At 34.6% G+C, this 72,089-nt stretch overlaps 1 protein-coding gene across 3 annotated transcripts; it reads left to right on the forward strand.

Moving 5' to 3' along the window:
* Positions 1 to 18,678: 18,678 nt before the first annotated feature.
* On the forward strand, positions 18,679 to 41,837 carry LOC145312697 (gamma-butyrobetaine dioxygenase-like). 3 transcript variants are annotated; one of them, XM_080151954.1, is made up of 18 exons: positions 18,679 to 18,762; positions 19,001 to 19,121; positions 19,924 to 19,960; positions 20,353 to 20,415; positions 21,039 to 21,081; positions 27,350 to 27,392; positions 28,329 to 28,371; positions 31,125 to 31,200; positions 31,824 to 31,854; positions 31,916 to 31,976; positions 33,060 to 33,113; positions 34,211 to 34,251; positions 34,906 to 34,984; positions 35,335 to 35,414; positions 36,928 to 37,014; positions 38,499 to 38,580; positions 40,511 to 40,638; positions 41,606 to 41,837. In XM_080151954.1, the coding sequence occupies exons 1-18, from the start codon at positions 18,708 to 18,710 to the stop codon at positions 41,712 to 41,714; spliced, it is 1,233 nt and encodes a 410-aa protein (XP_080008080.1). In that variant the 5' UTR covers positions 18,679 to 18,707; the 3' UTR covers positions 41,715 to 41,837. The 3 variants fall into 3 exon arrangements, with proteins under 3 accessions (XP_080008080.1, XP_080008082.1, XP_080008081.1); XM_080151956.1 differs by lacking the exon at positions 31,916 to 31,976 and adding an exon at positions 32,099 to 32,159; XM_080151955.1 differs by lacking the exon at positions 31,916 to 31,976 and having other exon boundaries at positions 31,824 to 31,915.
* The last annotated feature ends 30,252 nt before the right edge of the window (positions 41,838 to 72,089 follow it).

Raw genomic sequence — 72,089 nt, forward strand, 5'->3', positions numbered from 1 at the left:
TCTCCGTCATAATATCCACGTAAATTCTATATAAATTTGAATAATATAGGTTATACATTACAGATAAACCTTTGTGTACAAGATTAATTTTAGAGGAATAAATTTTTTTTCTTATTTTTTTTGCTACTTTCAAAAAGAAAAGAACACAATTATCTCCATGTGCAAGTAAAAAAAAAATACCAAAAAAACGATTGAAATATAGACAATAAAAAATCAAAGATACTGCAAAATATAATGAATGAAAAACAGGAAGATAATCGTTGTATTAAATTAGTTTTTTTAACATAGAAAGAGAAAAAAAAGAAAGAAAGAGAGAGAGAGAGAGAGAGAGAGAGAGAGAGAGAGAGAGAGAGAGAGAGAGAGAGAGAGAGAGTGAGAGAGAAAAAGAGAGAAAGAGAAATGTGTGTGCATGGAAGTGGTTGATAAAAGGGTAATGGTCTGTATAGAATACTAAATGAATAGATCAATTGGCTACAAACATTGTAACATAGAATACAAAACGGTGTGTTTCTCAGGGTTTAGGGATACTTGAAAGAAATATTAGTATATCTAAATATCTAGACATATAATACAATGTCAATATTCGATGGACTGTCTGTTGAGCTAAAATTTTATGGATGTTGTCATCCTTGTTTTAAGAAAAAATGTAATTCTATGTCACAAATGCAACCATCTTATATTATTTTACGGAGTTCAATACCTAACCTGTCATTGCTAAGTACGTCCAAGCTTTTTTACGGGGGTAAATATGGGTTTTCAAAGTTTGAGGGGAGGGGGGGGGGGTTAAACACCCCTTTACCCTCACCATTGGACATCTTTGGTTGATATGTCCCAAATCCTTGGAATAAATAGGCACACTCAAATCCTTTGTGTGAGGCAATTGCATTTATAATTAATCTTAAGGTACTAGTAGCGTTTATTCTCTGCAATTTTGTCATCTGTCCGTCTGCAATGGCTTCATGACCTCTTTGGGGCTTTGGGTAAAAGTCCACTCCGCGCCACCCAAAACATGCTCTGCATATGAATTGCAGTGTATTTGTAACGTAGTCAATCGCCCAGGGTATTAATTAAATCAACACCCAATAGTCAACCAACCTTTTAATTGTACGACCTTTGGCTAAAAGTCCTTATTGTGCATGGTAATGAGTTGCGCCTGACCTGGGCTAAGACATTCCCCCGACTCTAACTCTTAATATCACGCATCTGACATAGCAGCAAATTCGGTCCCATCACCTCCGCGACGACGAGCGCTACGCTTTAATCCACGATCGCGGGTATGTCTGCAACAGCTTAAAGCTGTTTAAGAAAAAAGGCTGGTAAAATACTCTTTTAAAAAAACATATAGGAGTGAAATTTAATATGTTCTTATTTACCCAAGTTGATTACCACTTTTTAATAGTTCTTATCCTTGTTATATGTAAAGTTTGTCTAATTGTATATTATATTTGACATGAAATTAGTGTTACCTGCCAAAATCATATACTAGGAGTACCTACCCATCTAACATTTATGTTAATTAATTGCTTTTTTTACTAATGGATAATAGGGAATTGTAGTTCTTTTACATAAAATAACAGGATGTCTGTGTGTACCTATGGATTTCGCTAGCCACTGAACAATAACATATATGGTTTTCATAGCTTCTCTTAGGCCCTAGGAAGGTTTATAACTATATTGGAAAGGTACCACCAACCTCCCAGCAGAAATCGCCTTAGAAAGAATGAACTTCCCCCACCTCCAAAAAAAATATATTTTTACTTTTAAAAAATTTAAATTGTAAAATGAACAGAGGTCAACTTCACGATTCCCCAAAACACTTAGATGACAGTCGAATATTAGGAGTTATAGAGTAGCTTTAAAAATATAAAGATGCAACTAATTGTTAAGTAAACAAACCCAATTGATGTAAAATTGTTACCTACATTGTATTTCATAATGAATTAATTAATTCTTATTATTCCAATTCCAGGTTTTTAAACACACACACACACAGGTATACACACATACACACACAGAGAGGACTGCACAAATTTTAACACATCATACAGAATTTATAAACATACCGGCCATATTCTTTAAATATATGGAACAAATTTAGTATGTGTACAACTGTGTACAGCCAAGGGATATAGGATAGTCCGAGGATATATTGGCAGGGGAAAATTAGTCGTCAATCAATATTATTAATATTATTATTGGTCAGTTCGTTCACCTAGTATGAGGGGAAGGGATGGGGTAATTGGGGTGGTTTATGGGAATAGTCATTTTTGCCAGCTGCGATCATCACTTTATTAGAGTACATGAAAATCTAGTGCAACATCCAAGTAATAGTATATATGCCAGTATATTTTAAAACTAGAATCTATGTTACGCCCTATTTCTATGACTTATCTAATTTTTATTTTTTGTTAATTCATATGAAAAAATATTGTTTTCATCTGTAAACATTTAATGAATAAGCCTTCAAAAGAATCTAAATCTTTGTTCCATCAAAAGATTTCTTTTATTATTCTTTTGAATACCAAATTCACAAGGAACTTTCTATAATTGAAATGGAAGCTTGTATTTATAAGCAAGGCTATTATAAAATTAGGATTTATACCTTAGTTATTACATATGTCAAAGTCAATTGGTATTAATAATTTAATATGTAGCCTGAAAGAAAGATAATATGTAATAATAGTGGTATTATGGTATGAAACAAATTCTACCTTTTACCCCTAACGGTCAGAATAAGGGGACAGCTAAGGAGGGGCGGGCCGGGAGGGGGGGGGGGGGGTCTTGAATTGTTCACACGCACTATCTTTCTCCTCTATTTTAGGTAGTAACTATAATTGACCTTTTAAATGAAGTGATTAAACTCAAGGGGAAATTGGATTTCCAGTATGGCTTCGAAAACGATTAATATCCGCTGGATTAAAAATGGTTCTCAGCCATACTGAAAAATCAGTTATAACATCGTATTGCAGACAATTTTCCATGAATAACCATATTCATTTTAACCACTTTAGATATTTTTACCGACATAATGTCCTATCAAACCAGTCCAGTTAAAATTATAAATAGACTTATTTAGATATTTTTTTATGGCTGTTTTCATCCTTGTTTTTCAACATTTCATAAGACTATACTATTACTTCACCAGAAATTATTAAGTTGTTTTGTATTGTGGTAATTGAAAAGAATAAGTAATCTAAAAAACAAATAATTTACAGGATAGACATCAATCCTTATATAAAAGTAACAGAATCTCTTTGTGTCTATCTGTACCGAAGGATCTCGCTAACCGCTGAGTAGAAATTAATTGATATCTGCTGAAAAATCATGTATTGTATCGTATTATAGACAATATTCCATGAGTAATAAAATGAAAATGATTAAATCAATATCTTGTGGTCAACTAATCTTAATTTTATAATTTCTTTTGCTATTGTATTAAAATTCTCACCAAAATCTTAAAATTTGTAAACACAATAACATTAAACAATACATATCAGTATGTTTCTTTTAAAGAAGAAACATCAAAGTAAATTCCTAGATTTTTCCTTGAAAAAAAAACCCGGGAGATTTTGTTAGATGTTTTGTCAGGGCATACACAGATAATATATATCTTTTGGTTGTTAGGTTTTAAATGGGTATATCATTACTTGGATGTTGCACCAGATTTTCATGTACACTAATCAGACTCTAATAAACCCTAAAATAACGATACCACCCATCCACCACCTTTACCCCATCCCCTCGCCTCCGAAGTGGCGAATGAACTGACCAATAATTGAGGTCCATGTTAAGAACATAATTTGACCTTGACGACAAATTTCCTCTGTCAATAAAGTGTGTTACTTTTTTATATGTTTCATCAATATTTGGCCACAACTCAGTCAAAAATGCTTACAAAATAGACCTTTTTCGACCTAATATGCTCAAATACTTCCTTTACAAGCCCCATCAATCAGTTTTGAGATATCTCCATATTTCAAGGAAAATTGACAAAAAAGGCAAATTTGGGTGTTACCTTTTTATATGCTCAGATACCATAAAATCAATAAAAAAATACTTATTTTTCCTTTTCTCTCATTTTTAAAGTTTGATTCTGTTAAAGTAAATATTCTTGAAGGGATTTATGCATTGATTTTACAGAAACATAATATTTGGTGGAAATAAATGATCTTCAAACGAATTTTTTTTTGGAAAATAAGAAATTCAACCCCCATCGCCCTAGAGGACAGCTGCTGACCTCTAGTGTTCATGGTTTTGTCAAGTACATGTTAAAGAAAAAAAATAGCCAAAAAAGTACATAAAAAAGTATCTTAATGTGTTAGAAAATTAAATTGTTTAACTTCAAATTTGGGGATGCTGACCTTAAAGATGCTCTTACTGGTGGTGATGGTGACCTGGAAGGCATTGAAGTACATGAGCATTATGGCAACACAACTATTGATCTATGTTTTGATTTTTATATTCCTAGCAGCCTCCAATCAAGAGAAATCCCTAAATGATTTTTTTATTCTCAAATTCATAAGGTAAATACTGTGATTTTAAAAGTTCTTGTTGTATTTTTTCATTGGAGGCTGTTAGGAATTTAAAAATCAGAACATAGATCAATAGTTGTGTTGCCATAATGCTCATGTACTTCAATGCCTTCCAGGTCACCATCACCACCAGTAAGAGCATCTTTAAGGTCAGCATCCCCAAATTTGAAGTTAAACAATTTAATTTTCTAACACATTAAGATACTTTTTTATGTACTTTTTTGGCTTTTTTTTTCTTTAACATGTACTTGACAAAACCATGAACACTAGAGGTCAGCAGCTGTCCTCTAGGGCGATGGGGGTTGAATTTCTTATTTTCCAAAAAAAAATTCGTTTGAAGATCATTTATTTCCACCAAATATTATGTTTCTGTAAAATCAATGCATAAATCCCTTCAAGATTTTTAAATTCCTAACAGCCTCCAATGAAAAAATACAACAAGAACTTTTAAAATCACAGTATTTACCTTATGAATTTGAGAATAAAAAAATCATTTAGGGATTTCTCTTGATTGGAGGCTGCTAGGAATATAAAAATCAAAACATAGATCAGAAGTTGTGTTGCCATAATGCTCATGTACTTCAATGCCTTCCAGGTCACCATCACCACCAGTAAGAGCATCTTTAAGGTCAGCTTCCCCAAATTTGAAGTTAAACAATTTAATTTTCTAACACATTAAAATACTTTTTTATGTACTTTTTTGGCAAATTTTTTTCTTTAACATGTATTTAACAAAACCATGAACACTAGAGGTCAGCAGCTGTCCTCTAGGGCGATGGAGGATAAATTTCTTATTTTTCAAAAAGAATACTTTTGGATACAATTTATTTCCACCCAATATTATGTTTCTGTATAAATCAATGCATAAACCCCTTCAAGAATATTTACTTTAACAGAATCAAACTTTAAAAATGAGAGAAAAGTATAAATAAGTATTTTTTTATTGATTTTATTGTATCTGAGCATATAAAAAGGTAACACCCAAATTTGCCTTTTTTGTCAATTTTCCTTGAAATATGGAGATATCTCAAAACTGATTGATGGGGCTTGTAAAGGAACTATTTGAGTACTTTAGGTCGAAAAAGGTATGTTTTGTAAGCATTTTTGACTGAGTTGTGGCAAAATAATGATGAAACATATAAAAAAGTAACACACTTTATATTTACATATTCTATATAATATCCATTTTTGTTTCAGAATGTATTAAAATTGATGTTCAGCGTAACAACTTGGATTGCATAAGAAGGTCTTGTTTTTAAAAGCGAAGCTTTTCTATAATTAGGGTCGTTCAGTCCGTGTCCGTCCGGAAAGTAAAACTTTTTCGTTAATTTAGATACGTTAGAATTTACCTATCGATTTCAAATTTTGCATGGTAATCACTGTAGTAGGTAGGTACAATTTAGAAAGCATAGTGACTCTATAATCGTTACTAGAATGTCCGTGCGTCCATTTTCATCATGTTGATTTTTAACAACAAATTTTTATATTATCTAATCCTCCGATTGATCTGATTTTTAGTATAATGATTCCTGGGACAACAAATGCAGTATTATAAGCAAAGCAACTCTATAATCAAGTCCTAAAAATGTAAGTATGTCCTTAAACATTTTCCTGCATCGAGCAATTTTTCAACAAATTTACTTACAATTTTGCTTTGACTCTTATACATTTATATTCTGATTATTCAGTTCTGACACTATACAAGTGTTATTGCCCTTTTGTCCTACCATTTCAGAGCTTCGCTTTTTTGGATGTTGTCATCCTTGTTTTATGTTAGCTAACTAGCGGCTGCTGCTGAGCTATGGTAAATATAAATAAAATTGATAGGTAAACACTTTACACATGTTTTGATAGTGCCAAGAAAGATGTAAAATATATTAGAGTTTTTGCATTAGAGTAACAAAAAATTATTTGAGAAGTTTTACAACCATGTTATCTAATTCGTTGGCTCAAGAACTTTTAATGGTTTTTTATTGGTTGGTTCCAAACTCGTAGGGTTCAATTTTTCAACCAATAACAATGATAAGGATAGTTTTTTCAATAATCATTATGGATCACTTACGATCATTTTAAATAATCACAAATTGTTTTTTTTTAAATTTCATACTGGAAACAATTTATCATGGCGTGATAATTTAAAATTTTTGAATTCATAAAATTGGCTTAATGTTGGGGTAAACTAATTCACTTTCCTTGACCCAGGACAATGGCTGGTTACATAAACTATTAATACTCTAATGTTTAGATCGTGTATAAATAATCCTCTGGAATAATCCTAGGTAAATTACACGAGGAATATTAATGATAGTCCACTTGTGTCTCTACCTTCCTGTTTCTATTGTGTAGTTGGAGTAGCCCTTCGCACTTTGCTGGATAAATGGAAGAAATTTTTCCAGTATCGCTTTGAAACCGATAATATCCGCTGGATCAGAAGCGGATCTCAACCATGCTGAAAAATCATGTATAGCTTCGCATTACTTACAGTTTTCACGAATGTTAAAATAAAAATCATAAGAATGATACCAGTTTTCTTAGCAAGTACGAAAGCTGTCTATTTAGATTATTTTTAGGGTGCTTTTGAATAGTAATAGAATAAAAGGTTGACTATACAGTCTTTTGGTTAAGCATAGGGTCCGATTCCGCCACCTGGGGCTATAAACTAGTTTTTCTTAAAAGTTGAAAATAAAAAAAGGGGGGGGGGGGGGTGTTAGTTGTTAATAAATATGTTTGTGTAAAAGCCCCATTTTGAAATATATTACCAACATTTATCATTATATGTTTTACTAGGACGAAAAATTGAGCAAATTGTTTTTGTTTAGACTTTAGAAAGACCTAATCGCCATGTCATTGATGTGTAGATGTGTATTTGATGCATAGGATGAATACAGCTTATACCAACAACGAAATGGATTCGAGAAAAAATCTATACGTGATTTATAGCTGTCGTTTGGGGGCAACACTTTGTAAAATAGACAACCTTTTTAACTGTTCCCAAAATATTACTTTACATGTATTTCGCTTATTGGCTATACCTTATTATATGGAATGAATAACTGTGTTACATTTGTAGAGAGAGCGAGGTTCTGATTTAATCTCAATTGTCCAATCCCTGCTAGGAAATTTGAAGAATATAATTTTAGGAAAATTATTTAGTGTACATCATAATATAAAAAATCATTCATTTCTTTGGGAAAGAGTCAGTGAGGTAAACGGAAACTTATAGAGATGCTACATAAAACTGAATTAGATTTTAATTAAAAAATGCTTTTAACAAAATATCAAAATATTCTGGGATCTAATGAAAAGAATTAATTTTTAATAATCATTTAAGATTAAGAATAAGTAAGAAGGTACATCATAAAGGAGAAATATATCAGTTCAGCGGTAAGAGAGATCCTTCGGTATAAACAGACAGACAGACAGACAAACAGACGGAAAGTCATCCTGTTACGTTTATGAGTTTCTTTGTTTAGTTCTTTTAACAATAAAAACAAGATAAAGGTCTGCCTTCTTAGATTGAACATAAGACAAAAGTAATTATGTATAAAAAGTCAGAGAACAAAACCTAACCAATTAGATGAAAAGCACTTAACTTTTTATATGTATTGTATAAAGAGCTCTCTTTTCAGGTCCTATGGTGGTTTTAGTCTATTTTCTCATGGGATGGGACACCCGCACCAACCCAAAACAAGAAAAACTACGCAACCATTTAAAAAATCCCAACTATGGGTTAAAACGTGGTGCAACTTTCCAAGAACTCTCCTCTCGTGGGGCGGGGCGAAGCCACTAATATCTAACAAAGAGTGAAGATCAAAAAGCTAAATGTATTGTTAGAAACCTCATGTATTCTTTGTTGACGTATTATTTAACATATTTAATTTTAAACAAAATAATCAGAATCAAGATTACTTGTTTGTATGTGAAGTATTATAAATACATATGTGAATAAAAGGCTGAACGTCTAGTTTTTAGTAAAAATAATAATCATAGATAAAGTAGTATTTATATTTTTATAATAGTAGTAGACAATTGATAAAGAATTTGTGGCTATATTGACGATGGAAAATTATCAATTTAGGATGCTGATCTGTTGATCAGTTCGTTCATTCAGTAGAAATAAATGTGTGGGTGCACAGGGGGGTGGGTGGATGGGTGGTATCGTTATTTTGCAAGCTGCAAGTATCACTTGATAAGAGTACATGGGAAACTGGTGTAACATCCAAGTAGTTACAAATCGATTATGTTTAATCTTGATATGTTGTATATTTTTGTCACAATGAAAATATCTAACAATTTTAAATACATATTATACATAAAAATTAAATTGGACCATAGTCAAGTATTATTTAAGGTTGAAAGTTTCAGCTAGTGATTATAGTAATTTGACTTTAGAAAAGTATTAGGTATATTCAAAGGCTAGTGTCTATAGCAGATACATATTTTTTTCTGCAATTTATCTTTTTAAAAATGCATAAACAAATTTTCACCAAATTTCATCGTAAATCTATAACTTAATAAAAAAACTTCTTAAATAAAAGCATAAATCCGACTTAAATCTAATAAACATTTAATTTTTCAATGACAAGAGATGGAAAGAGAAAGAGAGAGGGTTTGTTGTATTAATATTTAATACTGCTAGGAAAATGTCAAATGTACTGTATTGTCTATCAAGACAAGAAAAGACAAGCAAGAAAGAAAAAAGTCCAGTAGTAAATTTCATTTACATGTGACTTCTTTACAATTGTTAGCAGTGCAGCTTTTATACAGTTATTCTGTTGTACGTTTTGCCTGCCTTTTTTGACGTGTCGGCTTTCTGTCGTTGAGGTGTCGGGTTCGAGTTTAAATAAAACAGCGTTGTACTAGAGACATTATAAATAGTAAGAGTCGGGGGAATGGTTTAACTATACACAGGCGCAATTAGAACTTTTTAAAAAAGTTCGTGCTATGACAGGGTTGGTTTCTTATGTGTGTTCCTTTACTAAATACTCAGGATTTTTGTACCAAAAATTGAGCTATCATTAATTATGCTTGGTTGTTCGACCTGGCTTTGACTTTTATAAAAATTCCCTCGGAAATATCAAATGAAGGGATTTAAAAAATTAATATAAAAAAATGCTGCACCACTTTTAGTAATTGACGTACTCGTTTGGTTTTTGAAGTGCATCTACTCTGTAATTAAATTTGTTTGCACACAAGTCGCAGTTGCTTTGTAACTGTACTATAATTCATTTTGTAGTATGTCAGTCCTAGTGTAATTTTATTTACTTGTGACTTGTTTTAAGTACTTTTGTTTTGAAGTACACTAGCTCTATGGCTTTAGTTTATATCTGAGTAGAGTCTGTCATATAAAATAGGAATTAAATGTTTCATTATATTTGAATCACCAAATCTTAATAAGGAAAATAATATTTTAAATGTATTAATTGTCTATAAACTTGTTGCAAATATGCGTAAATATTTCATTCTGTTTTAGGACAAACATACATTTTATGGCTTGATTATAGAGATGCTTCGCTTAAAATCATCATTCCAAAAAATTATGTCACACAAAAAAGGTTGTCAAAAAGTTTTTAAAAAATCAACATGGTTTCAATAGACTTTCTGTTAAGGATTATGAAGTTGTTTTGCTTTCTGAATCGTACGTAACTAATACAGGAATAATCATCTAAAGTTTTAAATAGATAGGAATATTCTAACATGCCTAAATTAACGAAAAGAGCTAACCTTGACGAACGGGCGGACTTACATACACTAGTTATAGAAAATATCTACCTTTAAAAATTTAAATTTTCTGTATTGTAAGTATAAATTGTATGAGTGTTATTATCTTGTTTTACCATCGATTCCGAACAATTACACAATTCTAAAAGTTTATAAACAGATAGACAAAACTATTAAGTTACAGCAATGGATACAGAATACTTGGATATATTGACAGGGAAAAATTTGTCCTCAATCTAGGTTGCTAATGTGGATCTCATCATCCAATCCAGTAGAAGGGGAGGATGTGGGGTAAAGGGGGTATCGTGATTTTAACCGGCTTCAAGTATCACTTAATAAGATTACATAAAAAATCTGGTGCAACTGTGGTATCCGCCTCGGTTAAATGGCAGACACCCAAGTTCAAATGATTACGGCAGTGCGAACAGACGTGGACACATATATTATAGAGAAGCTGCGCTTCTCTAGCAATCACTAATAATAGACAGAGTCTATTCAGATGTTACTTTATTCAGGGTCTAAGGTTTACAAAAGTTATATACAACAAATAATAAATACACAGATTGGAATAAATAATCCTAAAGCAAAATCAATATAAAATACATATACAATAATCAGATTGGGCAATAATGATCCCCCATCCCTGGAAAGGGTGGGGGAACCAAACAATACAGCTTAACCATAATAAGGCTGTCAAAATTTATCATTAATTTTAAAGCATAGGGAGGGGTCAGGCTGACCCCTTCCCCGGTACTCGGGGGAGGGCCCTCGGCCCTTCTCCGAACCAAGGTCAGGGTTGCCATAGAACATGGCTCAAGGTTGCCAAATACCACAACTCTCCCCTCAGAAGGCTGGGAGGGGGTTTCCCTACCAGACTTCCGACAGTGGTTGAGGCCTTCGGCCCGCTCATTATGGGACTATTATTTACAAGAGGTAACAATTCAATGGAATCCTAGTGGTGATTTTCAGAGCTGATGGGCCCCCAACGTGGGGTAGAAGGTAGAGGCTGGCTTTTGTTGGGCACGTAGCTCGGCGCCAGCGGGTGTCAGGTTGGCATGGTGCGCAGCCGCTGCTGGACCGGTCAGCAACGGGGCATTCTGGTTGGCGTTGGCAGCGGCTGGAGCACTGGCTACCAGGTTGACTGTCTGGGCGACAGCCTGGCCTCCCGAGGGGCCGCGGGGCTTTCCAGAGTGCGGCCCAGGCTTGCCTAGGCGGTCATTCCCACTATCGGCTGATTTCATGGACACCATTTCCTCGGCTGCTTCCTGGCCAATAGGAATGGCATCCCAGTCCATTGAAAAGTCCCGGGACTTGGCATGGGTGATCCTGGCCCTGGCCAAGGCCTTACGATACAAGGTTGGGTGATACAGAAATACTTGTGACATCGCGTTCAGGGCGGCCCGTACACCTCCTTGTGCAGCTGCCAGGGAGATGATGGTTAAGTCTCCCAGCAGCTTGAGAATCAACAGCAACAGACACAGTATGGCTGCGCCATCTCCCCACTCGTGAATAGCCTGTCTGAATCCAGCCCAGACATCCAGGGTCTCCTCCCCTCCCTCCGCCAGTCGGTCAATATTGTAGGACACGATCCCATGGTCTCCGGTGGCTGAACAGCTGCCTTGCTGGACGCATGAGCCATACGACAGGCCGGTCAGCATGGCGGCCTTATACGCCGGGAACGCTAGTAGCTGCTGCCAGTCATTCAGCTCGGCCTGGGAATACAATCCTCCCGAGCTAAAGTCATCCAAGGGCTCAGTCAGCAGTTGCTTGGGTGTATCCAGCGGGGGCGGCCTCTTCTTAGGTGCGGGAGTTAGCTCTATCCACCCTTCCTCGGCGTGTACAGTTAGGGGGTAGGTGGAGGAGCAGGGAATCTTGGTGGCGTGACCACTATACACCTTTGTCACGGCATCTACAAATCCTGTGGGCTCCACCGGCACCTTGTCCCAACATTCATTGCTCTCCCTTACCACGTACTTATTACGTTGGCAGGTAAGCTGGAGCAATACATCTCCCCTCAAAATAGAGAACGTGCTCCCCTGGACACGCACCGGATGGGCCGGGTCTAGCTACTGGAGCTCCCAGCAATTGGCCGCTATTTCTTCTGCTGCTGCGCTTCGCATTCGAGTTTCCAGGGTAAATCCGATGTAACCCGCTTGTATCTGGGCCTGGAGGGGGACATCCACGTCCCTGGCCGATACTCTGGGCAACGCTGCCGCGGCCGGGTCGGCTGCCACGAACAATGCTGGGTGGTTGGTGGCATGGGCCTCAAAGTCGCAGTTCACTATCGAGGTGGGGGTAGTCATGTTGATAAAGAATTGTGCCTGATGGTCAACCAGGAACGCATCCATCACCAGGCTGGGCTGGAGGCTGCGGATCAGCCTCAAGGGGCAATCTCTCCCCAGGTGGTCCCACACGTACGTGGCCTCTCCAGTGACACAGGACAGCTCGGACTGGGGACACGCTAGGGTCAGGTGGTCGGACTGGGACTCCACCCGTCCGTTCTCAACTACGTAGGTCTCCTCCTTGACCAGCAGCCGTCGCTCCTGGAGCACTAACTCATTTCAGTACAGCTGGCCTTCAAAATGGACGTCCTCCCCTTCACAACCCACCCCCTCGGGGCTGTTGACCAGTGCGCCTACCATGTCGAGGGTAAAGAACAGGGGGTGGTTCAGCTGGAACGTCAATGGCTTGGTCTTGCCTGGCAGGGTGTAGACTCGGCTCCGGGCCAGGTCCCGGCACGTCTCTGGGTCAATCTTGGTTGGCCGCACAAGGGTGGGGACCGAGGTCACCTTCAGGTGGCCCCAGACTCCACACCTAAATGTCCACTGGGACACTGTGAGTTGACAGCTATATCCCGTGGTCTCCCGGATCTTAACTTGCTGTAGGATATGTACCTCATGGCCCAGAGGCACCTCCTGGTGTAGCGGCTCCTTGCTACACATCTGCTCTTTGTTGAAGGCGGTGACATGGGTGAGGTTGGCACAGTCCCACCCTACTAAGACATAACTAGTTATAGGCCACACAGCTGCTAGCAATAGGCCCCACAGAACCATCCACCAATGGGAGAATCTGCCAGACAGCCACCATCCTCACGCGCGCATCTGGGGATTCTCAGCTCTGGCCACAACTGCTTCCTGGGGCTGGATACTGCTGGACTGCTCCTGGCTAGATATAAATTTCCATTGAGTGTTATCTTTAGACGCCCGGGGCGTCCCGATACCCTCCCCAATGACGGACTGACAGGCGACTGGCGCCTGTCTGGGCGTCGGCTCCCCTAGCCTCAAGGTGGCCCTTCCCTCGTCCATGGCATGCCCAGTGGCATGGGGCTGTAGTGCGTGTGGCACAGGCTCGCCCTGTATTACATCCCTCCCCTGCCCTAGGAACTCAGGTGCATGTGGCACAGGCAAGTCCGGATAACCCCAGATCTCAATCTCCCCAGCCTCTGGTGCGGGAGGCACAGGCAAGGCTGGAGGGTTACAATATTTTGGGTACAATGCATTTGTCAATTTTAACTTATCCTGGCTCAGTTGAGGGTGGTAGACAGCTGGACTCTCTCTGCTGGCTGGGGGCTCTAGATGAGGGACAGCTGGACTCTCCCCGCTGGCTGGGGGCTCTGGATGATGGATAGCTGGACTCTCCCTGCTGGCTGGGGGCGCTGGCTGCCTGGGGGTGACGGATGTCACCCCTCCCTCTGGGGCTGCAGGCTCGTTCCGGGGTCCAGGTCTCTCGGTGGCGGCGACGGTTGTCGCCCCAGGCACCAGTGTGGGGGCGCTGGATAGCACCCCCCAGTCTTCACAGGTGGCGGCGGCGGTTGCCGCCCCAGACATCAGCTTGGGGGTGCGGGACCGCACCTCTCGTCCTTCCCAGGTGGCGACGCCGGATGGCGCCCCATACATCGACTCAGACTCGCTGGCTAGCGCCTCTCGCTCGCCTCTCCCGCTCGGCGGCCGCCAGGGCCTCCCCGTACACCGTCCCGGTGGCGCTGGGTAGCGCCCCTCCGCTCTTGCTAGGGGTGACAGGGGTTACCTCCTCCTTCGGGGGACTCGGTCTGGCAGGCACCATCATGTTGAGGCTGAATGGCAGAGGCCGCAGGACTTCTGGCTCCGCAATGTTGGTTGGCTGCACAAACTCCGGTCCCATGTGGTTGAGGCTGAAGCCCAGGCCAACCCGGTTGGGTTCAGCCGCTCCTCCCAGCACGTTGATCCTGGCTGGGATAGTCCCAAACTGCGGCATTCCTTCTGAGTGGCCCACAGCGCTGGGGGCGGCTGCTTGCTGGAGTGTTGCTGGGGGCGCGCTCCCTTCCATGTTGGCTACCTGGCTGGGCTTCCCTGAGTGAGCGCCCTTGCCGGCTACACGTCTCCTGCCGGCTACCTGGTCCCAGTCAGCCTTGCACTCGGCTGCCGTATGGCCTGAGTAATGGCAACGTTCACATCTGGCAGAACGGTCACGGCGGGGCTGGGTGCGTCGCTCTTCTAGGCTGACCTCCATAGGCGTAGGACAGTCTCTGACTCGGTGGCCCTTCCCATGGCAGCGGTAGCAGCGGCCTGGAATCTTGGAGGCGTCGTCTGGTGCAACCTTCCCCATCTGGTGGAGACCCGGAGCCAAGGCGCCAATCTCCATTGGCTCCGAATCATCGTACTGGGGCAACTGGACGCTGGCCGATCCCGTGAGCCCGTCGGTGGCGTCCACTAGGCACACACCCTCCTTCAGCTGCTTGGTGATCATGGTCACGGTGAACATGGCTCGCCTCGTGTACTCAGGTACCGAGGCGATCTCATGTCCCATCATCTCGCGTTTCACATTGGCGTTGCGGATGCCGCGGTTAAGCTCATCGATGAGCAATTCCAGGTCTTCATGGCTGTAGGCCTCCCTGTACAGCGCGCACTTGGTGGATATGTAGGCTTGGATGGGCTCCGTCGAGTGTTGCCTGTAGTCCCTGAAGGCTTGCTTCAGGGTCTGGGACTCATAGGCTGGACGAAATAACATTTCACACTCGGCCTTGACTTGTTCGTAGGTCAAGGCTTGGCCTGCTTCTCCAAACAGGTGGGAGGCCATCTCCGCCGCTTGCCCCGCCAGGGATAGTAAAAGGGCGTTGCGGCGGTTCAGTGTGTCATGGGGGGGTACGCGGTAAGCCGCCCATGACATTTCCAGCCTCCGGATGTGGGAGTTCCAGGACTGCTTGGGCGGCCCTCGGTACTCCGGCAGGTTACTCAACATCAGCTTGCGGTACTCGGCTGGAGCCGGCTGGGGATCGTCCTGGAGCCATCCTTGGAGCTGGTCGCCTCCTTGCGCTTGTTGCTGCTCCATCGGGTCAAAGGTTCAGCGACGGGACACTAAGTCTAAGTCAATACTATAGGCAGCTTACACTTATGGTTACTATCCTAGCAGCCACTACCGTTTATCACTTGGTTGGTAGTTTGAACTACAAAGATCTAAAATAGGTGTACACTAGGGTACTTTTCACTAGCTTCTAAGCTTTAGGGTAGGCTGGTAGGTGTAGAAAGTTGTTGAGGGTCTGAACTGCTGTCAGGAACTGATTTGGTTTTCCTTATCACACTGTAGATAGGGAGGGAGGAGCTTGCAAGTTTTTTTCTAAAAATATCTCTGTTGTATGCTATAGAGTAGCTCCTCTCCTGTGTGTGTGTGTGTGCGTGAAATCCCCTTTTCTTGCAACGCGCCTACGCGCCGTCAGAGTGCGCACACAGGTAAAACGCGCATCTATCCCTCAATCTGCTCTCTCATTGGTCCGCTTTATCTCCTTTGTCTGTCGAATTTTCGTTGCGTCCCGAGCTCCGCTGGGCAACCCGTGAAATGCGCTCCGTTCTCCCGGTCGCTGTCTCCGCACGGTAGACGGACTTATCCGAGTGTGGGGAGAAGGGGGAGCGCGTGAGGGGACGGGGTAAAGCCGCCCTTCCCCAGATGGGGAGGGGGGTGCCGCAGGTTTGAGGTGACTGGGTGGTGAGGTAATTGGGCTTCTCCCTTAATCCTTGGCTTATTCTTATGTCACCTCAATTGTATTTGCTTCAATTTATGGTGGGCCCCTCCCCTTCTGTTGGGATAAGGGGGTGTATTTGTCGTGCTGCAGGTTTGGGGGTCAGATTGTTTACCAATGCATTGTTATCTTACATCTAGGTTCTATTTTTGGCTTTATCACAATACACAACAATTATTTACCAAGCCCTGCCCATAAATCTATTGTTTAGCTTTCACACCAGGGTGGTAATCCATAAAATCTGATATAATATCTGTTTTTCTCAATGGATGGCTGCGCTGTAGCCTCTCAGGATACTTGGAAATCTGGTATAATATCTGTTTTTCTCAATGGGTGGCTGCGCTGTAGCCTCTCAGGATACTTGGAGTTAACGTAGTTTTTCTTCTGCTTGGTACACTACACTCGTATTTTCGCTCACAGCTCGCAGCTATTTTGCTTGTTTCAGCCAGTCGGCGGCAGGGAATGTCCCGTCCTGCAGCGCCGTGGGTCCGAATCCGGGTGGTGGCGGCAGGGAATGTCCCGTCCTGCAGCGCCGTGGGTTCGGATCCTGCTATCTTTTGCAGTAAATGGTGGCCTGTTTTCAGCCGTTTGCAATTATTTGGCCTGTTTCAGCCCGTCCGCAGGCCTGTTTCAGCCTTTGAGCGCCCAATCCTCCGTTAGATTTCGTCGCTCTTCGCGGTCCTCCGTCAAGTTTCGCCGCTCTCCGCAGTCTCTCGTCCGATTTCGCTGCTCTCCGCAGCTCTGGTTCCGCCACTCTCCGTGGTCTTACGCTAGGTTTCGCTTCCACAACTGCCGGATACAGAGTTAGACCTTGCTATCCAGGGTGGGTAATTCAGGTTGCTTGTGTCAGTTTTGCCAGTTTCACTGCTGGGAGTACCTTAACCTCAGCTGCGCGTCTGCTCTACACTTGTGGTTTGCCGTAATCTCACACAGCTGTCACCAATTTGTGGTATCCGCCTCGGTTAAATGGCAGACACCCAAGTTCAAATGATTACGGCAGTGCAAACAGACGTGGACACATATATTATAGAGAAGCTGCGCTTCTCTAGCAATCACTAATAATAAACAGAGTCTATTCAGATGTTACTTTATTCAGGTCTAAGGTTTACTAAAGTTATATACAACAAATAATAAATACACAGATTGGAATAAATAATCCTAAAGCAAAATCAATATAAAATACATATACAATAATCAGATTGGGCAATAATGATCCCCCATCCCTGGAAAGGGTGGGGGAACCAAACAATACAGCTTAACCATAATAAGGCTGTCAAAATCTATCATTAATTTTAAAGCATAGGGAGGGGTCAGGCTGACCCCTTCCCCGGTACTCGGGGGAGGGCCCTCGGCCCTTCTCCGAACCAAGGTCAGGGTTGCCATAGAACATGGCTCAAGGTTGCCGAATACCACACAACATCCAAGTTAAGTAAATACGGCGATAAAAGTAGTGAAAATTATATGAAATCAAATTTTATATTGACAAACTAACGTTACAAAAGAAATTAGTAATATCAACATACACTAATTATTCATGTTTTTGTTTGTTTGTCTGTTAAGACCTCGCTAATTTCTGAACCGATTGAGTCCTCTATTGAAGGGAAGCTTAACACATGTCCCGTTGTGGTTTTGTGCTATTTTACTGTCCTTCCTCCCCTAGATGATAGGGGAGCAGGTGATAATGATGGATAAGGTAAAGAGATGCCCAAAGAAATAGATGGATTATGCATGGCAGGCTAGGTATATAGTCGCATCACTAATTTAAAACACACCTATTTAAAGATTTCGCAAATTACGGCTTTTTGTAAATTTCATCAAGAATAAAAAATATATACAAGTATTTGAGAATATGGTTTAAAATTTTCCATTTTAAGATAATTTGAACACCAAAGCTACTTAAATATGTTTTAGTCAAATAGCAATGACTCTGTACTAAAAAAACTAATAACTTATTGAAAAAAGATATTTAAAAATCATTATGATTTACCAGAGAGAGGGGACATGAGCTGTTTATTACAAGTTTATGATAACGTTTTCTTATTCGTTAATTCAATAACTTTGTGGGCTTGTGTAAGTTGTTATTGGTTGGTGCATTAAGTTAAGCGTTCAAATGTTTCAACCATTAATTGTAATCTAAAGAAGGGTTAATTTTTTGTATCATAATTGGGGATGTACATCAATTTTTTTAAAGCCATTGTCTTATCTCTGATGATTTGCTCATAAAATATCTAATGGGTTTACCAATAATGTATTCAATATTGTAATTTAAAAATTTAGAATAATGGATTTAAACATTAAAAATCAATTTAAACATCACTCAAGTACGGCCAAGCTTTTTTAGGGATTGGGTGTGGGTGTGGGGGGGGGGCACTCCTTTACCAAACACCTCTTTCGACACACTAAACTTATGATTCATAATAGATATTTAGCATTAATAGATTTGCTTTCTCTTTTAGAAAAAAATGAATAAGTTAGGTACAATTGGAAGAACTTTGGCATCCCTTTCTAAATTTTCAGGTAAGATTCTTTAGTTGCCACCTGCACCTTGGGTTAAATATTGATAGCAACCTATGTTCCTGAAACCGCTTAATATCCACGGGATTAGAACCAGTTCTCAGCCACACTGAAAAATCAGTCTTGAATAACAGCAGTGAAAGTCATTTTCCCCATTACGTTACGGACTAACAGACGGACGGACGGACAGACAAAATGAATTATACACTAAAAAAACTACTAAAAACATATTTTTTTACAGGAGTACAATCGGTACCAAAAAGATGCCTAACCTCCTCGTTGGACACAGAGAAGAGACGACTTTTAGTTGATCCTGAGGATGGGTCAAGTCCTAAGGATGAATATCCTTGGGTTTGGTTGAGGTAAAGTTGCCATTTATTCTTGTTTTATTCCTTCTAATAATCATTATTTTATCCTATTATATAAACTAGCGGTTTCGCCCCTAGCCTCTAGGGGCTTTGCCCCAAGAGGTGATAAAAAAAGTTAAGGTGAAATTCGTAAAAAAAACAAAAAAAAATAAAAAGGACCAAGGAAATCTTCTACAAAAAAAGTTGAGGGGGTTTTGTTTTTGGGGGGGTTGGGGATGTCCCACCACCCAAGAAAATAGCCCAAAAACACCACAGGACCAGTAGGTATATTCCCTGAAGAGTAGAATCCGATCGGTTCAGTGGTTACCGAGATCTTAGGCTTCAGACGGACGGACAGACAGACGGACGGACAGACGGACAGACAGACGGACGGACAGACGGACAGACATCAAGCTTTTTTTGTATTATAGATAGTATATTTTTTCTTCAGCTTGAGAATTTGATAGCTACTAAACTGATTGAATTTTCCATTTTATGGAAACTTCAGTTCTGTGGTGGTTTTAGGCCATTCTATATTTAGATTTTAAGTCTCGTGGCTATTTTCGGCCCCTCCGACTCAAACTGTAGAATCCTAGCCATTAGAGTCTAAGGAAGCAGCCGCTAGTTCATATTATAAAGAACATGTTAACTAAAGTGCCCCTTTACTTTAAACCTAAAAAAAAACTTAAGGTTTTATTAAGAATCATTTGTATCTTTCAACATTTTTTTTCTTATTGAATCCCTTCACGCACCCTGTATACATCTAATTTATATGCATTTTTTTGGGGGTTATTAAACATGATTTTTTTATTTGTAGAGACAACTGTCAATGTAGTAGTTGTTATGAATCTCAGGCAAGGGCGCAGTTCGGAGTTTTTTTTAAGGGAGTTTATTAAGAAAGTTTGAATATGCAAAAAAGTACCTCAAACTGTTTTCACCGAGATAAATGATATGACATGTACAAATGATTATAGGATGTTATTATTTAAAGTCTTATATCATCCATAGTAGAAGTATTTTTTGAATAACCTTAAAATTATAACATCGATCATAATTCATAAATCTAACCCTACCCTATCGGGTGTCCTAATTTAATCCACCATTATTGTTCTTTCACAGTATAGCAAGTTTTGGGTAATTATTATAATAATAATCTTTAGTAGACTCCCACCATCTAAACCAAGAATTATATCCTAATTTTTTTACTGAATGAGGAATAACCACCCTACTACGCCCTTGATTGTAGGCTCAGAGTAGAATTATAAATTTATCTGAATATGATCTGAATATGAAGCCTACATCTACCCAGGTATAAACAGAATATAGACAGGTTTTCTGCTAAACAAATAATACAAAGAAACTCAAAGTGTTGCCAATAAAAGTGGACAAATGGTCTAACGTTTAGCCGAACATGCCGATTGACGTCTTATTCCCTTCTTACATGACGTCAATCAGTATAGTTCGGCCAAACGTTGGAACATTTCTTTAGGAGACACTATAAGCTGTTTCAAATACCATGTAAAAACACATTGCAGTAAATTTATGGGAATTTTAGACAGGTTAAAGTTGTAAAATGACATTGCAACATTTTAAAGTCTACACAAATAATTGATGTCTTTTGTGGAAAGAAGACTGAATGTATATGTAATGTATAGATGCATGTCCCAGACAACTACATGTGGGGACCTTTCTCGTCTGCTAGCCTATAACTTTTCTCTCCTTTTTATCGACTTGGCTGTGTTTCCTATGCTATTGGCTGAAATTCAAAGACCCAAATGAAAGTCGGCAAAAGTCTCCACAACTCGATAGAGTTACATATAGCTTGTGAGTCGTGCCCTCTCTATTATTTTACTTAATAAAAGAAGGAAAGGAAAATAACATTCTATAGATGTTGTTGTTTGGTGAATTGAATTTAAAATTTTATTTTTTTAGACTGAGGAAGATAAAATCAGTGTGTCATGGGAAGATGGTCACGTCAGGAATTCAAATTATTCAAATTTATTTAGCCATAAAATTGACATGCTGAAAAGTACAATGACATGTCGAGGAAAAATAAAAATAAATTTGCAACAAGGATGGTTACTTTCATTAGTTGTAAAGCTCTTTGGGAATTAAATCATAATATTAGGAAGTAATATTATTATTAGGGATTTGGTATTTACAAGAGCTTTGCAGCCGCCTGAAAGCTTCAGGGAAATCAAACTTTTACAATTTTAGAAATTAGCTGGAAATCTAAACCTGAGCTGGATCTTTAAATCGGTTTAGAGGTGCGCTGAATCGGGGCGATTCAAAGGTGAACCGGAGGTGCGCTGATAGTGCGCCACAGCTACTGCTATAAAACATGGATTTTTAAAAGGTTTTTGGCGCCATGTTGCTAGATAGCTGGCGACACTCAATAAAATATCGATCCGCGCCAGTACAACTTTATTACTTAAGCCGTGTCAGTACAGTATTTTATATAAAACAATATGATTTGTTTTAAAAATAACTATAAGAATGTTTTCACGATAGTTTTGCAATAAAATATTAAAGTAATTAAAAAAAAATATTTATTTATTAAATAAATCACCCCGGATTGGTGCACTAATGGTACTCCCTGAGTACCATTGGCGCGCTGGTACCGCGCCACTGGCCGCGCCGATTCGCCCCACGCCATTTCGATTTAAAGATTGGTATTAATAATCTGATGGTGTGCTGGAATGAATCGCCCTGGTTCAGCGCACCTATAAACGATTTAAAGATCCAGCACTGAATAAAATATGGCAATCCCTCTTTTAAAATTCAAAAAGGTTAAAATTTAAAGCTTGGGCGCGGCTGACTTGCAGCTGCCGAGCCAAATAGATAACCATTCTTTGTTTTGCTCAATTGAGGGTGCTATAAATGAAATAAAGGGCGGCTGCAGCTTTAGAATTAGCTTCTTTTAGTGATTGCTGCTTCAGATCGTTCAAAATTAAGGTGACTCGACTGCGGCTGCGAATTATCAACATAGCAGCTTTTATTTCATATTAAGCAGGCCAGAGCTATTGTTGCTTATAGGCTATTGAGCTGTTTTGCTATAAACTAAATTTGTAAATATTAAATAAAAATGGATAAAAATAATCCTGTTCAAATTTGAATACTATGAAGAAATATCATACATAAATACATGTATAGCTACTTTATGGTCTAGGTATGGTTATCATCTAACGTTAATAAATCACCATAGTTACTACGCAGTCTATTTTCTACAAAGTTTCATTCATTACTGTGCTCCATAGACTTCAAAAGGTAGGGGTGAGGGGTATTACCTCCCTCAAACTATAAAAAACCCTCGATTCACCCCCCTAAAAATAAAAAGCTTGGGCGTCCCTGCTATACACACAACAGACTTGTATTTTACATATGCATGTTTTTTGGACAGAATTATGTTGTTTAAAAGCTGAAATATTTTAAACTGCATTTTTTGCTGCAATATATGACAACCTTCGTTTGTAAAATGTATTTAAATTCTCGGATTTTACTTTATAAATTTCAGGGCCTGTTGGCTTTTCAGGAAATAATAAAACAAGGATGACAACATCAATAACAAAGAGTAGAAAGAAAATTAAAAGAAATCATAAAACCTTTTAAAAGTAAAGTTTATGTCTTTTAAAGCATGACCGAAACATGTGAAAGGAATCTTTACTACAGATTTCAGCTGTCAAAAGTAACCAAGAAAATAACATTTCCCCCATGGCGTTAAGGACTGACTGACTGACACGGAAAGACTGCTAGACGGACAGACAAAGTGAACTATAGAGTAGCTTTGCTACTAAAAAGAAAAAGTTTTAACCTGCTTTAGAACTACCCGGAAGAGTCTTGTATCTTTAAAATTATTGAATATAATACGATGCTAGAGTTAAATTAGTTATATTATATTTTATCGATGACATGTCATCAATGATCACTTTTATTTATTGTTAAATAGTCGACTATGTTATTTATGACAACAAAAATATGAGCTATAAATAGTTATAGTATTAGTTTATTGTGGTATATGGTCCCTTCATGCAAAGGGCGTTTTGTCGTATTTTAACATTAGTTTTTAAAGGTTATTTTAGGGGCTAGAAATAGGTGAAAAGCTCCTGTGAAAATACGACGAAACGCCCTTAAGAGACGTTGCCACTAAAGTGACTTTACCCGTTTATCGAAAATTACCGCCTAGCGGTTATTAAGGCCCAAGGAGGAATTGATGGCAACAGGAGGGGGCCATTTTCCATTTTCCATTTTCTTTAGGGGGGGAAGGTATTTTTCCCTGGTCGAATTCTCTTGGGATGTAGGTAACCTCTCCCATAATAGTTAGAAACCTTTCCAGGACATATAGGAAGAGTCACTGAAAAGGAGAACCATATCGGTCCATTGGTTATATACTTGATAGAACTAGCCATTATGAATGATATTTTAAAAACCTAGTGAGGTACTTATAAACTTTATAAATTATTTCTTTGAATTTACAAAACTTTTGTTTAGTTAGAATCTCTTATTGTTTTTTTAGTATCATTCATTGTTGAATAAGGATAACTGTATCAATATAATCAAAACTCAATAAATTACCCTAAATAATAATACAATGTTTGCCTTTTATACATTGCTTAAACTCCAAGATGCTTTTTCTTTATTGAAGTACTACATGTAACCACGTAATTATAATGCATTAACTCTTTACTTAATTGTCAAACATGTAAATAATAACATACAGAGTTTATCCACACGTATACATGCATATATGGAGTTGTTACGCTTCCTAGATTGTACTCAATGTTGTTGTGTTGTATTGGCTGTTCTTTGTCCGTTTCCGGTCCGGGTTGTCATCAGAAGGATGGTGGGGGGGGGGGGCTTATGGTGGGGGCTCTGGAGGGGGGCGGAGGAGGGGAGGAAGACTAGTGAAACTTGGATGGGTGGAGAGGAAGGCAGCTACATGGGAGGGATTTAGCCAAAGGTCCATAGGAGTGAGATTTGTGGGATTATTTGGGCAGGAAAAGAGATGTTGAACAGTTTCTGGGGTAAGATTGGCGGGACAGGATGGGCAGTTGGGGGTAAGAGAAGCGTTGATGGAATGGAGGTAGCTTTGGAGTTTAGGACAATAGTTGGATCTTAATTAGGAGAGGATGGTTCTGTAGTGCCTGGGAAGTTGGGTCTCGGAAGGGTTGATGTTAGGGGGGGTGTGGTTGAGGACAGGATTTGGGGGGTAGGAATTTATGGCTTGGGTAACAGCAGAGGTGTGTAGTCTGGAGATTGTGGATTTGTAGTTTGTAGGAAGGAGGGTGTTGTCGGGTGAAAGAAAAGGTTGTAGGGTAGGAAGGAACATGGATTGAAGGGTGGATTTTTTGGATCTAGGGCCAGGGGGGGTTGTGACGTTGTGGAAGGATGGATGGGAGGGACGGAGGGAGGAGGCCAGGTACTGGGAACATAACAGGGAAAGGTGGTTCCGTACTGGTAGGATTTTGGTTTCTTGGTGGAGGTGGCTGATAGGAGATTTTTTAGTGGAACCAGTACAGATGCGGAGGGCTTGGTTTTGGAGGACTTGGAGTTTGTCAATGTTGTTTTTGGAGGTGTTAGGGAACCAAACAGGACAGGCATAGGTGGTGATTGGGCGGAGGAGGGTGTTGTAGGTGGTGAGGATGGTCTCCTTCTGGTGGCCCCATTTGGTGCCAGCCAGACATTTGAGGATTCTAAGGCGGGAGGAAATTTTTGAGGAAATAATGGAGACATGGGAACTGAAATTGAAAAAGGTGTCAAAGGTAACTCCAAGGATTTTAGGGGTTTTCTCAAGGGGAAGGGTGGAGCCGTTAATTTGGACTTGAGGATGGAGGTTGGATTGGTGTTTGCGGTTGGGAGTGAAGAGGGTGACAGTGGATTTGTTGGGGGCGATGGAGAGGCCGTTGGAGGAGGCCCAGTCAGCGATTGAGGAGAGGTGGGAGTTGATGGATTCAACTGACTGGGGGATGTCAGGAGAGGAGTGGATGGAGTTAAGGTCGTCGGCATAGGAGGAGGTGAGGGCAGGGGGAATGTGGGGGGCATCTGCTATGTAGAAGTTGAAGAGGACAGGGGAGATAACAGAGCCTTGGGGGACACCAGTGTGGACGATTTTAGGACAGGCATTGGTGTTTTGGTAGGAACAGAAAGCCATCCTGCCACGCAAGTAGCAGGACAGCCATCTAATGATGTTAGGATGAAGGTTGGAGGAGGAGATTTTTTGGAGAAGGAGGTGGATGGGGATGCAGTCAAATGCTTTGGAAAGGTGTTTGAGGGTGTGGTGGTGATGGAGGTGCTGTTGGGGAAGGTGGGGGAGACGGGGAGTTGGGTATGGAGGGTGAGGGAGGGGGGGAATTTGGGGGGGAACAGGAGGGGCATATCCAGAAGGGGGAGTAGTGGGTGGAGGATGGAAGGAGGGAACATTTGGGGTGGACCCATTGGAGGCAGGAGTTACATTGGAAGGAGCCAGTGGATTTTGTAACACCTAAGGAACAGATAGGACATGGAAATTTGGGGCTACGGGATTTAGGTGGGGGTGTAGGTTGTTGGGGGGAAATAGGTGAGAAAGGGGTAGGGGAGGCATAGATGCAGGGTGGACAGGACCAGTTAGAATTGTATTCGGATTTGGATGAGAGGAGGGAACATTTAGGATGAACCCAAAGTTGGCAGGAGTTACAGTGGAAGGCACCAGAGGAGCGGGTAATGTTGCGGGAGCAGGTAGAGCAAGGGTATTTGGGACCAGGATTTGGATGGATGTCGCCAGAGAGGATGAGGGGAGGAGGGGGGGTGATGTTGGAGGGTTGGAGTTGAAAGGCCTCCAAGGCCTCCAGAGCTGACAGGGGCTGACTTAAAAGCTCTTTAGGCCAGCCCCGTGGGGGAAACCCGGACGGGAGACATGGCTGTCAGAACAGGTGGTTTGTTGCAGGTTTGCCCGGGGGTGTACATCTTCTTCTCCTCCTCCCCGGATAGGTCCACTGCGGAAAAGTTTGCACCCTCAATGTAACAATCATATATGATTATAAGAATAGATTTATTATTACTAGGATCTTACACCAGATTGTCGTATACTCTGATAAATAGAAAATTATAGCTGGCTAAAATAGTGACCCATCTCCCATCCACCTCCTATACCCCATCCCCACCCCTCCTACTGGATGAACGAACTGATCAATAGGTGATGTTCATGTAAGTAACCTAAATTGACGACAAATTTCCCTTACATAATATCCACGTATATTCTATATCCATTTTTATAAAGTCACAAATTGATACAACAAAATATAGCAAAGCTTAGCTTATAGAAAGAAATATGAAATTTAACCTTATATAAATATCACTTAAGATGTTATTCCTTTACAGAATGAATGATAAAGGATTCATTTTTATAGGCACGTTGCACATTTTTTGAAGTTTTAATACCTTAGAAAAGTTGAAACATACGAAAACATTTAATTATATCATGCAGTTACACGATTCCAAAGAATTATAAGGTATAATGAATTTGTCAAAGGATCTTAGTGTACAAGAAATGATAATCTCTTAATGTAATCATACACGATCCAAAGTTAGACTTTCTTTCGTCTAATTACATTTTGTTCACAAAAGTTTATAAATATGAATTGCTATTAAAAACTTTGTAGGTAATATTAAATTTTTAGGGGGATGGAGGGTGAGTTAAACGCCTCCCTTCTACCAGTTTTTTTCTAGCTTATTTCCTTTGTGTATATAATAGAGAGCTAAAGCTATTTTTTTTTTTAAATCTGGTAATTATACATAACTGAGAGTTTAAAATTTTGAATATGGGATGCCATCAAACATAGCTGGGTCTTCCAGTTAGAGAGAAAATATATTTTTGACTTAAACAAAGCATTCAGTATGGGTGACACTGACACGTTATGCTTGATCGACGGGCCCTTCTACCTTCCTATTTCCCCTTAGTATCAAAGCATTCGTATATGAAAAATAGGTGTACTGTCCAAGTCAATTTTTGAATCCAAGTCTTAATGCTAAGAATAAAGTTGTTTGAAGTAACATTCGACTAGTATTTTTTCTATGAGAGGGTAGATTTGTTTATTTAAATCATTAACTGTAATTCAGTTCTTGCTTTTATTTTTATTATTTTTTTTATTTGTGTGTGCGATGTCAAGCACGGAAAGCTAACATTAAGCTAAGAGAAAGTAGTGCTTTCCTGCTAGGGTACATATAAGTATATAAGATATACCAAATACATAAATTTGAATTTATTGAATTCAGTACTTATGACTATAAGTGGCTTCTCGAACGATCTTTCAGGTTTGAATTTACATATTCAAAATCATTTTACTTTTAACATTTTACATTCTTGATGGATTATATGTAGACTTTTAGCAAAAGGGATACTCTACATTTTGGTCTGTTGGTAAACTTCTAGTTATCTTTTGTGTCTTTGGGTAACATTTACCTTTTCTTCGCCTTCTTTTTTATGCCATTTGTTTAATTGATTTTTTTGTATATCTGTTTGAAATCTAAATCATAAAAAACAAAACGATTATTATAGCTAACTCAATGAAAAAAAAGAAGTTTTAACTATTGGCATATTTACTTTTTTTATCACCTATGCTTTGTACATATCTTCATGGATTTTTTAAAGCGAAGTTTTTCTATAATTAGGGTAGGTCCGTCCGTACCTCTGAGACGGATAGCTTTTTTCGTTAATTTAGGCATGTTGGAATTGTCCTATCGATTTCAAACTTTGCATGGTGATTCCTGTAGTAGTTAGGTGCGATTTAGAAAGCATAGCAACTCTATAAACATTACCAGAATGTCCGTACGTTCATTTTAAACATGTTGAATTTTCTACTTTTTTAACAACAAATTTTTATGTGATCTAATTATCCGATTGATTTGATTTTTGGTATATTGATTCCTGGGACAACAAAGTACAATATTATAAGCAAAGCAACTCAATAATCAAGTCCTAAGAATGTAAGTATGTCCACAAACATTATCCTGTATTAGGCAGTTTTTCAACAAATTTACTTACAATTTTGCTTCGACTCTTATACATTTATATGCTGATTATTCAGTTATTACACTATACAAGTGTTCATGTCCGTTTGTCCTACCGTTTCAGTGCTTCGCTTTTATGGATGTTGTCATCCTTGTTTATTTAAAATTCCTTTTGCTAACCAATAGGGGCATCTGAAGACATCGCTTAATCAAAAAATATCCGTATCAATTTTTTTTTAGGCCAGAACAAAGACAAAAATTCCGTCGCAGCTTCGAATCTGAGGTAATTGCAATAAAATTGTAATAAAACAATGGACAATAAATGGGGTATTCCTATCCAGTTTTTTTTGTTTAGGAATGAATATTTTTTGCCCGAGGGAATAAATTGTGGTTTAATTTTGGTTTTTAATTTTCATTTTTTTCCCCGAGGTAATTATGCTTTCTTTTAGACATGTATAGACATGGGAACTTCAGTCGTGCGAGGCTTGTGGTGCAGAACTGAGATTCTGTTCACCGGTTGCCATGCTCGGGGGGCAAAAATGACTACCTTGGGGATAAAAATGACTACCTCAGGGAAAAAAATGACTACCTCAGGGAAAAAAATGACTACCTCGGGGAAAAAAACGATTACCTCAGGAAGATAAAAAGAATATTTACATCCACTATTTAAGGGGTTGTTTATGTGAGAATGAATCTTTTCATCAATAATCATAAACATAAAAATAATAATGATCAGAGGAAATTCTAATTCTAATGTACAACTATCCCAACCTTTCCCCCAAACAATTTAAAACTGCAAAAGGTAGAATCAATTTTAAAAATATTTTCGGGAAATTTATTTATTTTCTATTGTTTTTTACACCAGCCCACAGTGGGATCTTTTGCCAAAAAACGGGACATTTAGAGTAGACAAAAGTAAACTTCAATAAATAAGCTTGTATTTGAAGAAATGATGTAATTTCTTTTTCTTTAACTCGGAAATAACTTAAATTTTGCCTCTGTTAACTTCTATTGTGCATTTGGTATGTACGTCTTGCTGTTTTGGAGGAGCGAAGCTACCCTATTTTTAAAAAATCTAAAAAACTTCATAACTTTAGTTAGGATAGGAATATTTTAACAAAATCAACGTCTATGTAAATATTTCTTCAATGCAAACAATGTTTTTGAACATGAATATAGCGTCAGGTGCACCCAGTTCGAGTCCCGGCATTTTTAGGTAGGTCCAGTATAAGTAAAATAGGACACTTATAAGGCATGTTTTCAAATGTTTTTTTTACAGATATAAACAACAATAACGTAATTTTCAAAACACTTTTGATTTTGTGTTAATACCTTTATTCTAAGTCTAGCTATCTTCATTTAAAGTTTGTATAAGAATATAAACATAATTACTAATATTATATTCTCTCTCAAACGTATATTTCTCTCTCTCTCTCTGATGCGTATATAATGTTTTTGCAATATTATAATTAATTCGCAAATTTGAATTTCTGCTGGACCAAAACCAGTTAGAAATACACATTTTTTTAGAACACATGAAATTTAGCAAATTTAATTGCTAAAATAAAAGTATTTATAAGTCATTTTTATTTAACGACTCCTTTAACCCTTAAATGTCCATTAAAACCGCGAGAACGGCAAAAATCATTAAAAATCTCGCCAACGGCGGCAAATAACGGCGTAACGGATGGCCGGAGGCAAATCATGCAGAAGTAAAGAAAGATCCGCCTCAAAAAGTTTGAAAACATTGCAGAGATGACTTTGGGCTCTAAAATGACTCCTTCCCCCTCTAACGGGGGAAAATTTGAAATTAACAAGAACGAAATTGTTCAAACCATGCAATGTAAAATGCTCAATTACTCAAAAACGGACAAGAGGCCCCCGGGTTGTGAAAACTGTTTTATACACAATACATGTTGTATGTTGATATTATTATTGCAAAACCCGGGGCCTCCTGTCCATTTTTGGGTAAAATGGAGAAAACTGATTTTTTGGGGTTAAAAATCTTAATATTTTTGGTGAAATTTTCTCACAAAATGTCAATTTACACCACCAAAAAAATATTTTTTTAAATTTTTTCTTTAATTAGACATTGGTACAGGTATCTGAAAAGTACCTCAATAATTTTTTTTTTTTTCATAAGATGAACATAAATGTATTTTTTGTTGCTTTGAAAAAATTGTGTAAAAAAATCTGGAAAATCATCAAAACTGAAAAGAAATTTTTCACTACCTTTTTTAAAAATGGCATAAACCCGCCAAAAATTAATATCTTTTAAAAATTTCTTTTCTAGCTGTCTACTTACAGCCATTATTAGGTCCTAGGATAGATAAAAGTCGATTTTAGATTTTCTGGATGTCCCGATTTTTTTCAAAAGATCCCACTGTGCAGCCAGGCAATAGAACAATCTAAACACAAATAAAATTTTGTGTAATGATATTAAAACATTGATTGTAAATTTTACTTGAGTAAATCTTTGTTTTCTGATTATTATATCCATTAAAAAACTTTGATTGTAAGCTAATTTCCCCGATCCTAGTTTTAGCAGCGTGAAAATATAACATACCTTAATCTGTACAAAATCAACTAATTTACTTTAGAATTTTTATATTATTGTTAAATTTCTATGTTTGAAATTACAGTTAAAATTCTTTTCTTAAATTATTTAACATTGGGAATTTTCTAATTTGCTACGTTCAGGAAAGGCTTTCTTTTCTATATTGACAATATTTTTTAACATATTCAACAAGTATTTTCAACAAGTATTTTTTTTATCATGTCTGTTGAAAGTCGGGTCCTTTTAAGGCATGTTGATTTTTAAAAACTTTTGACGACAATTCTTATATGATTCTTTTATGATTAAGCATCTTGTGTCAAAGTACTTTATTTAAACTTCTAAATATTTTCAAATGTTGAATACGTGTTTGGTTAATAAATATTTGTCGACGTTTGTCTGTCTGATTTATTGAGCTTGCTTTTTAGGATGTTGTCATCCGTGTTAATTTACCTTCTATAACATTTTAAATTTTAATTCAGCAAAGCCTATGGAAGGCAGACTTTCAAGAAAAATTTCCCCGTGCTGATTTTAACCAAATTATGGAAGATGATAAAGGTAGACCTGGAATAGCTATTTATCGCATCGTACTCTAGACAGCTTTCCGCGGATAGTAAACTGAAATATTGTAAGATTAAAACTAGTTTAGCAAGCAACAGAACTGGTATCAATTTCATGATTTTTTTCTTTTTAGAAAATTGTCTATAATACGATACTATACATATTATTTCAGTATGGCTGAGAACTGGTTATATCCAGCGGATATTAAGCAGTTTCGAAGCCATACTGGAAATATGAATTCAAAATGTTATGTTATATTATTCAGAAACATTTTTAAAACTTTTTTTTTATATAATTTGGGTCTGTCTGTTGTAAAGGATAGATCCTATCGTCAATTTATCCATTTTAGAATCGTCCAATCGATTTCAAGCTTGGCATGGTGATCCTAATTGAATATCTATAAAAGTACAGGAATGTTTTGACATATATAAAAAGATTCAATAATGATAATGTAAAAAGCGCTGGAAAATGTTATGTGTGACGTCAGAAAAATATGTCTAAATTCATCTCTTTTATGGGTTTCCGTTTCATTCTCTCTTCTAATCCCTCCTTTTTAGACTATTTTTATGACATCACACATGACACTTTCCAGTGCTTCATTATGCAAGTTATATGTTTAGCTTTGTTGAGCTGGCTGGAGAACCTGGATAGGTATGGTTTTGTTCTGGTGGAAAATGTTCCTGTCAAAACTGGTCCAGTTCCAGAGTTACAGGTATGGATTTGTTCTGGTGGAAAATGTTCCTGTCAAAACTGGTCCAGTTCCAGAGTTACAGGTATGGATTTGTTCTGGTGGAAAATGTTCCTGTGAAAACTGGTCCAGTTCCAGAGTTACAGGTATGGATTTGTTCTGGTGGAAAATGTTCCTGTGAACACTGGTTCAGTTCCAGAGTTGCAGGTATGGATTTGTTCTGGTGGAAAATGTTCCTGTGAAAACTGGTCCAGTTCCAGAGTTACAGGTATGTATTTGTTCTGGTGGAAAATGTTCCTGTGAAAACTGGTCCAGTTCCAGAGTTACAGGTATGTATTTGTTCTGGTGGAAAATGTTCCTGTGAAAACTGGTTCAGTTCCAGAGTTACAGGTATGGATTTGTTCTGGTGGAAAATGTTCCTGTGAAAACTGGTCCAGTTTCGGAGTTACAGGTATGGATTTGTTCTGGTGGAAAATGTTCCTGTGAAAACTGGTCCAGTTCCAGAGTTACAGGTATGGATTTGTTCTGGTGGAAAATGTTCCTGTGAACACTGGTCCAGTTCCAGAGTTACAGGTATGGATTTGTTCTGGTGGAAAATGTTCCTGTGAGAACTGGTCCAGTTCCGGAGTTACAGGTCACTTTCAGTGTCATTATTTTAGTAATCTTTAAGTAACATGATAGCTGTCTGTCTGTCTTTCTTTGTTCGATTAGGGCGCGCGAATCACATTTTTTACTTTTTATCTCTAAAATTTAAATTAAAGTGAAGGTTCCTTCCCCTCAAGTACCCTAGAATCGTAGCCGCTAATAGGTAAAGTACAGCCCTCCCCCCCCCCCTAATTTTTGTGTGTTTAAAATATGATTTATAAAATGTAAAAAATCACCTGATTTGTGGTTAACTAATGGTTTAAAAACCTTACGATTTAAAAATTGTAATATTTAAATTTAAATCTAAGCTGTGAACCTTATTTTCTTTTCTGTTAAATATACTTTTATGTCACACAAATTTTAAAAAATGTTATTAAAATTTGTATTTTAAAGTATGAAATACGATAATGTAATTTGAATTTTAGAATTTTTAATACAAAAAAAACATATTTAAATAATACTAAATTTATATTTTAGTATTGTACATCCTAAATACTACAAAAAGCATATTTAAATATTATAGAAGCGAGCTGGATTTGAGAGATTAACCCATTATGGTCCTGGTTATACTGTCCAGGTTTTCAAATATTTTATATCTTTTATCAAAATTTTAATATATAATGTTAGTTAGAAAACCAAACAGGATTTTTCCTATTTATTATATATTTAATGAAAGCAAATTCAGAATCTGATTTTGTACAGTACATATTTTTTAGAAATGAGTTATTTTGATTTTTAAAGATTGCATGAAACAAAAACATTAATTCTTTTAACCCTTAACAGTCGGGCCCCTTGCCGCACCTTAATCGGTCAGGGGGGGGGGGGAGGCGTTCAACGCCCCCATCTATTTTCTCAGTTCCTATTAGAGCTAGAAGGCTAAAAATTTTTGTGCAAGTCCCCTGTTTGATAATGACCTTAAGTAAGTCAAAGTCAATTTTCGCTTCCTTCACCCTTTTATTTAACAACCTTTGTTTTTAGGTCTTTTTTACTCAAAAATTTCAAATGGCTGTAGTTTTCTCATTTTTGAAGCTAGAAGAAAAACTTTTTTGCAGAAAATGTTTAACTTTATGTAAATTTTATATTAGAAATATCAAAATATAAATTTCAGCTGCCAGTTGCCGCAGTCGGCGGTCGGCGGGAAAACGGCGGCGGATCTTTATGAAAATAATATGTTATGTAGACATGTAAGAAAAGCTTAAGTTTAAAATTTTTAAGTCAATAATTGCGGCCACAGTAGCCTTTTAAAGATTTCTGGAGACCTGGAATCAGGACCTGCAGAATCATACCTGGTACCTGAAATTGACTTGAACACCTGTATTCAATATGAGGATGTACTACTAGAGGATATTTTAGAATTTTGGTGAGATAAAATGCTTTGTTTAAGTCAAAAAAATATTTTTGCTGTTTACCTGGATGACCCTGCCAGGTTTGCTGGCATCCTGTGCCCGCAAGGATGGAGATATTAAAAAAAATTCAACTCTCAGTTATGTGTCCTACCCATTCTTAAAAAGTTACGCAGTTTTGGCTCTTTATCTTTCACACACAGAAAATGAGATAGAAAAAACCGGAGGTGGGTGGGGCGTTCAATGCCCCCCCCCCCCCCCCCCGACCGTTAAGGGTTAAAGTAGTAATTAAGTTTATTCTCTATTGAAAATACCAATCCAATTATTCTAGGTTAGACCTGACCCTTCAAATCTGTCATACACACATCATAGGTAAAATTCATTTAGAATAATTGTAATAGTTTTATGTTATTATGGTTATTCCCGCAACCTCTCATACTGATTATTATATATGTCAAAATATAGTTCTACCCATAGCTTGTGACTTTATCATGTGACTTAATATGCAGGGATCTAAAGGGATAAGACAATGGCCGATAAATTGATGTACATTCACAATGCAAATACACAAAGTAATGCACTCAACTTAATGAACCAACCAATCAAAATTCAAAAAAAGTCCCCAAAGTGGATAATCCAACGAATAAGAAAACGTTATTACAAAACTTTGGGGACTAGTGTAATAAATAGACCAATTTCCCTATACCTGTCATTATGAAACAAGTATTACAGCTCTTGTTTAAAGGTCAGAGGTGGATTCTTAAAAATAAATTGCCCTACTAATCGCTTAGTGGGGCAAAATTGTTTTCGTGATTTTGGTGGATTTTTCAGGACAACAATTTTTCCCCACTAAGCGATTAGTAGGGCAAATTTTTGTTAAGAATCCACCTTAGTTCTCTTTAGCTACTAAACTGATATGCCGCCAAATTTTAGCAAGCCGCAGCTGAATCGATTTTTTTTATAAAATGCTAAAATAATCTCTATCTATCCTCAGAATATAATCTTGTTTCTGTTTATATTTTTCAGAATATTTTTCCATACTGATCTGACCTACTATGATCACATGCCAGGGACTATTTTCCTCCATTGTATTGAACAACACCAGGTCAGGAATAATTTTAAGGTTGCTTTCATTGCTATTGTTGCGTTGACTAAAGTGTTGCGAATAAATGTTATTTAAATAATCCTATTTCTTGTTCCATCGGGGTTTTGTCGGTTTCTTTCAAAGTGCCTTAGAAAAAAAGTTGAAAACAAAGGGGCCGTGGGGTAGGTTTTTTTTTAACAAAATAGTTATAAAGATTTCCAGAAGCTACCCTGTAAAGGAGAACCATATCATTTCACCGGTTAGCGAGATCTTTTGGCACAAACAGACAGAGAGACAAAAAGACAGACATATATCCCGTTACTTCATTATACGGATGAATAAATTTTAAATAACAAAAGAAAATAATATAGGGAAAGGGAGGAGAGACAATGTTGGCTGATGGATTTAAAGCTGCAAAATACATCAAAGAAAATCACCCTGATAAATATAAGTAAGTTTTGTTCGTGTAGCTGTCTATAGTGCCCTAGCAAAATGGGGATAGATGTCACTGCGTTTGGCTTACCTATTCTATTTAGGTCAGGAAATACCCTATATCTTATCTCTTTTCTAGGAGTTTTCCTCTTCCCTTCCGCATTCCCTCTATAGTAACGTCAATAGAATAGGTAGGCCAAAGCGGTGACATCAATCTCCATTTTCCTAGGGCACTAAACAGAGCTACTTTGTTCGTAGCACAGCTACTCTGTAATTTAGCCAGTACACAACTTACTTAATAATTTTCATAGTGCCTAATAAATAATGATGTCATTCAATACAAATGACCAATTAGGCAGTTTTTGTGCTTCGCTATTTAGGATGTTGTCAACCTTGTTTTATGATCACCTTTGATATGGTTAAAAATATATACATCCATTCACTGGACATAAAACGGCTCCCGTGGCTACCAAAATAAATGATTTTTAAAAATTTCAATCACGAAAAAAGAATATATTTTGGTGAAGCAGCTTATAGCGCCTAATAAAAAATGACTTCATACGATACCAATGATAGACCATAATACATTGTAATCGACCAATGGAAAAATGTATACTGGCCTATCATTATTGTAATGTATGACGTCATACAATAAAATGACCAATGCTAGGCCAGTATACATTATAATCGACCTGCAATGGTAAAATGTATACTGGCCTATCATTGATCATTTGTATTATATGACGTCATTTTTTATTGGGTACTACAAGCTCCAAACACTCTCCAAAATATTACTAAAATCCATTAACATAAATGTAAAAGAAATGTATTTCATAAGGGCCAATATTTCATACAATGATTGCCAAATATTTTTTTTTGATACGTAATACCTTGTTACATAAGGATAGATTTGTAAGCATGTACTTCTATGAAAGTGCAGTGTTATGAAATCTTTCATGAGATGTATGCAAACTATTTCAATTCCAGCAGATTAGGGTGTAAAGAATCCTATCATATATTTAGTCAATTTTAACAATTAATTATTTTTGATATTGCAATTTAAACGAATGTTTAGCCTTTAATTATCATTCCCAATATTGTTGTTTCAGCAAACTTAAAACAGATTTTTGTTTTATTTTATCTTAATTCATATATAAGGGATTAGCTATTTATCGCATTGTATTATAGACAGCTTTCCGCGAACATTAAAAACTAATATTAATTTTACGATTTTTATTTTGATTTCCATGGAAAAATGTCTGTAATACAAACTTTTTTCAGTATGGCTGTACCGGTTCTGATCCATCGGATATTAATCGGATTGGAAGCCATACTGGAAAGAATATCATCTATTTTTTCAAACTTCATTGATTTTCGATAATTGTCTTTAAGATTTATAGTCATACCTAAACTGTAGAGTAGTAAAACTACTAAAAATCTAGCTCCTAATGTTAACATATAACATATGATCATGTTTTGACCTATTTTAGTAAAGTTTGTTGGGGCTAGACTAATCCCTATCTATATTTTAGGATCTTGAGTAGCGTGGTGACTTACTTCAAAGATATTGGCTCAGATTATATCAAGTTCAACAAGTTTTCATATCATCCGGTCTTTGTGTAAGTTAACCTTAATTCCGAGGGATACAGGGATTGCACAATTCGGGATAAATCAATCTTCTCAAAATTATACGGGAAATTATGTCTTTACCAGAGAAATAACATTTGCACCAAATAAATTAATTTTTGTACATGCATTGTTTTTAAGTGTTATAAAGTTAGGATGTTGCACCAGATTTTCATTTACTCTGAAACAATGAAACTCGAAGGGGGCTAAAATAACAATACCCTCCATCCACACCCTCCACCCCCATCCCCTCCCCTCCTACTGGATGAACGAACCGACCAATAAATGATGTCCAAATTAGCAATCAAATTTGACGAAAAATTTCCCACGTCAATATATCCTCGTATATCCTATATCCATATTGTTGTAACTTTAGCTAAAGTTAAGTTTAGGTTACAACATATGATAAAGAGGGGATCTGGGGGATCTGCAATTTACAGATCCGGCAAAAGTACTGTATATGTATTTTTTGCCAGTGTAATCAAACCTTAGCTGTTTAAATTACAATAGTATTGAAACTGCTGGCAAAGTTTCATCAAACACATTATTTATACTGTCCACAATACATCCATCCATAAATGGCAAATATATATCTGCCTAATCTAAACACATGCAAAATGAGAAAAAAGATGTGTAAATGCCATTGTCAGATGTGTTTTTGACATATGTATAAAAATATTGGATGTATCTTTGCCAGTGTTGGATGTATTTATAGCATGAGAAAAAGGAAGAAAACATTTTGCCAAAAACACATTATTAAACGCTTTACGAATGTCAAACTGTTACAAAAAGCTATTGATTAAATAATAAACGTATAAGCTTCTTAGGTTATAGATTTAAATTTTTTTTTCTTCATATTTGAGTAACTAATGATAAAAAAAATAAGTTTTTGTCATAAGGTGTAAGTTTCAAAGAATTAAAAAAATGTTTAAATACCTATCTATTTATGATTTTTAAACACATTAATTCGATTCATTTTAAATTGGAATAAACGTAATCATCTAAAAAATATCTGAAAAAGGTCATTGTCTCGGGAAAGTTATAGAATGTAAAGTAAGATAATCCTCTAGTTTTTCTATAAAAAATGTAGATTCTATTTTCCATATTCAGAAATATGACTAGAGGATTTTGTTTTTCCTAATGTCCAAACAAAACAGTAAGTCCCTTTCTTGACAACGCCTCTTATGCGGCGTTTCGGCGAATTTTCACAGAAGCTCCTAATAGATTATTTTAGGTTAGGTGATTGCCCGGCCCCGTTGGGTTAGAGCCCTCCGCAGGGGCTAGAAGTAGAAGAAAAGCTACTGTGAAAATACGATGAAACGCCCCTTAATAGGTGTTGCCACGAAAGGGACTATAGTCAAATAGTTTTATGCTATTTTTGTCCCCTTCCTTTCCCCATCGATCACAAAGTCCATACTTCATAGATGCTGTTATTGAAATTTTAGTCAATTTGTATGAACATTGTATAATATTTTAGACAGAACTTCCGAGGGGAGCTGGTTAGAATCAATTGGAGTCATTTTGCAAGAGATTCATACTTTGATGTCGACGCTGATAAGGTAAACGTTTAGGATTTTCCTTAATTGCCTTTATCAAAAGTTACAAGGGTGACAACATATATGAGTAGCGAAGCATGTAATAGAAAATCTTGCAAATCTTAAAAAAGTAATATTTGCGTATTTTGTAGAATGACCAACAGATCTTTAGTACACATGTATATACAGACAACTACCTCCCTTCCTTTTCAATGACCTTTTTTGTCTGTTTCTAAATTATTTTCTGCTACTTGGCCCTGTTAATATAAGCGACACCATTTTGGTTGTTTTTCAATTAACCCAATAGAAAGGTTGCACAAGGTTGATGCAATGGGGAGATACAGTTATTTAACACTTTCTCCCTCTGTGTTTTACTCTAATGAATGACCCACAAACAATAGCAACCGTGAAAATCAATGTTAAGATTTGACTGACGAACGGACAGACAAATTAAATTAAAAAAGACACATTAAAATAATTTGTTGAACAAGTATAACCATATCTTGATTTATATGACCTCTGAATTCATAAATAATCTAGTCACTGTACTTCAAATAATGTATTTCAAGCGCATTTTATTTTTAACAAATACAGTGCATTTTTTTTGGATGTTTGTCCTCCAAGATCTCGTTACCAATGCAATGGATTGATATTTTGTAAGATTTTTAGATCTATCTTAGTGCAGGATTGCTTTAAAAAACACGAATAAAATAATTTTGACCTTAATACGACGCCGATGGCAAAAGAAAGCTTCCAAATTCCCCCAAAGTGAAAGATTTTTTATTAAATTCCCCAATCCCTCTGTTTTTTGCGATAAGAAGTATAGGGATATATATTAAAACTATCCGCAAGAAAAGAAAAATCTATAAAAGTTAATAATCACATGGCCATGAATTTATTTAATATATTGATCTACATTAACCTTTCTATATTATACATTTGTGCTGTAGGAATTCTATATATGTACTGTTTCTAAGGAATTTTCAAAAGTATACAATATTTAACCCAAAATAAAACAAACAATCAGTTATTAGTCCATTTATTATTTGAGGGGTAAAGATACATTCCCCCAAAATAGTTATAAACCTAAGGGAAGCTTCTGTAAAGAATAACTATATAAATTTAGCGAAATTACAGACAAAAAAGCTTACTACTTTATATAATTGGTTAGGATATATAGAAATCATTTTCATCCATTTATTTTTGAGAACTTATTTATTTCGTATTTTTTAAATCCGCAAATAAAGAAGTTAAGCAATTTATTTCATTCTGTCTATTTCACTTATAAGGTTTGACGTATTCACATATTTTTTGGTTATCAAAAAGCTATGCTGCTGAAAATCTTATTTGGTTTAATTTAATAAAAAGTTTACTATGAAGGTTATACCGGTAAAGGTCTCCAAATCCTATCCCTTTTCCGTGAATATTATATACTTTGCAAATCTTATTTTCATGCTTGCAAAGTAGCAAAGGTTACCAAACACAGGAAGGAGATTATTTAAATATTTTTGGAAATTTGTGAAACAAAAAAAAATATCAAATAACTAGAACCAGGGCTCGGCAGCCGCGTTTAGCCTCGGTTTCAGCTGGATGTCTAAGCCTTTTCCTAGACAGACAATCATTCTTTTCTGTATTTGTTTTGGCACACAAGCAGGTTTTTATTTGAGGCGTATGCGTGGCTGCCGAGCCCTGTTAAAAACGACTAAAATGTAATTATTCAATGTATATCCCTGTCTGTGGTAAAGAGGTCCAGATTACATTTACTCGAAAAGAAGATTATTCCATTACACGGAAAATTGTCATTGTGTATATGGTTTTAGAAAAATGTTGTGTTCATAGATCAAGGATATATATTTGGTTATTTGCAAGAATTAAATAATATAACCTTTAATGTTAAAACAGGACCAAAACCGTTTTTATTTTATTGCTGTACATTTATTTTTTGTCAATTTAGGTTGAGAAGGTGTATGAAGCGATGCGCCTGTTCGATGACACCCTGAACAGCCCCGACTTCCATATTCGTCTGAAGATGCAGCCAGGGGATATGGTCACGGTTAAAAACCAGAGGATTCTTCATGGCAGGTAACTCAACATAGTGTGTCACTTCAAAATGGTTTTGATCAGGGCTCGGCATCAGCGCGTCAGACGCGTGTAAGCTTCAGTGAAATTGTCATACTAATTTTAAAAAGTTGCTAGATGTCTGAACCTTCATCTTTTCAGAATTTGTTTTATGCAAACAAGCAGGTTTAAATATGAGTCTTATATGCAGCTGAGGCGCGGCTGCCAAGCCCTGGTTTTGATAATGGGTGTGTGCCTTTGGACAAGTTTTTAAAAAGAAATGTCAGGGGACACAGTTGTAAGTTCAACCCTCACGAAAAAATAAATTTGTAAAGCTCCTCCCTTTTGTCTCCTTTCATCGTTATCTAAACAACTATTAATGCTAGAGAGCTAATAAAATGTGTGTATATCCCCTGTTTGATATAAATTATCTTTGACTATAAGATAGTCAAAGTCAAATTTGGCTTCCTTCAATTTTCAATTTATCAATCTTTGTTTTGCTGATAACCTGTGCCCGCCAGGATTGAAATGTAAAACAATTTTTGAACTCTCAGATATGTGACCTAACCATAACTAAAAAGTTAGTTGATTATAGCCCAATATCTTTCACACACAGAAAATAAGGTAGAAAAAAAAAGACTTTTAAGCCAAATTTAATGAGTGTGGACAATTGACTTTCGAAGGTAATCGGGAAAAATACAAACACGAGACGACTAATTAAACTGTAGAGGTGTAAAAAACATCAGAAAGATGGAATGGTAAGAGATAAGCTTATTGGCAATAAGTAAATTGGAAAAAATAAAAGATAAGAGCATAAAATATTCATTACTGATACCATATTTATTCATTTTTTAAGTAACAACAATGTAAGAATAATGACACATGAACTAGGAATAGATGAACATTTTTAATGTCTCCGAGAACTCAAAAGCCCAAGATATTTTACAACTACAACCTCTTGCCCCATTTTATAAATTATGATTTTGTTCAGGTCTGAATTGGAGGGAGGAATATCAGGACGCCACTTGCAGTGTGGATACATGGACTGGGATGAAATTAAATCTACTATGAGAGTTATCAGAGCTAATCTACAAAAATAATAATTATCTCATTGTTTAGTAGTTTTAAGCTTATTTTAGAGTTCTGTCCAATAATTGAATTATAAGTTGTTATTATTTCTAATCTAGAATAATTAAATCTTTGAAATGACAAGTTAATAATAAGCCACCAATTTTATGATTTTTTATTGTCTGTATAGCAAAACATTTAATTACAAAAGACATAATCCTACACAAGTGTAACATTGAGTAGCCCTGCAGGGTTGGACCCCCGCAGGGATTAGGCATGATGAGAGATTAAGTTAGGTTAGGTATGGATTTATGGATGTTGTATTTATGTTGTATTTTATTTAGGCTTTTTGTAGGATTAAGTATTTTGTAATTAGGTCTTTTGTAGCAACCCCCGAAATAATACTTTATGCTAGGATTGAAAATAATGTTGTACAGCTGATTTTTAAAGGTTTAAATCCAAGAAGAAAATAGTTACTAAAAAAGTGTGGAGGAGGGGATAAAACCTTAAAAAGAATATGATCTAAAATTGAGCTAATTTTAGAATTGTTAAGAATGATTTATATCCAATAAAATAAAAATAACCTATTAGAAATACTAAATCGTAAGAACTTGAAATAATGTTTTTCCCGATAAATTACAAGTAATTAATACCAACAATGATAATAAATAATTAATCAATATGCATTTCTTTCTCTTTTACATAAATAAAATAAAATAATTTTTTTTCTTCTCCAATATTAATTAGGTAATGCATTTTTACTAATAATAATCAATACAAAACAAATTACACCAAGGATGTAACTTTCATAAGTAGCGTAGCTAATTGTGATAAAAGACGAACTAATAGGATCAAATATTAGATAATCCGCATGTTCATAATGATATTTTGTTATAATCCACTTTGTATAAAAAAATTTGCATATTGCTTATTCATTGGTTCTTGCCTCTAGGCAACAAATATAAAATTTTCTTGTGTATAGAAAGTAGAATAAAAAACAATAAATACTAGAATATCCATATCTAAATATTCGGATTATATCCTTGTGTTTTAATATGTTGACTGAAATAAATATTTTGATTTTGAAGGTCATCATATAGATTCTTAATGGTTATAATAATTGTCTTAATGGTCTAAAGAAAGTATATGTAGATCATATGTGCTGTTTCTTCGTTCTTAAAATATAATATCAAATAAAAATCTAAAATAAAAAAATACAATTTTAAACAAAACAACTGTATCATATTACGTTTTTATTATTTTCTTGACAATCAATCTATTATTACTTAGATGTTGCACCAGATTTCATTTACTCAAATTAATACATAGATGCAAGTAGATGGCTTAAATAACGATACCCCTCACCCACCCTCCTTAACCCTATCCACTCCCCATCTTATGTATGAACGAACTGGCCAATGAATGAGGTCTTTTTTTTGAGTGTTAATGTGCTAATGTACCCTCCCCTAAAATATAGAAAAAGCTGCCTAGATGGAAATCCAAAATATGAATGCCAAACAGTTCATCTGACTCATATACTCACCCGTTTTAAAAAGTATGAGAAAATATATGAATGATTATTTTGCAAATTAAATTAATTTATATTTAATTTGTTAAAAATTGTACAGTTGCAAAACATGGTTAATCTATAATAGTTTTAACACACACTCACACACCTCACCCAACCTGTCCAGTTACACACACACACACACACCCAACCAACACAGTTATACAAACACACACACACACACTTTGGATTATCTAGTCCGGGATCAAAAACCGATGAGAGATTAATTTCTAATTCTCATTTATTTTCTATGTAATCTTTCTAATCTAAGAAAAACATGGAAAAACCTTGATAAATGAACCGAGATAAGTTGGGCGCCTGCACTGGGGCGGGTTTAAAAAATGCCATAACATTATAATCACAGCAATATACAAAGACATTAGCGTTGATTTTGAAATTATACCTTATGGTAGCAGTAATCATCATAAAAGGGTTGAAAGCGAAATGAATCAAACTTATAAACGATTCACCATCCCATATTCCTTAATTACAGATTTTGACAAAAAAATTTTCTAGCTCCAGTGGGGAAGAAACCATGCGGGGCTTCCCTAGCCCTCACCTAATTTAAAATATGCAACATATATAAGTTTGTCAAAACTTTGATTGTGGTCTATATGCGATAGGAAACTGTCGGACTATCCGTTAATAACCTACAGACTACCTCAAAATCTAGTGTGATTACAAAAATTCCCAGGACACTAGGAATTATTTTAGTGTGCCTATTCTGATACGTAAAGTAGATATATTGTAAGCTTTGATTATGTTTACCTATCTAGCATACGTACAATAATGTTGAATATACGCTAAAAAAATGTTTCTTATCAGTATTAGAAAGTTATCATAGAATGTTAAGTGGTTAAATGTTTTAGATTCTTAAAAATGGCTTGCTTAAGGGTCTTCAATTTTGGGAAAACGTTGTATTGGTTTTAAAATTGGGGGGAGGAGGAGGGGTTATTTGGTATCACTACCCCTTAAAGAGAAATCACCACAATGAATAAATAAAATTAGGGTTTTTGGACTCCCCCTCCACCCCAATTTTTTTTCTTATTAAACATACAATGCCCCCACACCACCGTGGATTAGAGGGATTGAATCAGTAAGTGACTGAAATTCCCTTCAGGTGGAATTGCACTGGAGACAATCTAAATACTACAGCTAATTAAGCACCACTCTTAATAACATTCTTTAGATTTTCATCTAAATTTAGATTTCATTTTATCTTTATTTATCTACCTATTTAACAAAGTCTATTTAATATACTTTGTTTCCTAATATTAGATGTTTTTTATTTTGTAGACTTTGTCTTAAAGTTCTGTGCTTCGCTTTTACAAACTTTTTATTTAAAGTTAGCTTTAACACTCAGCCACAGATACCAATTTTAATAATGAGAGAGTAATAAAATTAAATTTATGGCTAGTGGTAAGGATTACAACATAATTACAGGTAGAAACTACTCAAAAGGACAGTCCAAATATAAATAAATATATGGCTAGTGGTAAGGATTACATAATTAAAAGGACAGTCCAAATATAAATAAATTTATGGCAAGTGGTAAGGATTACAAAATAATTACAGGTAGAAACTACTCAATAGGACAGTCCAAATATAAATAAATTTATAGCTAGTGGTAAGGATTACAACATAATTACAGGTAGAAACTACTCAAAAGGACAGTCCAAATATAGAAAAATTTAGATAAATATTGGAAAACTCAAAGAATGGCTTTTCTTCAACAATCTTCAACCAAACAGTATCATTTAATTAATTTTGAAAGTAAAAGTGAAAACACTCAACATAACAAACCTTTTATTATTTAATCAAAATCAACGAGTTACCCTTTTTCACATTAGAATTATACTTTTGTCTTAAGATTGCAGACAAACCAAAGTATAAAATTCTAGTAAGTAAGTTATCACGAAAATATATTTAACAAATTAAATAAAGTTAACTATAAAGTGATTTCTATTATAAATCAGTACTGGCATGTATATCCTGTATATAATGATAAAGTAGTTGTGTTTATGTGTGTGTACTAAGAATTTGTAAACGGCTGTGGCGTTTTTTGAACTATTAACACAGAAGTTTAGTATTGGTCCAGGATAGGTTTCAAGCTACTTTTGTATACTCTAAATTACAAAGTATATTCTTCAATCTTGTATATTGTAGCAGGACTTTAAATAAATTTCAGAATGACTTCTAAACCGATTAATATCCGCTGGATTAGAACCGGTCCCGAGCCAAACTGAAAAAACATGTATAGCATCGTATTACAGACAGTTATCCACATATTAAATAAATCTTAAAGTTAACATCAGTTTTGTTCTTCCGGGACTGGTATTAAATTTATAATTTTTCATTTTAATTTCTGCGGAAAGCTGTTCGTAATAATATGTGATAAATAACTTAAGTTAATTTGTTGCTGCGCCACTTCTCCCATTTGTTATCCTTGTTGTATATTTGTTATTATCTTGTAAACATATTGTAGATGTTGTATACATAGTACATTTACATTATTTATATAATATTCATATGCAAGACTTAAGTGGTAATTGATTTTCAAACTTTTCAAGGCATTCTGTTTAGGAGTGAGGAGAGAGAGAGAGAGAGAGAGAGAGAGAGAGAGAGAGAGAGAGAGAGAGAGAGAGAGAGAGAGAGAGAGAGAGAGAGAGAGAGAGAGAGAGAGAGAGAGAGAGAAAATTCAGAAATATCAAATAAAAACAAAACGACAATTATAATGCTTTAAAAGAATGTATATGCTAAAAGTGAAAACTAATACAAAATACAATTTTTCACTTTGTTGCAATAAAATTAATGTTAGGTGCAGAGTAAAAGGTGTGATCCTGCCCAGACAAGAATTTCCATGCCTATACACTTCATTCTGATTGTTTTCTGTGACAAATTGAGAGGAAGATTCAATATTAGCTTCTACAGTCAGGGATATCATTTGAGTAGAGCTAACTAGAGTTGGAGATCTACACTTTTCTTCACTTTAACAAATACTATTAGTAAAATTAGCGGATTCGCCCCTCGCCTCTAGGGGCTTTGCCCCAAGAGGTAATTTTAAAAAAAATTTCTGGTGCTGCCAATTTATGTGAAGTAGTTTCCCCCTCAATTTTTTTTTGAGGGGGTGTTCTCATCTTAAGCACTTCTTTGGAATCCTGTTTGATTTCATTCTGAGCACATGTCCTAGCCACCTTTGCTTTTTATTTTCACTTGGTCCTAGCATACTCTAAGCTATTTAATTTCTTCACTTTAATAAACAGGGAAGGTAACCTTCCAGAGAAAAAATAATCATTATAACATCAAATATGAAAACTTTGTTCATAAATAGCACAACAATATTAAGCCGAGTTTTTAAAAAAAATACAGAAAAGTATTGTAAAGTAGAAATACCTTGTTCCCTGGCATAGCTATAATATTTATTGAGATAATCTATTCCTATATATTTATCATTATTACAAATTATCTTACAGGAAAATATGCCAAAATAATGAAACTTTATTTTCTTTTATAAAGGGAAATGGGGAAGTAAATGTTATTCTAGTGATCTAGCTTCAAAACCGAACTGAAAAACCATGTATATCATCGTATTACAGACAATGTTATACGACTATTAAAATAAAAATAATACCAGTTTTGTTTTCCCAGGTCTTCGGCCCCTCGGGGCTAACCAAAATGGTTTTAATCTTATTATATTTCATTTTAATATCCTATAAAAGCTGTCCATCATATGATAAATAACTATTACAATGCAATGCAAAGATCAAAATAAAAACAAACCCACAAACGGTTATAACTTGATAAAATGAATATATGATAAAAATAAAAACAATATATTACTTATCTATTATTATTCATATGTTATGTGTAAACTAGCGGCTACGCCCCTAGAAGCCTCTAGTGGTACCTTAACAGATCAGGCCCCAATTCCCACCTTATCAGATCAGGGGGGGGGGGGGGGCTCTAAGAGCCCCCCTTTATCTCGGCTCCTGTTACAGATAAAGACGTAAAAATTTTTTCTGGTGGTTCATATGTATTTTTAGAGAAATTTACTTTTTCTAGTCATAGCGGTCAGACCGCTCCTTAGCCGCTTTTTAGCGGCAAGCCGCTAAATTTTAAAACAGCTATAGAGCGGCCAATTTTGCAGCTAGGATGACCAAATTTTAGGACGAACTTTTATTTTTTATAACAAAAAAAATATTATTTCTGATCATCGCCGAAAAACGGCAAATAACGGAAACCGCCATTTTCGGCGGTTACGGCGGTAAAACGACGGTTGGCGGCGCCAATTAAAATTTTTATCTGTTTATTGTTGCTCAAGGATTTACCAAAAAAATTATAGGTCTCTAGCTGTAATAGAAGCCAGGATATTTATGATATATGTCTGTAGTAAAAGCCGGACAAAAATCGGTCATAAAGTCGGTAAGGGAGCGGTCAAACGGCCATAACAACACTTTTCTCAGAAGGTCATTGATATCTAAGTATTCACCAAAAAAATTTAGGTTTCTACCTTATACACAAAAGTCATAATGTAGAAATTAAGATTTATTTAGATTTATTTTCTATTTTTGGTGCTACCCAACCGACTTTGACCGGACACCAAGACCGACACAGACCAGATATCCTAATAAAATCAACACTTGCCGACGTATAATTACTAAACTTAAAAAGTCATGAAGTCACAGCTCTCCATCTTACCTACAAAAAAATGAGATTGAAAAAACTAGAGGGGGGCTCTTTAAGCCCCCCCCCCCCCCCCGATCTGTAAGGGTTAAATGCTTGGTTAAAAAAAAAATGATACGATACCTATTTATGTTGCTTTCAAATTTCTACGATACCCAGCTATATTACGTAGGAGTCTCTATACATAAAAAAAATTTAGATTTTTTTATTATCATTTTTAAAATCATTAAAAAAAATTTAGATTTTTTTTATTTCTCTTGGGAGGGTGGTGGTACCCTCCCCCAAAATAATTATAAACCTTCCCGGGACCTATGAGAAGCTACCCTGTTAAGAAGAACCCTATCGGTTCAGCGGTTAGCGAGATCCTTTGGCACAAACAGACAAACACACATCCTGTTATTTCATTATAAGAACTAGCGGCTTCGCCCCTAGCCTCTAGGGGCCTTGCCCCAAGAGGTTTGATCAACCCATATTTTGGTATTTTAGATTTAAAAGAAAAATTTTAACTTTTAGTTTAAAAAAGAAAAAATATTTTTTTTTTTTTGTGGGGGGGGGGGAGTATTTTTTTATTTTTTTGGGGGGGTTGAGGGTGTCCCCCCCTTCCCCCCAAGAAAATAGTTATAAACCTTTCCGGGGCCTATGAGAAGCTACCCTGTAAAGGAAAACCCGATCGGTTCAGCGGTTAGCGAGATCCTTCGCTACAAACAGACAGGCAGACAAACAGACAGACAAACAGACATACATCGTTCTACTTTGTATTATAGATGATAAGAATTAAAAGGCTTGTTTATAATGACTATAGTGTTCTTATTCATGGGGTTTAAATACAACGAATTGTGTGCATAGGATTTTGCTAAGGGGGGGGGGGGGACGAAGAATAAAAGAATTTTTAGGGACAAAGCGCAAATTGTGTTAAAATGATCCATGTGACGTAATAAAAATGAGGTATTATCCATCTTTTTTTTAGGGATTTTATTTCCCACTTCTCCTCTCATCTCCCTCATTTTATTACGTCACTTAGATCATTTTTGACACAATTTTAATACAATTTGGGCTTTGTCAATTTTGGCATCATTCTTAAACCGAAATCAGGGGGGGGGGGGGTTAATTTTTTACAAGAACTCACAAGAAATTTCAAACAGCTTTAGTATGTTGGTATGTATACTATCAAATGATTAGTGTACAACAATTTAATGTTATTTTTTAGAGCTATACATATATGCTTTTGTTGTACGTCTTATAAATCGACCTTTATAAAAATGGATACATTATTACTTGGATCTTGCACCAGATTTTATGCTCTATAATAAAGTGAATCTTAATCTCTAATTAATTGAATCTAGAAGCGGGCTTATTAACAATTTTCTATTCCACCCGTTTTACCCCATCTCCCATCCCCTCCTTACTCCTGACAAATAAATGAGTTCATGTTCAAAAGCTAAGTTGACTAAAACCTTTCCCCTTTCTTAATATCAATTGTATATTCTACATCCATATACTATTGGATAAAATACTTCCTGTGATACTTTGTAGTTTGTCATTCTTGTTCAATATTCTAAATTTATATTTGTTGTATTTATATTTGGAATGATGAATAACATATAAGTGACAAAATGTCAGACAGGATACTTTATTCTCATTCTGTTATACGAATAACAAACACAAAAATGTCCAATATAATTTTTATCCTTAATTTTACAAACATTACTACAAGTAGACAACAGGACATGGTAAATCATCAAGCAAGCGTTCTACATAAAAGAGAGAAAGAAAAAGTTAAAAGTACATAGAATAAAAAATACAAAGAAAAATATAAAAGCAAAAAACCTTTATACAAAATAGTTATACAAATTGACCGACAGACTAGGTTAGTTGAATACTGGATGCTCTTTGAAAATTGGTATCTTTAAAAAAATACTCAGCAATCTGACAGCCTCACGGACAGACAAAGTGAATTATAGGGTAATTTTATTACTAAAAACTTGTAAAATTAATTAATGGCCAGACGGAAAACGGTATTTATCTTACCAATTCTATCATGGACCAAGTATGAAAAACATATAGGAACAAAGTGCTAATAGAAATATCTTGATGATGACCTCTAGTGTCCATTAACCTGATAGACAACCAACCCTTTGATTGCACGAACTTTATCTGGAAGTCCTATCTGTGGATAATGAGTTGGCCCAATTTATTGGCCAAGGCATTATCCATCTCTCAATATTATAGCAGAGGCATGTAGCTTTTTTAACGTCTCTAATATGACGCGGTGTAGTCCAGACTCAAACCCGACACCTACCCTATATATAAACTGCAAGCCGAGACGTTACCAATTACACTAATGCCGCAGGTTAAAAAGAACATCTTGAAATGAAGCTTTGCTACTGATATACAATATATGACATATTGATTTTTTGTTACACTTTTAGGATCTTTTGGTGCGGAAAATTTACCTTTCCAGAATGTCTTCGAAAACGAAGGAATTCCGCTGGATTGGAACCGGTTCTCAGCCATACTAAAATAATAATGTACAGCTTCCTATTATAGATATTTTTTATTTTTAAATTTTGCATAGTACAAAATGTGAGCAAACATCATTTTATTTCAGTTAGAGCGTTTTTTGCTCTATATTTCACATTTTGTAAACAATATTTTTTTTTACTTTTTAAAACAGTTTGATGTTTAATGTCTAATACTTTAATTTTATTGGAAGTAAAAAACAATTACATTCATAACCTAAGTTCAATAATAATAAAACAATTAAAACACCGCTACTATTTAATAAATTTTTCCTTGTAATAAAAAAAATAGATATTGTACTCTTGAAGCAAATTGCAAGAATATAAAAATTATTGAGAGATTTTTTTCAACTTCCGGGTAGAAGAATAAGATTTAGGATAAAGAAATTGCAACTTTGAGATGATTTATCACAAAGTTCAGGCAAAATATTTATTATTCTATATTGCTCATACATTACAGCAAAGTTTTAAATTGCAAAAAAACCTCAAGGATTGAAACATCCATAAGTAGCGTAACAAAAAAATCAATGATGGAGTTTAAAGGGGTTTCAAAGTGCAGCTGCTCAGTGGCCATAAATCAAGAATAAACTTATTTCTTATGACGGATAGACCAACGGATCAAGTAAATTATAAACTGGTTGTTCATTAATGTTGGCTGATTGCAGTATATCTTAATAAGCAGCCGAGAAAATTGTTTTACAGGCTGATTGACTGATAAAAGCGAGTATCTTATAATATAAGTAGTAAGGTATTTTTGTCTAGAATTAAAGATCTCAAAAAATACTTGTCCATATTGGTTGTATAGTTCATAGAAGTTTTATAACTGTCTTGGTGTGGTTTAAAGCTATTTTAATAAGGTAGGGGCGAAGTGACTAGTAAAAAAATATATTTGAGGAATCATAAGAACGTATTTTTCTCCTTGGATTCTAATATTAGTATAACCCATTACTTAATATTAAGAAAGGATTTTTATATCTGTTAAAAACTTTTAAAAGATATTACCAAAAAAATGCAACGCATTTAGAACTTTCGTTTTTTTTTTACTCTTATTATAAATAAAATGAAATATATTTAAGGAGTAGATTTTATATTTGAATGTATTGCATTAATATATTTTCTATATTTAATATCTTGCTGTTTGAGATAGGTTGAAAATAAAGTTTTTGTATCTATTATTAAACATTGTTTTATGCTATGATTTTAAAAAAGCTTAAGTCTTAGGAGATTACTTTACTAAATTAACTGCTACACCAGAAAATTGAGATATGTAAAAATAAATTTTATATCTATTATTAAACATTGTTTTATGCTATGATTTTAAAAAAGCTCAAGTCTTAGGAGATTACTTTACTAAATTAACTGCTACACCAGAAAATTGAGATATGTAAAAATAAATTTTATATCTATTATTAAACATTGTTTTATGCTATGATTTTAAAAAAGCTTAAGTCTTAGGAGATTACTTTACTAAATTAACTGCTACACCAGAAAATTGAGATATGTAAAAATAAATTTTATATCTATTATTAAACATTGTTTTATGCTATAATTTTAAAAGTGCTTGCCTTATGAGATTACTTTAGATAGACACTAAAATTGCTATAGAGGCATTTAAGAGATGGGCTCGACCTTCAAATTTCAATTTTAGGTTTTAATAATTTGAATTCTTTTGAGGGAGAAGTTTTTTTTCAAAGGAAGTTTTCTCTTGTTGAGGGTGTAGAGGCACACTCTATCAAAATAGTTACAAACCTTCCCACAAGAACTTACAAAGGAGTAAAAGGGTTGGCGAGATCTTTCAGTACAATCACAGACACAAGCACACACAAACAGACATCCCTGTTTTCTAAAGGATAAAAGATTACGCCTAAGTTGACAAAAATATAGAAGGTATAGTTTTTACAACCATTGATAGGTATCTAAATTATTTAAACTATTTATTAATGTCCAGTTTTTTAAAGCAAAACTTTTCTTAATTTAGGGTGAATATGTCCTTATTCTTTTATGCCTGCCCAGTCCTGTTACAGATAAAGGTATATTTCAGATTGAGTCAGAATTACCCAATATGGTTTCATTTTAGAAATTCTATAATTACGTCCCTCTTACAATCTGTATTTGACAGAATTAAAATCTTTTCCAGCATGGATTCGTAACCGATTGATAATCACTGGATTAATACTGGTTCTCAGCAAAACTGAAAAATCATCTATCGTATTGTAGATAATTTTCTATGAATGATAATAGTTATTTCTCGCATCGTATTATAAACAGCTTTCCGCGGCACCTCGGGGCTAAAAAAACTGGTTTCAATCTTATAATTGTACATTTTTATATTCGTAGAAAGCTGGATATAATACGATGCTAGACATAGTTTTTTCGTATGGATAAGAACCGGTTCCTATCCACCGGATTCGAATGAAAACGAGAAAATAAAATAACAAACTACAATTATTTATATTTTATTATTTTACTATCTGAAGAAAGGTGTCTATTACGATGTGTTAATAGTTATTTCTCGTATCGTTTTATAAACGGCTTTCCGCGGATATAGAATGTACAATTATAAGTTTTAATCTTATGATTGTACATTTCTATATTCGTAGAAAACTGGATATAATACGATGCTAGACATAGTTTTTTCGTATGGATGAGAACCGGTTCTTATCCACCGGATTCGAATGAAAACGAGAAAATAAAATAACAAACTACAATTATTCAAATTTTATCATTTTACTACCTGAAGAAAGGTGTCTATTACGATGTGTTAAATAATTATTATTAAATTTTGTCCATCTCCTTGTGTTTTTCTCTTAAATAAATAACTAACTGACTGTGTCTGTCTGTCTGATTCCAGAGACAATAAATCAAAGAGATAGAGTGGAAGTGGATTTCTCAGGCTAAAAGCCAACCATGGAAAAATATAGAATAAAGTCTGAGTATTTTTTTTGGAAACAGCAATAACAGGATGTCTGCTTGACTATTTGTCTGTCAGTAGGGCGGAATCTCTTTAGCTGCTTTTTAGGTTTCTTTTTAAAACTAAATTGAAAGCGGAGGATCGACTCTCTCCCCCAATTTCTAAAGTTCCTAAAGTGGCTTCAAGGGACGAAGCCGCTTATAATAGAATAAAATCTTATCATCTTGGGTATACATTTCCAGCGATTGAAATTTAATTTCTCAAGGTGAAAGACAACAAAAAATTATTATGCAATGAAATTGAGGTAAAATATGTGGAAATATGTGAAATAACATAGAAATAAAAATTACAATTGGATTCAAATGTTTAGAAAATCATATCATAGGATAAAAAAGTGTATGTAGAACCATTTAAGGTTTTTTTTGTGCCTACGTTTAATTTTTATACATATATGAAAGCAAACAAACTTAAAATAAAGAAAATTAATATATACATATTTTACACAAATTTCCTATATGTTTTTTTTTGTTTTATTAAAACTTAAACCGGTACATGAATTAACATATAACTCTTTTTCTATTTAATTTTTCTTCTATGGTATATAGCCAGGTGATTTTGAACTAAACAGCTCCTATTGTTTCTTTCTCAGCCTTTTTATATCATTTCATGCTTTTAATCATAGTATAGGGAAGTTAATTTTTTTGCTGTTTCTGTGCAAAGCATTTGATGTTAAAAAATGTTTAAAACTGGAAGAAATAAGGAAGAATTGTTTTTTTTAGTGGTCAAGAATAAGATTTAGATATTTTTAAAGTAGATCTTTCCAATACTTGTAATAAGAAATTAAAATTTGATGTGTTTTAATGCTCATAATAATTGGTTTTACGTTATTATTGTATCATATTTATGCCTATATTTATAAACCTTTAGCTACTTTAAGACAACATTCTGCAGTCATATCCGAGCAATTGTGATATTGGCGGCTGCAGATTCCTATTTGGATAATACGACAAACCCCAAACTTTTCCAGTTTTGAGCAAGACGATTCCAGTTACGTCATATACGTTTCGGGAAAGAAAAAGGGAAGGGGGGAAGAAAATCCCTTCAAAATATGACTTCACAGGAATCGTCTTGCTCAAAACTGGGACAGTTTGGGGTTCGTCGGATAATACATGTTTGGAAATATGGGAATAGTTATCTATCGCATTGTATTATAAAAACTTTCCACGTATGTTAAAATAAAAAAAGTATTAGTTTAAAACGAGTATTGTTAACCCTGACGGGCAGAAGTCCCGAGCTAATCTTAATTTCATGATTTTTATTTTTACATTCGTAGAAAAATGTCTATAATATGATGATTTTTCTGTAGGGCTGTATGAAAGCAATGCAATGATGGAATAAATTTTGACAGTGTTTTATGCCTTTGTTTTGTAACAGTATGTATATGTTTTTTTGTGAAGTATTTTTTGGCAAGACAAAAGAATAGACAGATTTATGATTGCATCTTATTCATTAAACCCTATACAAAGGAAGGCTTCTGAATATTCTTAGTATCCTTTTTATTGGGAGGGGGGGGGGGGGGGTTTGTCGGTTTAGAATCTTCCTAGTAAACGATTTCATGATAAATTTAAAATCAAAATTGGTTAAAATTAAAAATGGTTTACGGGTAAAAAACCGTTAAAAGTAAAAAACTGAACAAAATTTTTAAAAGCTGTCTTAAATTTCTTAAACTTACCAGCTATAAAGTAGTATAGCCAACGGCAGGAAATAGAAAAAAATACATTTTTATTGCGATAAAGCATTGGATTTAATGAAAAATTAAGGTACAAAATCCATTATTATTAAGATTATTATCAATGTTAATTTTTTTATATATGAATAATGCACCTGGGTTTTGGTTAGATTCTATGGTTTCAAACTCCCCCTCCCCCACACAATTCGTTTGAGAAGGGTTAATATTATTATATTATATTCATAGGCGTACTCAAAGATTTAGATCATTATCGCCTAAAATAAAATGAAGATGATTTCAGAGGCCAACTAGTTTTGTTTTTGATCTGTCCAAAGACATGCTTTGTGTAAAAGAAATGAGGAAAAGCTCTTTTAAGCGCTATAATAAGATGAATGGCCAGTATATTATGAACAAAGATGGCAACATTTAAAACTAGTATAGCTTTTCTTTTTCTAAACTCTTAAAGCTCTGAGATGGGTTTTTGAAAGATGCCGCGTTTTTTCGACAATTTTTTAGACATTGATTGATTGAACGAAGACGATGGGATTTCAACACAGAGTATACAACATAAGAATTCAAATATTAAAATGTCTAATACAACTTAAATCCATTTTCGCTGCATATTTATTAATGCATCTTTTTAGAGCTGTGTTAGACATTATACAAATGGCTAAAATAATAATTTAAAATTTTGAATTCTCAAGTTGAATACTCTGTTAAAATCGTACGGGGCATTGATCTTCAAGATGAAATAAGATTTTTAACAGGGTAACCAACTTGAGAATTCAAAATTTTAAATTATTATTTTAGCCATTTGTATAATGTCTAACACAGCTCTAAAAAGATGCATTAATAAATATGCAGCGAAAATGTATTTAAGTTGTATTAGACATTTTAATATTTGAATTCTTACAAATGGCTAAAATAATAATTTTAAAATTTTGAATTCTTATGTTGTATACTCTGTGTTGAAATTTCATCGTCTTCGTTCAATCAATCAATGTCTAAAAAATTGTCGAAAAAACGCGGCATCTTTCAAAAACCCATCTCTGCTGCTTTATTTTAGCAAGCTGAAAAAAAATGTGAGATATAAATACATAACACATACATTTATAGCTTTATAGTATATAGTTAAGCAAACGTCTTGAAAAATTGTGGATAGACTCAGGATCATTCTTTTATGGAATAGCTATGCTACTAAAAACTACTAAACAATGTAATCTTAATTATACGATATTAGTATGTATTTAGGCCTAATACTTTCTTATTTAGTTGTCTACGTATTGGTGTGTCATCACTTACACACTAAACAATTTTCCCATTTCTTGCTAAAAACAAAGTTGAGCGATTGTACCAGTTGTTTACAAGATCCTACTGGACAAACAAACTTACACACACCCATACATATGCACAACAATCAATACTTAATAGTATTAAATATAATCATACTTTCAAGTATGGCTTTGATTCCGATTAATATCCACTGGATTAAAACCGGTTCTCTGCCATTTTAAAATATCATATATAGCATCGCATTAAGACAATTTTCCACGAATGATAAAATAAGTATCATAAATTAATACCAGTTTTGTTAGTATTATGATTTTTATTTTAATATCCACGGAAAGCTGTCTATAATACGATGTGATAAATAACTATTTTCAATTTTATAGGTATTATAAATTTGTACGGAGAGATGGGACACCTCTTTATTTAGGTGTAATACTTATTCTATGCATATAAAGAATGAAAATGAGGGAATAACAAAAGAATCCTTTGCATAAACACTACGTCATTACGTATCAGCGGCTTCGCTAATAGTCTCCAGGGGGATTATTATACAAGGGGGGTGTTTGGTCAACCAGGACCGCCTCACAATTATTTTCTTTTTTTTATAAAGAAATTTATCCATATTTATGGATATGTGGCTTGTTATTTTTTTCTAGATGATACTTTCTATCACTCTCCAAAAAAGTAAAAAAAACCTGCCACGATCGGTTGGGTGCGTTTATTAGACTCCACATAGCACATAAACACAGATAATTACGACTTCGTTGCGTATAATAAACAAGAAAAAAATTTATAGTTATACATTTGGAAGATACTTGAAAATTAAAATTTCTACATATGATAAAAAATGTGATTTTACCTATTTTTAAACTACTTATGCCCAACTTATTTTGAATTTAAAAGAATTAGTGGTTGAAACGCGTGGACACTTATCCGAATGAAGAAACCAAACAAAATTCAACAAAATTCCCACAAGTTGTTAAGCAAACGGTATTATAAACTTTGAGCACTAGTGTAATAAACAGCCCAATGTCCCATCCATCCCTGCTAAAATCGTATGTGGGTTTTTTACTCAATGTTTAAGTTTTATACTTTAACCTTTGCAGATAGATACAAGTATCTTAATCGTTTTCTTTTTCTATAAAAAGATAACATATACAATACACATTAGAAAATAGGAAGTATATTTATGAATTATTGTTATAATAATAAGTTGTTACTACAATCTTCCTTCATAAATATGTACATTAAGGGGTGGAAACACGTTGACTCTACTTATATACAGTATGATTTTTTTATATCAAATTTGCACTTAAAGTTATTTTGTCAAAACAATAACATAGTAATTTGGATATGATCATTTAATACTTTAAAAATAAAACACTTAAGAAAACTTGGTGAAAACAATTAAATATTTTTTTCTGATACAAAACTTCTCACGTCAATAAATAAAATGAAATATTTATGATTAATTTCTGACAGAAGAATGTGGGTTAAATTAGACAATACTTTTTATTAAAAAAACACTGTATAAGTTTGAATACTTAAAAGGTCGACAAAGATATAAACAATTTAAATATGGACAAAATTTATATATAATTACTTGGATCTTATGAGATTATCATGTTCTCTAAAAAAAGGAAACTTGTAGCCGGCTAAAATAACATCTTTTACCCCTACCCCTTTCCTCCTACTGGATGAAGGAACTGACAAATAAGCGAGTTCCATGTTAGCAAACTAAATTTTCCCCTTTCATAATATCCACGTATTGACATTATTGACAAGTAACATGAGTCTTGCTATGTCGATCTTTAAAGTAAGATCCAATTTCCAATTTAGTATTTATTGATATACATACATACATACCATACATACAGAGGTCTTTTATATACAACAGATTAGACATTATAAGAAATAAAGAAAAAGTTATTGAGTTGCTGATTTGATATTGATTTTATTATGAAAATAAATCATTCACCATCAGACAATATATTTTATTCTTTTATTAGGGGGCTTCAAAGTAATAAGTTTTTTATTTTAAATTATTATGTCAGTGGAGTGATGTAAAATAGATTTTTTTTTGTTTAAATATTTAATGTTGTCGCAATCCTTTCTTGAAATTCTGATATAAAATTAACAGCATGTCTGTCTTCTTAGGATCTTGCTAACAGCTGAACCGATGTGGTTCTCATATTCAATGAAGATTCTCAGGGCCATCAGAAAAGGTAACTATTTTGAGGTTTTGTACCCTCACACTCTCAAAAGAAATCGCCTCTGGAAAAATATACCCAATCCCCAATTTTTTTTACTTTTTCTTTTTAAAACTAAAATGTAAAGTGAGTGGGGGGGGGGGAGGTGAAATTTTCTCCCTTCCATAAAGTGCACGTTTTGCTGGAAGACGGCTTATTATATATCATATTGCTACAACTTTGCATCCCCAATAAAAAAGTAATTTTGAAACTGTCTAACTTAGATGATATCCAACGTGAGAATTGAGTGTAGGAAATACAAGAGAATGAAAGAAATAGGTTTATGCTAATATTATTGATTCTTCTCTTTTAAGCCAAGGAAACATAACTTTAGATAGGATAGGATATAAAATTAAAAATTAATACCATCCTTGATAATAGCGTAGAAAGTATACCCATTTCAATTTTAATAGTTCCTTAAGTGTCTTATAATTCTTATTAACTGTCCACCGATCTGTCTGTTACGCTATGGGGGAAATAAGATTTACTCAGCTGCTACTAAAGCTAGACCTTGTCAACATTATTATTATTATGAAACATAATTGAGAATATAACATCTGTAGCAGTGCGACTGCTTTGAAACTCTTTTTTTTTACTGATTTTCACATAACTTTTGTTAATAACTAAGTTCTATATTATTTTAATTAATTTTTGAATCATAAATGAAAAGACAAGTAGCTTTATTTTTTATATTCACATTTTAAAAAAAATTTCTATGCTGCTATCGTAGATATGTTGCTAATTTTTTTTCAAAATGGTTTCATTTTCCAAAAAGCATCAAGTATACAACTTAGTTTGTCTGTAATTCCATGGATCATGCTACAAAGGATATAAAAAAATATTTTTTGTTATTTTATAACTTCTAAAGGGTGTGCAAAAAAAATGCGGATCTTTTTAAAATTTAGGTTGCGCGGCTTGTATTAATAGTAGAAAAACGTTATGCATACCATTAGAACCGTTGTGAAGTCTATTTTTTGGAAATATAAAAACGATTCCTATGCTACGTTTAGTTTAGGAGCTATGTGGTAAAATGTCCCAACTAACTTAAAACTTGACTTGCGAGTAAATCATTAAAGATTAAATTAAAGAATATGCAAATAAAAATACGTACATTTTAAAAATTCTAATTGCTCAGCTTGTGTTAATAGTAGAAAAACGTTATGCATACCATTAGAACCGCTATGAAGTCTATTTTTGGAAGTATAAAAACGATTCCTGTGCTACGTATAATTTATGAGCTATGTGGTAGAATTTCCCCACTGAATAAAAACTTGACTTGCGAGTAAATCATTAAAGATTAAATGTTTCCACTTTTCTCACATTTAACAATACAGCTCCTAAACTAAAAATAGCACAAAAATCGTACTTCTTTCTTTTTCATTTTCTTCTTTTTTCATGAACACTGAACTTTTGCATGATGCACTTTGTTCATTTGTAAATCCATGTTTTTTTTGCTTCGCTAATTAAGGATGTTGTCATCTTTGTTTTCTTGTGATCAAAGACCTAATAATTAAAAATATAATAATATTACCACCAAATAACTAGAAAAAACTGATAAAAATGTTTTTCTTAAAAAATGTTTTTCTAATTATCTTTGGTTTGTTTTCAGTAATTAAGACATATATAAAAGTTTAGGAACTTTTTTTATAAGGAAAAGTTTGTTACAGAAAAAAAAGGAATAAGGAAATTAACTATATTTTTAAAAAATATATATATTTAAACTTTTTATTATCCTATTATGTAAAGTAATAAGTTTTTTTTTGTCTGTAGCTTCAGATATCGATAACTACTGAACCATTTAAGCTCTCGATTTAGTGAATCTTCACTAGGTTGTATGCTATTTTATTGATATATTTATCTCCTCTATTGGTGGATTTGGTTTTTGCTAAACCCTGCATATTCCTATACAGAACCCTTTGATGTTAGGGGCGCTACCGCTGGTATTTGTAAACTAAATAAATTTTGTTCTTTTTCATCCTATATACAATAATATATATTTATAGTTTAATCCTTAATTAATGCATTCTTTCCAATAAAATTTTTTTTACTTTTCTACAGATACTTTTATATGTATTTTGTTTACCTATAATTATACAGACATAACATGATGTTGGTCTGTCAGTTACCGAAGGTCTTGCTTACTGCTTACTGCTAAACCGATATGGTTCTCCTTTAAATATAAATCCATCTCAAAAATCCAGGGAAGGTTTCTAACTATTTTGGTAAGGTGTACCACCACCCTTTTAAAAGGAAATCATCCTTGAAGAATGGGATATTCCTGTCCAGTTTTTTGTTTAGGAATGAATATTTCTAACCCGAGGGAATAAATGATGGACCGATAGGTCATCATTTATCCACTATTTATTTGGTTGTTTATATGGGAATGTGAATTTGCCCCCCTTATTTTTTTTACTTTTTCATGGTTTTTCTTAAACTATTTTATCTCGTTATTACGACATTTTTTTGGATAGTAAATTATTATCTTTACGGCTAAAAAATGGATGTAGATTATGTGGATATCATGAAAGAGGAAAAATTGTCGTCACTTGGTTGCTAACATGGAACTCGTTTACTGGTCAATTCGTTCATCCAGTAGGACAGAAGGGGATAGGGCAAATGGGGTGGCACAGGTAAATCATTATCCCCTGCGTGTTTCACTTTATTAGAGAACATGAAAATCTTGTGTAACGTCGAAAAAATAATATCCATTTCTGTGGAACCACTTTCGACATTTATGCTTTTTTAAATTTTCTCCTCCTTGTTGACCGAATATTTTGACTGGACAATTTTGGGTTACACAAAAGATGATTTATATTTCTCTGACTGGTTGTAATTTATATAAAATCTGCTGGATACAATTAGACTTTACTCATAATTTTAGTTTGGCTTTGAAACCGATATTTATATTCTGGATTAGAACCGGTTCTGAACCATACTGAAAAATCATGTAAAGCATCAAATTTTAGACAATTTACCACAATCATTAAAATAAAGATCATAAAATTAATACCAGTTTTGTTTGCCTGGAACTTAAAACTCTTAGAGCTAACAAAAACTGTTTTTAATCTTACTATTTTTCCATATTAATATCGTGGAAAGCTGTCTATAATACGATGCCATAAATAGATATTTTTATTTGTTTTGATACAAGTATAACAACATCTAAAAGAGGTAATTGGTGACATTATATTGATGTGACAATATTTATGGTTATATACTGGTGAACTGAAATTAGTTTCCGAATGTGAACACATTTTCCTAGGTGTTTCCCAATCCTATCTCAATATTTGCTACTAGCTAAAAAACCTTCAAACTTAAAAAAAAAATCAAAATTTGAATGTATTAACGATTCATACATTATACATTCAAAGTTTTAATTTTTCAAATTTAGATTTTTTTTTTGGAAGTTTAAAGGTTTTTTAGCTAGTAGCAAATATTGAGATAGGATTGGGAAACACCTAGGAAAATGTGTTCACATTCGGAAACTAATTTCAGTTCACCTATATACTTATATTTGAAAATTTAAGTAAGTTTAAGAGTTTAATTGATTTACAGAATAAAGTGTGTACACTAAACTAAAATTAAACGAATAAAATTGGACAAGTATTACATAACTGTAAATTGATAATTCCCTGGTCACATATTTGCATTGTATGCATATCACTATATCATGCAAATTTAAATGGTTTGTGCCAAAATATGGCTGACAGTTTTGCAAATAGTTACAGTGCAATTTTATACCACAAAGCCGTTTTTGATCATAAACGTCAGTAAAAAAATCTTTCAGATTTACCGTGTCCTTTTCTTACTCTTAGCGTTTAGCTGTGCGTGAGATTTTTTGTTGTTGTTGTTAAAAATGTATTATTCAAAAAGACGCTTTGGCTGTTTTAGAGAAACGCCCCTGTTATAGGGATGTCTGGTTAAAGTAAGGCATATTGTAAACACGACATTTTTTACAAACTTTTGGAACTTTCAAGTATAACTGTTTAATTTGAATAGTTATGCGTCAGGTAAATAATATCCTTAATAATAGGTGTTACGAGGGATGCTATTGCAGGTGAAGAAAAAATAGTATTTGAAGACGAATCTAAAACAAAAGTGAAATCCAAAAAATAAAGCCTGTCGTTTCATAATCTGGAAAGACATTATTTCCATATTTGATTATAAAGCTATTGTCCTAAATCTGTTTACCTTAAACTAACTATTTATTCATTTAGATGAAATAGTCAGGGTTATAAGATAAATGATATTTGACATGCAACTTTCAATTGTCAGTGGAAATAACACTTTACGTTTAAATCGCATTTAAGACTCCCTTTCATTTAAAATGCTTTTTAAGCTTGCAAGATGGGACACATCAATCCTTTTTTTTTATCAAGCACTGATTTCTAAAATTTAGTCTTTGTGTAATGTATTTAAATAAGACTGAATAATAAAGACTAAAAGATTAATATAAATTAATAATGTAATAATTATAATGAATAATGTGTAGTTATTGTTTGCAAGGGCCGCAGCCGTTGCTAAATCCCTTGAATACCTGTAAATAATATGGTATGCTATGTACAGACCAAATTTGATCATTTGAAAACAAGTAGGGTTTAGTAGAGTGTTGCAACAAAACAATACAGAAATAATGGATATAGAATATACGTGGATATTATGATTGTAGTATATTTAGGTTTCTAACATGGACATAATTTATTGGTCAGTTTGTTTAACCATTAGTAGGGTGGGGATGCTGTATAGGGGTAGATGGGTGGTATCGTTATTTTAGCCCGCTGCGAGTTTCACTTTATCAGGTTATGTGCAACATCCAAGAACTGATATATATCGATTATCCTATAATATATAATATAAATTATTGACTTATTAAGTTGCTTTAAGTGTAATTTCAGCTGCGAACAGCTGAAGTATTTAGAGGTAGCAGCAGCAGATTGTTAATAATAAAATTGAAATTACTAGAATGTAGATGCTGATGCATATTCAGAAATTATAGGTGACACCTGGTTTAAAATTTTATCGTTTGGATGCAGTTGCGGCTTAATTGCTAACTATTATTAACTGAATCTTAGGAGAGATCTGTCTAATAAAAAGTTATCAAAGAAAATTTTAATTAATAAATAATCACCCCCCAGTCCCACCAAAAAAACTCTCTAAGTTTCTATAAATACCAATATTCCTATATTCTTTTATTTTTGTTGATTTGAAAACTTTTGCATATTGCATAAACATAATTTTGGTTTGTTAGCTGGTTTTGAAATATGAGGTTGCATGAATTAATCAAGAACAGACAAATTGTAAAGTTATTAGTTTCAGCTCCAACATTTATAATGAAATGTAATAATTTAGAGTTTATATATGTATGTCACTCGCTCCTATTAGTGATAGCAGTGTAAAAAATGCGTGGTTTCATCTTCTTAAATATGTTCATTTTTTGCTCCCTTCCCCTTTTACTTAGAAACTTTTTTAGTTACTTTTTCACTAAACATTTTTAGAGACTGATTGCAAATATATCAGGAATTTTATAATCCTGTAATAAATGTAACAGGATGTCTAACTGTGTGAGTATGTCTGCAAGAGCTATTGTTTCTTGCTAATCGAATTATTTATTTATAGTTCTTGTGAAGGTTTCTAACAATTTTTGGGTATTCCACCCTACCATGAGTAATCGCCCCTACAAGATAATTGTTTTTTTTCTTTTTCTTTATAAAACTAAAATTTAAAGTGGGGAAGATGGACTCCCCTCCCCTTAGAGGCCTCTTGGGGCGTAAACATTATTAAAAAAAAATTTGTTATTCGAAATAATTATACAAAAATTAATAAACATGCAAAATTGATGAATACTTTGATTAAGCTAAATTCGTGTATAAAACATAAAATGATTATTCCATGTGATTTTCATTTTCAACTAAAAGTTTGTCACTTTAATCAAATAAATCTCAATGATGGATCAAAATTCAAAGTTTAAGACAGAAATTGCCCCAGAAAGGAAAAGGGTTGATAAAAGATAAAATATGAAAAACCTGGTAAACTTATGATAATGGATGTATAATATAATTGGATATTATGACAGGGAAATATTTATCGTAAATTTAGGCTGCTAATTCCCCTGTAATTTGTTGGCCAGTTCGTTAAAGGAGTAAATAAAGGAAGACGAAGAAAGTCCCTGAAAAAAAATTCTGACGTCGTAAAAATGAGGGATTAGGAAGTTAGGAGTGGGAAAGAAAACCCCTAAAAAAAGATGGATAATCCCTCATTTTTATGACGTTACATACTGATTTTTTGAGAGACTTTCTTTGTCTTCAGAGGAAGCAAAAAATGACCTCGACTGTTTATAGTTTATATCTGATTTTAAAGTCAATATTTTGATCGGGGTATTTTATATCCCCATCAATTTAACTATTTGAAATAAAGAGTTGAATAAAATTAAATTTGAACTACCTCTCCTCATTTAAGTGCACTTTACTTCCCTATTCTAGAATTTTAATTTTTACAACCATTTTAAAATTTAAATTGTAAATCTGATTTCAGTTTTTATTTCAATATTTTGTATTTTGTTTGTTTACTGTTTAGTTTAATAGGAAAGATCAAGAAAACAAAGTATCCTCGTGGTTTTGGGTTTGAGATTCACTTGAATCAATGAATATTGATGGTACAATAAAAAAATCGTACTGTTTCTATGCCTGTCGTGTCACATCAATAGGAAATTCCTTGGTCTATAAAATATTTAAACCCTATACAATGCACAATTATGAAATTTCCATCCAGAAGATCCACACTATTTTTACTACTCAATAATCATTTTTATTGAATTAAATTAATTGATAAAAAGGTTTAAAATCAACTAATAAATAGAATGATTGGTTTTGTTTGAAGTTCATAATTTTTTAGTCTAATATACCTGTTGCTTTTTTCTTCCTCATTCCTTAAAAAAGACTTTAAATAAGGTTAGGTGTAATTCTATTTCATCAAGCTAAGATTAATTGATTAGTCTGCTAGGACAATCGATAGAAAACGGCATTCGTGCACCTTCCCCCGAAATCTGCAAAAAAAATGTATAACTAGCTCTTTAAACAACAACGGCATTCATTGCTCATTGAAGAATTCATCAATCAAATGTCCTACCCTAATCACCGCTTTTTAAAGTTGCTTTAAAACTATATACTAGTGGTTGTGCCCCTAGCATCTAGGAACTCTTCATAGCGATGGAAACAAAACAGCCTAAAACCATTCTGAGACAAAAATCTTAATAATAAAATAGCCTAAAGCCATCCCAAACGAAAAACAAACAAGACTTTATTAAAGAAATATCATGAAAGTTACATATAATTTGATACTGGCATACTTTGTATAAAAGTTTAGCCAGCACCACGCTCCTGGAAGTTTAATAGAACAAATACTTGTAGAGAAAGTTTGTGATTGAGTGTAGGGCTACCACTGAGAGGTACCAATAATCTCAACATTTAAGATCAATGGCTGATAAATTGATGTATATCCCCAAAGATGCTACACAAAATTAACCCTTCTGTAGATTAAAAATAGTGGATGAAACGTTTGAACACTTAACTTTATGAACCAACCATCATTATTCACTAAAGTCTCCAAAGTTGTAGAGTCAATGAATAAAAAACGTTATTATAAAACTTTGAAGACTAGTGTAATAAACATCCCATTGTCCCCTCTCTCTGATTTAAAACAGTCAGTTTTAAAACAAAGCATAGGGGGGTTTCCCTCACATGGTATTTGGGCCAAACACGAATTTAAATGCAAGCCCCTCAGGGTTATTACTTCATAGAGATAGGGTCCTGTCTGGGTTAGTTCTCCCCGCTAGAGCTTAGAACTTTTTCTTCAATTATGAATAGTTTTAGGGGATTTAAGCTGCCAAAAACTATGTTTAACCCTTACAGATCGGGGGGGGGGGGTCATATTGACCCCCCCCTCTAGTTTTTTTAATGTCATTTTTTTTGTAGGTAAGATGGAGAGCTGTGACTTCATGACTTTTTAAGTTTAGTAATTATGCGTCGGCAGGAGTTGATTTTATTAGGATATCTGGTCTGTGTCGGTCGTGGTGTCCGGTCAAAGTCGGTTGGGTAGCACCAAAATTTTAAAAAAATTCTAAATAAATCTTAATTTCTACATTATGACTTTTGTGTATAAGGTAGAAACCTAAAATTTTTTTGGTGAATACTGAGATATCAATGACCTTATGAGAAAAGTGGTGTTATGACCGTTTGACCACACCCTGACCAACTTTATGACCGATTTTTGTCCGGCTTTTACTACAGACATATATCATGAATATCGTGGCTTCTATTACAGCTAGAGACCTATAAATTTTTTTGATGAATTCTTGAGCAACAATAAACAGATAAAAATATTAATTGGCGCCGCCAACCGCCGTTTTACCGCCGTAACCGCCGAAAATGGCGGTTTCCGTTATTTGCCGTTTTTCGGCGATGATCAGAAAAAGTAATTTTTTTGTTATGAAAAATAAAAGTTCGTCCTAAAATTTGATCATCCTAGCTGCAAAATTGGCCGCTCTACAGCTGTTTCAAAATTTTGCGGCTGGCCGCTAAAAAGCGGCTAAGGAGCGGCCTGACTGCTATGACTGTAAAAAGTAATTTTCTCTAAAAATACACATGAACCACCAGAAAAAAATTTTACGTCTTTATCTGTAACAGAAGCCAAGATAGAGGGGGGGGTCAATATGACCCCCCCCCCCCCCCCCCGATCTATTAAGGTGGGAATAGGGGCCCGATCTGTAAGGGTTAAGTGAAATCTTTTATTTTCAAATAAACTAATAAATCAAAGTACATTTTTTGCTGTGTGTTAGCTCACAAATTCAGACTTAACAGACATACCAATTTTTGTTATGTTTATAGTTGTTCTGGCTATAAAAGAACCATCTACTCATAGCTAAATGGGATGATTTAAATTAGCTTGGGTTGTACAGTATTATTTATAATACTTTTTTCTTCTTATTTTTTTATCTCTGTCCCAAATTATAATAGTTTATAATCTTGACTGTGTACTTTACCTAAAATGTACATTGTTTCATAAACAATCTTAGTACATTCTTTCTGGTTGTGAGATATGTTTAACGACCAAATAAAAATAAAATAAGAAAGATGAAGTAATTTACATTTTTCTTCTTTATATATTAAGTTTCTCCAAATTAAAAATTATTTTATAATCAAACCTTTTTATTTGGACACGAAAAAAAAATATTTTTGATAGAGGATGGATTTTTGTGATCTCTTTAGGGGTAAAGCCATTGTTATGAAACCACAAGACATCTTGGTAAACATGAGCATTACCTAGAGACAGACCATAATTATAAATATTGTATGTTACTATCTTTATCAAACACTAGTGACTGGGATCTTATCATGAAGGGTATCTGTATTTAAAAATTGAAAATAATAGCCTAAATCTATCCAAATACTTAAATTTTAAAATAAAACAGCTAAAACCACACATAAACCTATGTATAGAATAGATTATCTAAATTGTAGAACTCAATTATTTCAGTAGTCATCTAAATCTTAATCTTAAAAAAAAACTTTCTACCCTATAATATATTGTAGGATAAGTGAAACATCAATCTGTAAAGAATAGAAGAAATAAAAGATAGATTTACTTAAAAGTGTGTAAATCTAAATCCAAGCCTTGTAATGACATTATTCATTATCCTAGTTACTTGAATTGGGCCTGCTAAAATAGGGGCGTCAGACTTCTCAATTATTACTTACATCAAGGATGTGATGGCCAGACCTTGGACGTCCAAGATGGAGGTAAAGGGTTGTTTACCCCCCTAAAACTTTGAAATCGCTAATTTTAGTCCTTTAAAAATTTAAAATAATATATGAGATCAACCTCTCAAACTTTGAAACCCCTCATTTTACCTACATCAAAATAAAAAGCTAGGACGACGTCACTGTTCCAGACCATTCCTCTAAGTCGCTCATTATCGTATCTTAAATCAATGTTAGCAACTTTTTAGTAATTACTGAAAGCAAATCATGGTTATATAAAAACATACTTTTATATTAATTACAATAAGTTTTGGTGAAGGCATTCCCCCCATTAAACCTATTAATGTCACGCATCTGACAAAGCAGCAGTAGGAATCAATTTTCTCGTATTCATTCGAATCCGGTGGATAGGAACCGGTTCTCGTCCAGCCGTTTATAATACGATGCGAGAAATAACTATTAACGTCTTCCTTTAGGTGTTGATGAGGTGTTGAGCCGAAACTCGATCACCTTCCCGACGACGAGCATATTATAACATATATTATAGTTAAAGGTTAAGTTAGGGGGGGGAGGCGGGGGTGAATGCATTTTCTAAGCGTTGACTTCATGTATTCTTACCTTTAAACCCTGGCTTACTTTTTATTCCTTATTGCGAGGACAAAGGAAAATATATTTGTCCGCAACATTAGCCAACTTTTTATCCACACGAAGAAAGCATACAAAACAGCAGTTCAAGCAAGGTTACCTCAAGGCTTTAAAGGAGTTTGAAAATGTTTCTGTCAGGGACGTCCTAGCTTTTTATTTCAAGGGGGGTGTAATGATTAGATTTTAAAGGACTGAGGGGGGTAGACTAAAGAAATTTCTTAATTTTGAGGGGTAAAAGTTAAGGGTTTCAAGGTTTGAGGGTAGTAAATACCCCTTTACCCCTTAACCTTGGAAGTATAATGGTTTCTGTTGGTACAGGCGATTGGGAATTTTAAAAATAGATATCCAATAGACAAAGAAACAATAAAGAATTATGATTAGTGAAATTTTACAGTCCTTTAAACTTTAGAGTAAAACTTTGTCACGCTTTGTAAATAAAAAAAGATAAGATTTTTTAAAGCTTAATTAAGCATAAAAATTTTAAGCTTTAAAAAAGAAATGAAGTCCTAGAATTTATACAAAACATTCGCTTATTGACCTATCCTACTTTATAGTAGCTGCGCTACTAAAAATTGCACATTAAGCATATTTGCAAAATTATATTTAAATTTCTGTTGTTTTGTTGGGTTACATTGGTTTATAATGCTTTAGGTCGTATTTAATGGCATATCATGTAATATATGTTTTATGCAACCATATGGGTTTAGTTTTATATAATCCTTATATAAAAAAATATAATGGCAGTGGATTAAGTTACATTTTCCCAACATAGAGCATTGGTAATGGACCAATCGAGTTATAGACTGAATGCACATTAGCGGCAGAGAGCATCTTTTCAAGATTTCTATTTCTTATAGCGGCCGATAAATTATAATAGAAATTCTATGCCCCAAGAGCACAGGAAAAGGATTTTGTTTAATTGTTAATGGGAAAGCTTCACAAAAAGTTTCATATGAAACTGCAACTAAGAAAATCACATTTCTTATATATAGTTACGGACTAATGGACCTTAAACTAATGCAATTTTCGCAGGCCTTAAAATAGTCATTAGATTAGATTGCTTTAATTAGGGAAGTCTCATGTGTGTCTTGTTATTGTTATCTACCTGCAATTTAGAAGTGAAGATCCTAGTTGCTAGTGACGGAGCTGCTGGCTGTGCCACAAAATTTCTTATATTTCTGACATTTCTAATAAATAAAGCATATAGAGAATCTCTTTATAGTGCCTATTAAAAAGGGGATGAATTTAAAAAAAACTTATTACCAAAGAATCCCTAATGACATCATATGAAAATAATGGATTATTGTAATATGGGATATTTTGGCCAAAAGTTTTTAAATATATCCCTTTAAGAGCTTCAATGCATATACATACTTTAAAATCCATTGTATATAAAAGTTTAAAATATGTGTAAAATATATATGCAGCGGTACACAATACTTTAAAACTACAACTTTTATTGCTCTATTATTATGTGACAAATAGGTAGAAATATTTCAGCTGCATACTGTTCTAGGACTGGGAGGGAGGACACAATGGGATGTTTATTACACTAGTCCCCAAAGTTTTATAATTACCTTTTCTTATTCGATTTCTTGGCAACTTTAGGGACATTTATTGAATTATGATTGGTTGGTTTATTAAGTTGTGTGTTCAAACTATTCAACCACTAGCTGTAATCAACAGAGGGGGTAATTGTGTGTATCATCATTGGGGATGTACATCGAATTATATATGTACATTGTCTTATCCCTTTAGATTCCTGGTTCTAGGACAAGTATAAAGTATATATATAGGTATTCATCATGTAAGATATTAGGGGTTTTATTCGCTTTGCTTTTCTATTCTTTCTCTTTTACTTAGCTTTCAACCGTTTTCTATTTACTTTAAATGTAATATTTTAGAATGTAGGCAATCTTCGTGTGATGACAGTTTTTCAAGCAGGGGCGTCCAAGCTTTTTTTTGGGGGGGGGTAATTCGTGTTTGGGAGGGGTAAAATGGCGCGCGAAGCGCGCCGAAATTTTTTTTTACCCCCCCCCAAAATTTTTACCCCGGGGGTAAAATTTGATTGGGGGGGGGGGTAATTACCCCCCCTATAGTCTGTTGGGGGGGGGTAAATACTCCCCCCAAATCTGTTGGGGGGGGGGGGGTAATTACCCCCACCAAACTAATTTACCCCGGGGGTAAAATTTTTGGGGGGGGTAATTTAATTATGTAAAAAAAGCACCTACCTAATCTATTAAGTTAATAAGTACTATCCTATAACATAAAGTAGTAAGTAAGGTTTATTTGACTATAGCTTCAGATTTCATTACTTTTAATACTGAGTTCTCCTTTTTAGGAAAGCTTCACATAGATCCCATGATGGTTCCACACTATTATAGGTCAATCCTTTGAGCGGTTTTAGCCTATTTTTCTCCTCCCTTTTTACCCTTTAGAAAACACGAGTTCTTAGATGCTAAGGGCGCCACTACTATCCTTATACTAAAGTAACAGGATGTTTGTCTGTCTGTGTGTCTGTCTGTCTGTGTGTCTGTCTGTCTGTGTGTACCGAAGGATCTCGCTAACCGCTGAACCGATCGGGTTCTCCTTAACAGGGTAGCTTCTCATAAGTCCCGGGAAGGTTTTTAACTATTTTGGGGGAGGGTACCACCACCCTCCCAAGAGAAATGACAAAAAAATCGAAATTTTAAAAAACGTTTAGGAGACTTCAACTTCAAATGAAGAGGTATCGTACGTAAAAATTATAGTAGAGACTTTATCAAACAAAAACATTTAAAGTGCCACTAGAGGCCTCTAGGGGCGTAGCCGCTAGTTCAAATATATAGTAGTATCTCATTCTTTAGAACATAAAAATACAATAATTAACTCACTAACTAATGAACCAATATGATTATACTTTAAAGTGAAGCGTCTTATGGTTCTAGTTTTGAGACACCCTAACATCCTCCCAAAAGAAATCGCCTATAGAAATTCTTTTTCATTATTTAATGAAATATTTAATTTAGTTAGGTATCTATTTTATGGAATCTTCAGTGCTTTACAATTACATCATAGAT

This window comes from Acartia tonsa, chromosome 2 (genome assembly GCF_053477335.1).
Source record: "Acartia tonsa isolate MP-2025a chromosome 2, ASM5347733v1, whole genome shotgun sequence".
In the NCBI taxonomy this organism is placed as follows: domain Eukaryota; kingdom Metazoa; phylum Arthropoda; class Copepoda; order Calanoida; family Acartiidae; genus Acartia; species Acartia tonsa.

Bases quoted from the DNA above. Each gene is read 5' to 3' on its own strand.
- LOC145312697 (XM_080151955.1), top strand. From the start codon at position 18,708: ATGAATAAGTTAGGTACAATTGGAAGAACTTTGGCATCCCTTTCTAAA. The intron at 33,114-34,210 runs GTTTTCAAATAT...CAATTATTCTAG, and splicing joins GTCCTGGTTATACTGTCCAG to GTTAGACCTGACCCTTCAAA. The intron at 37,015-38,498 runs GTAAGTTAACCT...ATAATATTTTAG, and splicing joins TCATATCATCCGGTCTTTGT to ACAGAACTTCCGAGGGGAGC.